At 32.7% G+C, this 60,274-nt stretch overlaps 7 protein-coding genes across 12 annotated transcripts; 2 read left to right on the top strand and 5 right to left on the bottom strand.

The window, feature by feature from the left end:
• Positions 1-4,918: 4,918 nt before the first annotated feature.
• LOC110635096 (uncharacterized) lies at positions 4,919-7,750 on the top strand. Of its 4 annotated transcripts, none has more exons than XM_021784301.2 (4): positions 4,920-5,289; positions 5,478-6,272; positions 6,397-6,495; positions 7,464-7,750. In XM_021784301.2, exons 2-3 carry the CDS (start codon positions 5,535-5,537, stop codon positions 6,487-6,489), a joined length of 831 nt encoding a protein of 276 aa, XP_021639993.2. In that variant the 5' UTR covers positions 4,920-5,289; positions 5,478-5,534; the 3' UTR covers positions 6,490-6,495; positions 7,464-7,750. The 4 variants fall into 4 exon arrangements, with proteins under 4 accessions (XP_021639995.2, XP_021639993.2, XP_021639992.2 ...); XM_021784300.2 differs by having other exon boundaries at positions 5,390-6,272; XM_021784303.2 differs by lacking the exon at positions 7,464-7,750 and adding an exon at positions 6,615-7,324 and having other exon boundaries at positions 4,919-6,272.
• A 3,643-nt stretch (positions 7,751-11,393) lies between these two features.
• Positions 11,394-13,088, bottom strand: LOC110635094 (peroxisomal and mitochondrial division factor 2). Its single transcript, XM_021784299.2, has 2 exons — positions 12,694-13,088; positions 11,394-12,568 (listed from the first exon to the last, which is right to left on the bottom strand). Exon 2 carries the CDS (start codon positions 12,550-12,552, stop codon positions 11,626-11,628), a length of 927 nt encoding a protein of 308 aa, XP_021639991.2. The 5' UTR covers positions 12,553-12,568; positions 12,694-13,088; the 3' UTR covers positions 11,394-11,625.
• An 806-nt stretch (positions 13,089-13,894) lies between these two features.
• Positions 13,895-14,571, bottom strand: LOC110635097 (transcription factor PAR1-like). Its single transcript, XM_021784308.2, has one exon. The coding sequence runs from the start codon at positions 14,445-14,447 to the stop codon at positions 14,028-14,030; it is 420 nt and encodes a 139-aa protein (XP_021640000.2). The 5' UTR covers positions 14,448-14,571; the 3' UTR covers positions 13,895-14,027.
• Positions 14,572-17,034: 2,463 nt separating this feature from the next.
• LOC110635093 (mitogen-activated protein kinase 20) lies at positions 17,035-26,617 on the bottom strand. Of its 2 annotated transcripts, none has more exons than XM_021784297.2 (11): positions 26,201-26,617; positions 26,000-26,084; positions 23,656-24,064; positions 23,148-23,275; positions 22,957-23,016; positions 21,808-21,957; positions 19,970-20,125; positions 19,601-19,812; positions 19,342-19,443; positions 17,806-17,969; positions 17,035-17,719 (listed from the first exon to the last, which is right to left on the bottom strand). In XM_021784297.2, the coding sequence occupies exons 2-11, from the start codon at positions 26,021-26,023 to the stop codon at positions 17,277-17,279; spliced, it is 1,848 nt and encodes a 615-aa protein (XP_021639989.1). In that variant the 5' UTR covers positions 26,024-26,084; positions 26,201-26,617; the 3' UTR covers positions 17,035-17,276. The 2 variants fall into 2 exon arrangements, with proteins under 2 accessions (XP_021639989.1, XP_021639988.1); XM_021784296.2 differs by having other exon boundaries at positions 26,205-26,617.
• Positions 26,618-30,799: 4,182 nt separating this feature from the next.
• LOC110635105 (ribose-phosphate pyrophosphokinase 4) lies at positions 30,800-41,327 on the bottom strand. The gene is made up of 8 exons (XM_021784319.2): positions 41,015-41,327; positions 35,538-35,706; positions 34,035-34,350; positions 33,561-33,656; positions 33,318-33,386; positions 33,093-33,221; positions 31,287-31,386; positions 30,800-31,157 (listed from the first exon to the last, which is right to left on the bottom strand). The coding sequence occupies exons 2-8, from the start codon at positions 35,672-35,674 to the stop codon at positions 31,027-31,029; spliced, it is 978 nt and encodes a 325-aa protein (XP_021640011.2). The 5' UTR covers positions 35,675-35,706; positions 41,015-41,327; the 3' UTR covers positions 30,800-31,026.
• Positions 41,328-43,307: 1,980 nt separating this feature from the next.
• LOC110635107 (glucan endo-1,3-beta-glucosidase 12) lies at positions 43,308-45,317 on the top strand. The gene is made up of 4 exons (XM_058138322.1): positions 43,308-43,837; positions 44,279-44,755; positions 44,828-44,858; positions 44,961-45,317. Exons 1-4 carry the CDS (start codon positions 43,771-43,773, stop codon positions 45,133-45,135), a joined length of 750 nt encoding a protein of 249 aa, XP_057994305.1. The 5' UTR covers positions 43,308-43,770; the 3' UTR covers positions 45,136-45,317.
• Positions 44,618-48,551, bottom strand: LOC110635106 (uncharacterized). 2 transcript variants are annotated; one of them, XM_021784320.2, is made up of 3 exons: positions 47,995-48,551; positions 47,570-47,928; positions 44,618-44,762 (listed from the first exon to the last, which is right to left on the bottom strand). In XM_021784320.2, the coding sequence occupies exons 1-2, from the start codon at positions 48,439-48,441 to the stop codon at positions 47,575-47,577; spliced, it is 801 nt and encodes a 266-aa protein (XP_021640012.2). In that variant the 5' UTR covers positions 48,442-48,551; the 3' UTR covers positions 44,618-44,762; positions 47,570-47,574. The 2 variants fall into 2 exon arrangements, with proteins under 2 accessions (XP_021640012.2, XP_057994304.1); XM_058138321.1 differs by having other exon boundaries at positions 47,570-48,544.
• Positions 48,552-60,274: the final 11,723 nt, after the last annotated feature.

Here is a 60,274-nt window from a genome sequence, read left to right as displayed (position 1 = left end):
TGAAAGTTGGCTTATTTGGTATCTAGTTTCACCCCCCATTGGCCTCATAACAATTGGGTTCACAGTTTGGCACTTATGACCTAATTTAGGTACTGCCAACAACACACAACCTGCACAAGACAATTACACTTCCAATTTGCCATTTCTCCTCCTCCTCATGACTTCATTATTCATTCATAGCACTTCTACAAATACTAAACACAATTCCAGCAAGCATATTGAGCAGAACACGCAAGTGCTCAATGCACACAATTCACCATTAAAGTCTAACATACAATTCCACCGAAATACAACATACCTCAACACTAATTTTTGACATACACATCCATGAAAACTACTCATGTTGCCCACTATTTAAGACCATCACATTTCATCAATAATTCACATAAACTCACATACAATTTCATAGTATTATAGGCTGCCAAACATGACAGTTTACCAAAGTATCAAGACCCATTTTCAAACCCTTCATTCAAGCATTAACATGCACCTACTTGAACATTAACCTACTACAACTTCCATTTAAGTTAATCAACCTTAATTCCCATCCATTTGAGGTAAGAAAAACTCAAACACAATAAACCTTCATGGCTGCCAAAAATGGACAAATTCATATCTCACTATTTTCTTCATTTCTCTTCACCAAAATACTCACCTCAACCTAAACACAAGGTTTACTAAAGCAAGGGAGAGGATTTAGACACTCACCACTTTTGGAGCTTGTTAAACCTTCACCAAATCTCTTCTTTTTTGTTCCCTATAATCTGCCCAAGAGGTGTGGACCAACTTTAGTAAAGGAGCTTGAGAAAACTATGGCTTATTCATGGTGGATATGAAGCTTTTGCTTAGGACGTTAATAGTGGTTTTAGGAGGAAATAGGATTCGGCCAAAGTGAGTCATGAAGAAGAAGAAGATGTTATGGGATTACACATGTCCATTTAGTTGTTTAATTACTCCCTTAGTGGTCCACTAACTTTAATATATTAATATAATTAAACTTTTAATTATCCTAAGTTTACCCCCCATTTCTTTCACTATTCTTATAATGTATCACAATTTAATTTTTCATGACATTTTCTAAGTGCAATATAATTTATTTTTAATGGACATTGAGGTCAAAAGGCAACTCTAGGTGTCAAATGACCAAAATGGCCCACTTCGGATTATATTCCGGATTTTTTGGAAACACCGATTTTTGTCTGTTTCTTGATTTTTCATTTTTCTTTGTACTAATTTATTAATTTTTCTTTGATAATTCTAGTGTCAATTATATTTCAATAAATCTTTACTTACGTCCTGAAATTTAATTCCGAGGGTTTCTCGCGGTCCTGTGATCGGCAACGGCCTTCCTGGTGTGGTCACCTATCGCTGCGGTGCCGGCTCGTTTAACTTAGTTTCGTTTTCTCTCTTTCATTTTTCTTTGATTTTTCTTGTATTTTATTTTTTTATTTATTTCATCATTATATGTCTATTCACTATCACCGAAGTGTAGTTCCAGACATCCTGACTTGTCTGGACTGTTATTTGGCCACTGGAGTAACAGAACGTACATAATTAGTACAGAGAGGATGTTACAATATGATTGGGTCCATTAAAATTAAAATGCAATCAGGTGATAACATGTGGTAAGGGTTTTAAGCGATGACCTAATTATAAAAGGGAAAGAATGAAAAATAAAATATAACATTCTGATTTTTCTCAAAGTGTGCTGCCACCCAAAAGGCTCTCCTCTCATTTTCTTCTTCTCTCATTAATTCAAAGATAATTGCCCATATTCTCTTGAATTAAAATTGCTAGAAATTGTTTCTAGTGTCCTATACATATCTACAACCTCTCTAAAGGCAAATCCCTAATTTCTAATTGGTTGGCAAGGCTTGAAAAGCTAGTTTAGGGCCTACCCATTGGTAATCTTGGTGTGAACAAGCTAGAGGGACAACAATTGGGGTCCTAAGTGCTTCATAAAGGTACTAATCACATCTACAGTGCATCAAAAGGTTAGTGCACATATTCTTGTATCAATTTAGGGTTCTAATGAATTAATTTATTAATTCTAAAATTTTAAATGGCAAATGTAGATCCTAATACATATTAAAAGTGTTTTAATATGCAATTGAACATTGAAATCAATTGGGTACATAATGAATGTTGCATGAGACCCTAGAAGAAAATTTTTAAATTCAATGTTCTAATCTAACAATTTTCATGCTTTCGCTCATTCAATATGATTTTTTTTAATGGAAGATATGATTTTAAAAAAAAAAAATAATTTTATTGTTTTAATTATTTTTTTAAAAAAATTTATTTTAAATTACTATAAAAATATTTTTCACATTTTATGATAAAACAACCATAAAGTTTATTAATTAAGTAAAAATAGCCTTAGAAAAAAAAACATAAAAATAAAATTAAATCACTTTGAGTTTTATTTGGTGTTGATAAATTCTTTTTAAAAGTTAGAAACTCAAGCATGTTTTTTCTGTTAATTCTTTTTTTATATGAAAAACGATAATTTTTTAAAACATGAAAGTTATGATTTTTTTGAAAAAATATTTGTAGATTTCAATAATTTTTTATAAATTTTTATTTTGGAATTATAAAAAATATTTTTTATATATTATAACAAAATAATAACTTTTAATAATTAAATAAAAAAAGACCTTAAAAAAAAGCCATAAAAAAATATTAAAACACTTTAAGTATTAATTCTTAAAAGTTGTGAAATCATTTTTTTAGCTAATTCTTTTAAAGAAAATTGATCATTTTAATTTTTAAAATGTGAAAGTTGCGATTTAAAAAAAATGATTTTAATTAATTCTTTTTTATTATTTTTTTAAAATTATAATAAAAATTAATTAAGTAGAAGTTAAATATAAATATGATAAAAAAAATTTAAATTTTTATAAATTTTAAAATTAGTTTTAATAATAAAAGATGACATACATAATTATAAATAAATAAAAATTAAGAATATTTTTATCCATTCATAAGTTTATCCTTTCATTCATACTTGTAATTAAGAATATTTTTATCCATTCATAAGTTTATCCTTTCATTCATACTTTTACATATACTATAGATTATATATTATTTAAATATTTGAAAAGAATACAAGACTATAAATAAAAAGTTTGGCTAATAATTGAATGGATTTTTATAATTTTTTATTTATATATAAAATTTTATATAATAGAAATTAAAATTTTAAAAATTGAAATATTAATAAATAAAAAAATATATTGTAAATATATTGATGAAAACTTAAATTATATAATTTAAAAATATATTATTATTATTATTATATGTTATATATTAATTATATTTTTTAATATGATTTCAAATATTTATATAATTAAATAATAATATAAAACTTATTTAAATAGATAAAAAAAGGAATTGAATGATTGTTTGAATTTGATATTATGATTTTTATTAAATTTTAATGCAAAATTAAAATTAATTTTTATTTTAAATAATTAATCATTCGAATAAAGTCTAAATAATTTTTATGAAAATATTTTTTAATTTAATAAATTTATAAATTAAAATATTTTATTTACAACAAAAAATTATTTGAAAATAAGCACTTTTTAATTTTATTTAAAATTTTAATTTAAGTAGCTTTATTAAAATTATAAAAGTAGTGTTAGTTCATTCTATTTATCTAAATCGTTAAAATTCAAATTTAATTTTAATAATTTATTAATGTTTTTAATAAAAAAAATTAAATTATTATATCAAAATTTAATTTGAAAATATAAAATATTTTACTTTTATTTTCATGTTTTTATTTATTTAAAAATAAATTGAAGTTTCGCTAAAGCTATATTTTTATCCATAACAATATTTTTCTAGAAAAAAAAGTTATAAGATAATTTTTTTTAAATTATATATATATATATACTTAAATTAAAATACAATTTAATATTATAAATTTATAACTATTTAGAGTAATTAAAAAAATAAATTAGTGTAAAAGGGAACCTGTGTTTAAGATTTTTTTTATTAATTTTATTGTAATAAATTAGATAATTTTTAACAAATTAATAATACTTATGAAAATAAAATTATAAAATTATTATATTAATGATTGTAATATAATTTTCAGTATAATTAAAATTATTATTAAAATAATATTAAAAATTTAATTTATGTTAACTATTTAAATATTAAAAATTGAAATTTTTATAGATTTAATGACTGACATTCTGTCATTAAATATTGTTAGCGATGATTTTGTATGTCATTGTATATAAGAGTATCAGCGACTAACATTATGTCGCTAAAAGACAATTTCGTATGGATAAACCTCATTTATGTATTGGCTATGACATTTGTGTATTGGCGACGAATCATTTCTCTATCACTATAAATATATTTTTAGTATTTTTGTAAATAATAAAAAATAATGAAAGGTATGTTTAAAAATCCCAATGTCCCCTTTCGACTTTTATATATTATATAAATATTTAATTTTATAATTATAGATAAATATTTTGAATTATAAAAGAATTTAATTAAGTAGAATTTAAATATAAATAAGATTAAGAATTTTGAATTTATATAAACTTTAAAATTAATTAAATAATGAAAAAATATTATAGTTGTCAATAATAAAAATAATGAAGAGCATTTTAAGAAATTCCAATATTTCAATCCTTCATACATATTTTTATATATTACAGATGGATATAGATTAAGAAAGTTATGACTAATTATAAAAGGAAAAAGTTATGATTATTATTTTTCATAAAAGAAAAAAAAGTATCATTACTCATTAGATATTAATATATGTTTTATTAAAACACATTTCATTTTTGTAACCATTTTCCTTTGCTTAGTCAGTTCCTTTTCTTCATTCCCTTGTATTCTCCTAGCTTTCTGCTTTTTAGCTTTTCTTGATAAAGTTCTTTTCCTTAAAAAAAAAAAAAAAAGATAATTTTAGAATATGTTCAGAGCAGTGTATATTTATTCATAAAAAATATGAATCTCCTTTAAAACATAAAATAAAATATGAAGATGAATCGTACATAATGAGAGTGAATGTGTACTGGAGATTATCTCCCGCAACTGCCATTCCAAGCTTCTCTTCTGCGTGCTTCAACTCCAAAATCCTCACGGACAACTACCATTCAGCACTCTCTCTCCCTCCAAGTCATGCTTCCACGTCCCAGCACAATATGATATCTGTCCAATGTTTCAAGTACCATAATAATACCTCCCAGTCTTCTCCACCTACCTTTCAACTTCAAGCTTTTTCGATTTGCTTGCCATTTGCCATCCAATTTTTCTGTGAGTTTAGATTATTCTTTCTAGTTTTTCTTTGACGGTTTTTTACTCATTTGTTATGTCTTGACTTGTTTCCATTCCCGTATTTCTTCCTTCTCTTTAGCATACTGGCATAGGAATTCTTGATTCATTTAAATACAAATAGAGCAAGTAATTGTGGTGAAATATCTCATAATTGTTGCGTATTATAGATATTTCTGAGAGAAAATAGAGGGGGAGACTTTTCTTATTGTTCTTCTCAACCGGCAATGGAGGAGTTCTCAAATGGGCAAATTGAGGTGGCCCAGAAAGTGGAAACAGATGAAGAAGACAACAGAGGAGTTGCCAAAGAATTTGAGGAACTGAAACCTGAAGTTGAATCTGTGAGAGAAATTGTTGTTGATAGGAATTCTGAGTCTTTCAAAGAAACTCATGATGTGCTGAGTTCTGATAGCAGCAACGGTCCAGAGGAAGAGGCGGAAGCTAAAGATCAGAGTCTTTCAGCAAAGGATTCAGGGACATTAGAGGAGGAGGTGAAGAAAGATGTTACTGACATCATAATCGAGTCAGCTGAGTCTATTGTGCCTTTGCCACAAGTACTCTCTTCGACTACAGAAACATCAATTGAGAAATCACAGGAGCCTGATGTGACTGAAGTGGAACAAAAAGAAATTGAAGTGAAAATCTTCCCGTCTTCGAATGAGACCAATGAGAAGACAACTCTGGATGAGACTGATGGAGGTGTATCTGAAGTGGTGTCAGATGGATCTAAGGAAACAAGGCTGCCATCTTCTGATGATAAACGTGATTTATCTGCAATTGCAACAGATAGGGTATCAGAAGGAGTTGAGGAAGCAAAAGTGATAGCTTTGGAGGAGAACACTGGGGAGCCCTCTGGCTTTGTTGATAAAGAATCCGAGGAAAATACTGATGATTCACTGAAGCCATCAAACAATGCTACTATTGTTGGCAGTAGTGATGGTTTCCCTGAGAGCAAAGGAAATCCAGTCAGTGTCATTCTCTGATATCCAATGATTGAGATTCATTTACCCTTTCCTTTATTTCACACCACAATTTTAGCCTTAGAATTTTTCATTAATGTTGCTATTCTGTTTTTGAATTCCTTGGCAGCATGTTACATCTCTTAGTCAGCGCACCCTGCAACGTACATCTTGGAGGAGTTGCTGTGGCCTTTTTGAAGTTCTCCGGCGCTCAAATCGATGAATCAAGGTGAGTCAACTACTAATGAATAAATTCGTGTCATTTCTGTTTGGCTTAAGGGAATAATGAACTTGTTTATTCAATTCTTTTTGGTTTAATCTGGGAAGGATTGGATTGATTGTGAATAGGTATATGTTTAACTGGCATAATTATTTCCTGTGCGATGTGTAGAACAATAGCCTGGAACCCTTTTATCTGTACCATGAGTTTTTGTCAAGGGACTAAATTGGTTCGACACTGAAGCATCTTAAGAAAGAAGTTTTTGTGGGGTTGGGGGATTAAAATTGAGCTACGTAAAGGTGCCAATCCAGGATAATCCAATCTAGCTTTTCATAGAATTTTCGTATTTGTCGGGTTTTTATAAGCTTATTAATTGAGACAGACATTTATCATGTGAAAATTCTGTCAAGCGAAAAAGGCCAGGCGGAAACTTTCACTCTTGAACTCTTCCAGCATTGTTTCAATTTTTCAACATTACATAGCATCAAAATGAGCAAAGCTATCTTGCTGTTTCCATCTTTGCTTTCAAGCTACCATCTTTAATGAACTTTTCTAGTCATTAGCACAGCACACGCTGTAGTGTCTGGTAGTTTTACTGTCTACTTGAAAGAAAATTGTTCACCTGGAGTGTACTAAAGAACAGATCAACCTAACACAATATCCAGATCCTCATATAGTTGGGCTTGACATTCGCCATTTTATCACCAGTGGTAAAATTGGAGATGGACATTTATTTGAGTTTTGGTTTTTCAGTTAAAGTGTATGGATCTTCTAGAAATGTATTTTGTACTTTTGGATTCTTCTAAAAGATTTCACGTTTCAGGGCACTTGGTCGAAATTATTGTTTGTTCCTAAAATTTCTGTTTAGTATGGAAGTAAACATGAAAGAAATAATATTGTTTTCTTTTTCAGAGATTCAAAACTTGTGCAAACACAAATGCCTAACTTTTGTTTTCTTTATCTTTACTGTAATGCAGATACTATGCATAATTTCATAAGAAGCTTGCAGATCATAATTTATGGTTTCAAAAATTTTCTGTACAACAGTATTGAAGAAGAAAAAGTGCCATGGTGAATTTTCTCAAGATTAATTGTTTGAAATGAGTGTTAAAACCTGGTAGGCAGCTCAAGTTTGTTATTTGTGTGGTGTGTTTGCTGTGGTTAACAGTTTGGTGGCAGAAACCCACATTTTCGTGTGTATATTTTCACAATGCTATTTATTTAATTGGAAGAAGCAGGGTGTATGAGGATGATTACTTTGTTATCTACTTTGGCTTATCAGATTTCGATCGAATGAACATTCATTCATATGCCATGTTCTTTGATCATATGATCTTTGGCCTCATTCCATCATTGCTGCTGTAAGCTGGTAGCATTCAAACAAAGGCATTTTGTTGTTAATAGAATCCTGGGTTTAATTATCAAGGAGCTTTAGCTCAGTGGTATTGAAGTAAGGTTTCGAGTTCGAACCTAGTCAAAGACCAATCAACTGAAAAAGAAATTTGGTTTAATTCATTAACAAGTGAATTGCCAGCTTGATGATGTAAAACAACATATTTTGCACCACTGCAATAGGGTTTCTGTCATGAAATCATGCTGACATAGATAGATTAGGGTTGCTGATTATGCTGTAGATATAAAAGAGAACAATGAAATCCATTTACTTGCAATGGAAACAGAAAACCAACAAGAAACAAACATTAAAGCAGGATGGCTGCTAATATAATCCGTCTCAATTGCTTCATTCTGTTAATTTGTTTTCTCTCGTACTAACCCTGCCCCTCAGCCTCTGCCGCACCTGGTGAACCTTCACCAGCATTGAGGGAAACCAGGCCATGTTATATAGTTGATTCATAACAATCCCAGTCATTGGGCACTCTAAATTGTTTAACAATCTGTTCTTCAGGATTGTAAAAGACTAGTTCCCTAATCCTTCCATCAAGATTGAGCAAAAAATTGCCATTCTTTGCAACCCATAATACTTCAAGCCAATATTTACATCCAGTCATTGTGTGTTCGTGTGTGCTTATCACTATGCCATTAAAAGAAGATACATGTCACTCCATTTTTTCCCTGTTGCCTGGTTGATCTGTTAGAAACTCAATATTAAGTGCTGATTTCTATGTCACTATGATATCTATGCAAACTATTTTATGATTGGTATTTCAAAATCTCCAAGAGAAATATCTTTGCCAGGCATATTTGGTAGCTAGATGCTGGAAACTGATAGCGTGTAAGGAATAGTAGAACTCTGTTTCTATTGAATGAACATTGATTCATATGCCTTTGTGACGACTCATTGTTTGATCATGACCTTTGAACTCATTCTATTACTGCTGCTGTAAGCCGCTGGTATTCAACAAAGGCATTCTGCGATACTGTCGTATCTAGTGCTAGAAAGTTTCTGAGCTCAAACTCTAATGAGCCTAATCAACTTAAAAATAAAGAAATTCTGTTTAAGTCAATGACAAAAGAATTGCCAGCTTGATAATGTAAAACAAATTGCATTACTGAAGTAAGGATTTCTGCGGTGCAATCGTGCTCAAAATTTTCTTCATTGATAGATTAGGTTTGCAGGTTAAGGCCTTAGAAAGATTATGGTACCATATATATTAATTTTCTTTTGAATAGATTCCTTAATTAAGTTATTCAGTATCAATATTATGAATAGGTGCACATAATTAGCCATAGATGAAAAAAAAAAAAGCAATGAAATTCATTTACTTGCAATGGAAACAGAAAAACTAGCAAGAAACAACAAAAAACAGGGAGGGTATACCTGCAAATGGAGGCTACTAATATGTAATTGTCTCTCAGTTGCTTCTTTCTACTCTTACTTGCCCTGCCCAACAGGCCTTAGCCGCACCTCTTGAACCTTCATCGGTATTTGGGGAAACAAGGCTCTCTATGTATATAATTCGTTCATTGCAATCCCTGTCGTTGGGTAGTCTAAATTGTTCTATATTCGTTATCCAAGCCTCATAATATAGTGCATACGTGCAACCAGGCACACACGGGCAGTCTCCTAGAACATTAAAATCCATGCCCCAGCTTTGAGGAGTATAATCTGGCGCTGTTACCATCTCCAGGAATTTCTCATCTGCCGAATCAAATGAAACTATCACAAACCTTTTGTTTGGATCATTTTCCTTGCTGATTGGAATCAGATTCTCTAGTTTGTGAGAATAAAAAAGAAAATTTTAAATTTTCAATCAACCACAAAGGCGGTTGCATCCATTCGTATCCATTCATTCCCATTCTTGAATTAGTTTTTAACTAACCAAACAGGGTTGGGTCTTATACAAGTAGCTAAGCCTGAGAAGGCGAAGGAGAAATGGAGATGTTCGATGCTTCTCCACTCATTACCTTTCAAGGTGAAGCTCCATTTCAACTTCAGTACTCGAAGCAGAGATGACACCTCTTACTATTTAGTAATCATTAAGGTAAGTGCCATATCCGAATCCGGAAAAGATTGCCAGATCCCAAGACATGATGGAGATCACCTTCGGTAGTCCTCACTGGACAACTGAGCTCTCTGGTTACCATGTTGTCATGCCCATCATAGTAGGCTTGGTGACCTAAGAATTGTAAAAAGGTTCTGAATAAAAAACAACAGCCATTAGAGGATCATGCAAAAGAGTAAGTTCAGCTTCAGCAATCAAAAGCTCAATACCATTTTGCTTATTGCTTGCCCACAGAAAATATTATTTTCTGGTCCACTCTGTGTGCTCATTTTAAAGCTTACTGCGTTTCGATTCCTATAGTTCTCCATTAGTTTCTCTCAAATTTTCCATCTTTACACATCTTATTTTTTATTTTTTAAGTTAAGATCATCAAATTTATTTGAAATGAAGATAGCAATTAACTTACACTTCTACATCCATATTCTCCTAATCCATTCAAGATCCTACTACACTGATTGAGCCACGCTCCATATGTACATTCAGAATCCTAGTTATTTTAATTTTAAATTAATTAATACAAATAATTTTTAAAAATATGAATTTGATATCTTTATTTGATATATTTATGCTTATTATTTAATTTTGTATCTTAGTTTTAATTATATCATTACTATCAATTCATTTCATGAATTTTATAAATTTTTTACGTTACAGATTTGTTTTTGTTACCCATGACCATGACCGCAAATGCAAACGCAGCCATGTCTATGATTTAAATCCATCCATGAAGCCAATAGTATAGCTACGAAGCAAAAAGGCATGCATAAAACTGAAACAATCCAAGTTTATATGCCATCAAACACATATAAAAGGCATCCTATGCAATTGACATGGTTCATGTTCAACAAGCAATCAAGGATCACTACACAAATGAAGTAATAAACCACTCATCTGGAAACAGAGTTTTATCATTCCTTCAATGCTATCAGTTTCGAGCATCTGGCTACCAAATATGTCTGGCAAATATAGTATTCTCTTGGAGAATTTAAAAACCAAGCATAGAATAGACTGGATAAATATCATAATGCCATACAAGTAAGCATTTAATATGACCAGACAAGAAGGAAATAATGGAGTGACATGGTAAAATAATCAAGTCACTGTTTGTAATGGCATAGTGATAAAAGCAGCACTCATGAACACAACACACCCAACACCAAAACAAAAACAAAAACAAAACTGCTGGTATGTGAGGTGAGGTGAGGCTCCTCACACAAATAGAACATTAATCACACAGAACAAAACATCGACTACCCCATTTTTTTCTATCGTCTTGATTACTCAATGGTGCGAAGGGATACTAAAGAACTTGGGAAAAACTATGTCCGCTGTATATCTTAACTAAGTTCATAATACAAAGGGCAAACAAACACATATTGGGGCAGATACACTACTCACTGATAGACAATGCCAGTGGTTGGTACAATAGCTGCACTAAACCCATCTCAAGTAATTCCTCTACAAGTATATTGAATAATTTAGTATTTCCAATAAAACAATTAAGCTAACATTTAAACTTCAAAAACACGCCAGAAATTAGTGAAAACTACGATCCTTAATAAGCTCAAAAACAAGGCCAAGCAAAATGACATCCTACCTAACAAAATTGAAATATATTCTTTTTTTTTTTAATTTTTTTTAAAATAGGGTATCGAACAAACCCTAAACTCTTGAATTACGCCCGCCTAGCATAGCAGACATAAACCACAGCAGCTGCGACAGCTATAGCACCTGTTGATCCCACAGCCAGAACCGGCCATTGCATCTTCAGCCCCTTAGACTCGTTATCTAAGCTATCAACTCGAATGCCATTAATAGCATCTACAGTTCTCTTCTTTAATCCACCAACCACCTTTCGCGCTTCCTCCGCATCCTTCTGTAACTTTGCCATCTTTTCTTCCATGTCTCTCACCTTCTCCTCCGACACCTTCAATTTATCCTCCCATCCCTCCTTCTTTGCCACCTCATTCTCCAGCTCCAGGAATTTATTCTTATACTGAAACGTCTCCTTCTCTTTTTCAGCTAATTTCTCCCTCATCTCCTCCTCAATCCTCACCCTCCTACTCCTTTCCTCGATTTCTTTCACCTCCAAAACCGCAATCTTTCTCTCGAATTCCCTTACTTTCTTTTCTGTCTCCACTTTCTCTTGCTTCAACTCCTCAAGCTTCACTTCCTTTTCTCCCAATATACTCTTCAGCTCAGAAATTGCAGCATTCGCCTCCTCACCTTCGCTCATCGACGTAATCAAGTCATGTTGAAGCCTCGAGACCTCCGTCTCGAGCTGCACAGCTCTGTTAGCAATGGAATCCAACGCTCTCTTGCTCTCATCCGACTGTTCCATCTCTTTACCCACTGCTTCCAGCCTCAGTTTCAGCTCTAACTCTCCGGATCTCAGTGAATCGATCTCCACCGTTAATTGCCTCATCTGATTTTTTATTTTCCCGTTTTCGTTGGCTAGGAGGAACTTCTCCTTCTCCAAGACTTCGATCTTTTGCTTCAGCTTGGCTTCGTTCTCGCGTTCATCAACATCGTAAAAGCTCTCACCCGTCTGATCGTCATTCTCTCCTTCGATGCCGTTAGCGATCGTCTCCTCATCCGCCATGTGTTAAGCCCTAAAACTACAGAGTCCAAATTAAAAGGAGGCGGAAAAAAAAAAAAAAAAAGAAAAGAAGTATTAGTAATGAATCAGATGATAAGAAAATCAAAGTTTCATAGATGACATTTTCTCGGCAACCAAACAAACCTTAAAGACCGTTGTTAAATTTGTAGAAAGAAAGTTTGAGTAGATTTTCCAGGAAGGTGAGAACGGAGAATGTACAAAACAGCGTCCGCCTTTCTTTTAGAAGTGGAAATGACGAATCCGATTCGCTATTTTCTTTTCATTGGAATGGACGGCTGAGAAGCGTCCAAATTCAAGAGTCCGTGACTGTGAGGTGCCCGTGTTTAAAGTGCAGGATCCACCTGCGATTAGCCCATATGCGAAGCACGTGCCTCCTTTCATGGGGAAGTTCTACTTTGGGCTATATGCAATAATAATATATCATTCCACGGCCGGGCCTGGCTGGGTCTGGGCCGACACGGGTTAAATGTTTCTAAGGTGGAGTAGTTAGAATAAAATGAGGCCCGACTCTAAAGCCTGCATGCATATAATTTAAAGCTAAAAATTAGCTGTCGCTGACAAGTGACAATGTCTTTTATTTATTTATACATTATTGGGTTATGAAAGGGACAAAGCTCAAAGTCAAAGACTACACAACGCCGCTAGCCATCATGTTGATCCGAGAAAATACATTCGGAAAAGGTTGAGGTTCAAAGTTTGAGAAGTTAAATGACATGAAGATTGCTTGGCTCATTAATTTTATTTGAGATTAACTCGACTGTAAATTTTATTGGATAAGATTTATCAATTAAATCGACAGTAAATCTATATCCCATGTCAATTGTCAACTCTATAAGCCCTCACAAACTGTCCAAACCTCAGTATACATGTATACATATGACCGAGGGGCTTAATGTGAAAAAAAAATAATAATGGAGGGAACAATTTATATAAAAAGTAATTCTATACAGGCCCAATAATCAAAAACTTTAAAATTTTAGGGGTTAAAATATGGGTTTTGCCTTAAAAAAAATGTAATTGGTGAGTAAAGTGAGAGAGTTGAGAGTATTGAACCTACTAACCCTTTTTGATATGCGACTAATTTCAGGGCTTTTTTTTTATTATTATGATGGGATGATAGCATTTAAGGCAGACCAATAATGGAATTAAATTTTTACCATTCTAACATCCTCTAATCTCTTACAAATGTAGTAACTGAAATTCCTAAACTAAAGCCATATTTCAACATTCTCATAAGTTTCTCACTGCAAGTAAGAATTTGAAAAAGAAATATATCAAAAAAAAAAAGGAAGGAAAAAAAAAAAAGTAAAAAACCCCACAAGAGTTGGAAAAAAAAAAACATAATTTAAAAAGAGAAAAATTAAGGGGAAAAAAACCTCACAATATGATTAAAAATATTTTAAAAAGAAATATGGGGGAATTAATTAAACCCACTAGTGTAGGAAGAACCCTTAATTTTAACCTCCCAACTTGCTCTTCTCCTTCTCCATCCCCTCTAGAAAGCTTGCAAAAACCCTCATGGTTTTGATTTGACACTGCAAAGCCAATATATAACCAGCAGTCTCTTCAAATAACTTGTCAACCTCAAGTGACTCTCCTCCAGGCACTATCCTCTGCAATGCCCAAATCTTTCTCTCCACTTCTTCTTTCTCATCATCATCATCTTGACTGCTTCCACTCATCACCCCATGATCCTTTTCTTGAATCTTCATTTTTCTTCTATTCCTTCTTGTTTTGCGGTGAGTCTCCGGTCTCCTTCCTCGTCGGATACCCACTAAAGATTCATGCACTGCGTTTTCACCCTCAGTTTTTTCGTGGGTTGTCCTTTCCTTTTTGTGAAATGCGGGTATGGCTGCTAGGTTTAAACTATTATCCATGGATGCACAGTAGAAGCCTGAAGAACAAAGAAGAAGTGTTATTGCTAAATGCTAAGAATGAGCTGAGGTTGTTGAATTATTGTTGTGTTTCAGAAATGTCAATGCCAACGAAGCTGAGCCCACCTTTATTCGGCGTCCTTGTTTTGGATTGTAGTGTGGAGGTGAAAGGCACTCGTTTTCTATGCGCGTGGTCGTTTTGAGACATCTAGTGGCGACATGTGCCATGCAGAGGAAGCATATAAACAAGCAAAAGCTTGCGAAGGACCCAGTGAATGGTGCGATGGTGGAATTGTGTGTGGGAGATTAGGTTTCATAGCCCACGCTCCCACAGTGGGCGAGTGCCTTGGATCACCTGTGGCTGTGGCTGTAATATAGGTTGTGACGTGGGTCCACTAAGCAAAGCAAAGAGAAGAGGAAGCACATGTGATCACATGAATTTCTTGAACCCAACACATCCCATGTGCCCGCCTCTCTCTCTCTCTCTCTCTCCTATGATCCATACCACTAGCAATGGCATGGGCGCCACGTGTACCTTTAAGACGGGTCCCACCTTGAGCCCCACAAAGTATTTTTATTTTTAATAGCCATTGAATTTCCGCATCTAATTGTGATAACATCTTGTTTAGGAAAGTCATCACAATTGTTAGAACCTTTATGGGTTTAACGTTAAACTCTAAAAACTCACAAAGTCAAGATTTTAATTTTATATTAATAATCTAATAGTATTATAATATTTTTGTATAAAAAATTTAAAAATAATAGGGAAGAAGGGTAGCGGTAGGCACAGAGAGGAGGGAGTGGTGGTGTTTCCAAGAGGGAAACAAAAGGAGCATAGGTGATGGGGCTAGTGAGGGTGGTGGGCAGATGGGGCTCACTGTGATCAGATTCAGAGCCACCTAATCAGTTGTTTCTTTTACACACAACAGCTACTCCATTTTTCTTCACAGATCTAGTCTCACAATTTTTGTTTTTCTATGTATTACTCCGTACTTTTTTCAAGTACAATATCATTGGTTAATTATCCTCAATCATTCATCTTCTTCATATGAAGAATTTTTTTGTTAATGAATTATTGTGTTCTTGATAGCAAGCATGAGAGAGAGAGAGAGAGAGAGAGCTTGCACGCATATAGGGGATCTCAAGAATCCCTGCAAGGCTCGTTTCACATTCCATGAGAGGGAACTTCACTTGAAGTTTTGAAGAAGTTATGGAAATTAAAAATAAATATGCAAATAACAAAAAGGAAGATGAAAGAGGGCCTAACCAAAATCTAAAATGAATATGTGCAACCACAGGCTTATGATCATCCTTTCACCCTAAAACTAGTTTGCGTTGCTCCTAGTACAGTAGTAATCAACTTTCATGTTTTGTTCGAATTTGCACAGAAAAGAAAATTCTGAGGTAAAAAAAAAAAGTCCAAATCAAGACAAAATGCCATAACAGATTTCTTCAAGTGGGAATTTGATAAAAACGGAGTTGATGCCCAGCATTTCATGTAAGTTCGAGAAAATGTAACAACATGCTTGTAGTTGTGAATAAACAATAACAAGTTCTAGTTGATTGTATTTCTCCTAGTTTTCCATGTCGGACAGAAATGTGTCCGTGTCGGACGGTAACTTTTCGCAGTGGTCTATGAACGATGTCATCCTCGCACAAAACCTAAAACCTCTACCTGACGTTTTTAAACATTAAACCTCGATGTTTCTGAACAACCAATCATTCACTTTTGCCCATCAGGACTCATCCATGGGAATCAAATCCGTCTCCGCCATCCGCCGCAAATGGCAACAGAAGAATTTGTGTTCATGCAGGAAACACGAGGCTTCATATCATGTGGGCCTCTACTTGATATAATAAGCACGCAAATCTAAGACAGAGAAAAGAATAATACCAAAATTCAAAGCCACCAATATAACAATATTGAAGTCATGGAACATCAACTCACACGTTTCTCTACCTCTGATAGAGCTACGAAATTTCACAGAGAGACGAAGAAGAGGCTAAAACTTTGGATAACAATTAAATAGAGCAACGGCAGAGAAGTCCAACTAGCTGGTATGTTCCTTAGTAGATTGGTATTCCCTAATGTTGATGCTATAGCTACATCCACATTTTCTATTAGAAACCAAATAATTCCATCTTATTCGAATATTAAAATTCTACGAATTGCCAAAATGGTTTAAATTGCGTCCAGAAATCTCCAGCTTGAAAGGTAATGAGTGGAGAAGAATTCAACATCTCCAGTGTAGTGTTGCCTTCACGGGTTCAACGGTCAGTGGGAAAATGATCCATCAAGCTCTTACATATGCTCCATATTATGAGGCTTGGATAATGAAGGGATATAGCCCTAGCGGACAAGATTGTCCAATTTCTGCAGTGACCCATTACCTGGACGTAAGTATCATAGGTTGCAAAGAATGGTCATTTTTTGCTCAATGTTGATGGATGGGAACTAGTCTTTTACAATCTATATTTAGTAACACACATCAACACCGATCCATATTTCAGCCGCAAGATGAACTCCAAATTCCCAAATAGTAACTACTAACTAGAAGGATCTGCAATTGAGAACACATTCACACCGCCATGAGGAAAGAGAAGCCATGCTTGCTTTCCTTGTTATTTTCTTTTATAAATGGAGTTCTTATATAGAATTTTATCTAATATACATATCCTTTTGACCACCTACGCCCGATATATAGTCTCTCATGACCAATCCTACTGCCTAACAGAATCAGATACTATGTACCCGAGAAACCATCTCTCTCCTTTGGTTTTTAATTTTCCTGTACATGGATCTGTCCGTTTGGCACAAAGCCTTTCACAGCTTTAGTACATCTTTGTCATACCATATTGAACAGTCCCAACTTTTCTGTGAGAAGCCGCCACAGTTGCAGCAGTGCCGATCGCACTGTACTGAGCCTTGGCATGCAACAAGTTTGTATTGATTGTAATTCGGTCATCAACTTGTTCCACCCTATTCACTCCTGCCCGGGTCAGAAAAAAAGGGTTGGAGTCAATGTTGATAGCTATATCTGGCGCAAATTTTGTTGTTATGCCACGTTGCTGGACTTGCTTTTGTGAAGAACTCAGATTTTCCAAGGCGGATCTCTCTTGCTTCCCTGTGCTAGATTTGCGATAACCATATGCAGAAGGGACACCCTGAGCAGGAAGTAATGAGCCTCTGACAAAAGTTCTTGGGTCATAGGCATCTTTCATGATACTTCCCTTGTCGCATGGAACAACTGACCCCGCAACTTTTCCCGGTTTAGCTGTTCCAGTATATACAATAAACCATTATTTACTTACAAAACAATATTTAACCCCAAAATTAGATGGCAATAAGAACTGACAGTACCTAGTGGAATTCTTTGTGGTGCCTGCAGGGTTGATATATTTACATGAGTTCCATCAGAATATCGGGAAGTTTTGTTGTATGTTTCCTCAGCAGACTGTCGATCTCTTAAGCAAGCAATGGTCTGTTCTCTGGGAGGAATTGTGTTTGAATGTATAATTGTAGACCTGTAAACGGCATAGAAGGAAATTAGTTGGTGATTCAAAGGAAACAAAGGCCAATCACAAAGCACAACCTAGCATTGTAGCTCCAGGTCAGGGTCTATTTATATAGCAACATATTGAAAACCCAAGAAGGCAAGAAAGGTAACAGTTTATACTTCTGTCAAGGAGAAAGGGAAGAGAGAAGAAAAAAAATAATAATAATCAAATGCAAGAAATGGCAAGGAAAAATGTCTGGATTAATCTCTGTCTCTCTCTCCCCCCACCTTTTCCCTCTTTTCTTTTTCTCATTTTTTTTTTCTTTTCTCCCCCATTTTACAATGAGTTAGTACTTGGTAGTCACAGAGGAGGAGGTGCCCTGCTCGAGCACCAATTTTCAGAATTCACTTATCCATCCTTCGGGTGTGCATGTTCCAATCTGGGACATTCATATTAGTTCGGTTTCTTTTAATGGGTTATGTGTACATGAACACCGTTGATCCATCTAGTTTTTTTGCTTTGAATTACTACCTCACTATGAATATAATGCTTTTGCTAACATTATTGCAACTTTTATAATCATTGCATTTGCTTGACACTAACTACCAAGTCCTGCAATGTTCTCATGCGCCCATTCGGAATAATCTTCTACACTTAATCCACACTCGTATGTTCTCAACATTACGTAATTCATCCAACACCACTACATTCTCACCACTGTCCATTTCATCCTACTTAAAATAGGGTTTTAAAGCAGTGCATGTCTCTTCCTGTGCAAAAGTTAAACATAGCAGCCAAAAATACTTCCATCAAGTTCCATATCAAATCAAAATAAATGTAACCAATGTATTGGATCAATGTGGATGATAGAGCTGTGATTCTGTGAATCCAAATTCAATCCCATATATTTTACATGGGATAGCCATTTTTTCGTTGCATCATGGGTCACATGGGATGCAACAACCATTATTTAAAACCCAGGCACAAACAATAAAATTTTCTTCATTTCAAGCATGGCCCATGCTGTTTTTCCATCCGCCAGCTTATGCAGAAATTATAAACTTGGTTTCATCCTTGGCTCTCACCAATTTTTAGAAATTTATGAAGTTTAGATGAAGCCGATGGTATCCGGTTTATCACCGGCAGTCTGCTCAGGGTTCCAAACTCAACAGTGGCAACTAAACATGAGGGTTGTTATATAACATCTGTCTGTAACTATTACAGACACTAGCTGTTGACATCATCAACACCATTGTCTAATATTACTAAACAGCAAGGAACTAGTCAAGCATCATAATTTGTACAAAAGAACTAATAGCAAAGTAATAAGAGCAGGAACAAGAATAGTTTCAAGTAAAGAAATAACATAGCTGCAGGAGAAAATCCCATATATATTTACCTAGGAAGAGATACGTGCTTTCTTTCAAGTGGAATTACTGGCCCACTTTTACCACCATTTTCCTCAAGATGTGCAAACTGCCTTCTAAATTGATCAATGGCACTGTGTACAAAACAACTATAAAATTAGGGTAAAGTGTAAGAAAAGGTATAATTATATTAACTACATCCGTAAGATGAAAAATATTAGAGAAACCAAGAAATTTAGAACCTTGGTTTTCTTATCACCAGAGGTGTAGAGAGAGAGAGTGAAATGGAACCTTGGATAAAGAAAGTTAGTCCTCTCAGTTCCATTTATGTAGTCCTTGAGCAATTGAGGATGGTATTCCAGTATCTCTCGAAAAATTAGCTCTCGCACGTCCTCCTTTGTAACCCTTCGCCTCTCAAACTCAAACTCTATCTTTGTTATTGGTTGACAAGACAGCTCCCTCTCAACTTTTGCCAGCCCCTTGAAGTAAGGATCTGCTAGCGCCTGGTGAAAAGTCAGACACAAAAAAAATTGACTTGTTAACATTCTAAAGCAAAAAATATCCACATGCCACACCCTAAACTGACCAAATTTAGTCATCAGATTTGTGTTAAGGGGAGAAAGAAAAAACAGATAGACAGAGATAGAAGACAAAGCAAACCTCTTCAGCCGTTGGCCGGTCTTTTGGATCAAAAGCAAGTAGCCTTTCCAATAGACGCAACGCCAATGGATCAGTATTTGGAAATTTCTGAGCTAATGGCACGGCCTGCTTTTTCCTCATGGTAGTTAAATATCTCCTTGCCTTATCATTTCGAACCTGGAAAGAATGAAGTTGATAATGGATTAAATTTATGATGCAGGACTTCTTGTTACAGATTATAGGCCTACATATTTAGAAAGAAAATAGTTTATTTAGGTTGTTTCGGTTTTTTAATTATTAGGACATTTTTGGTATTTGGCTTTGTTAAATGGGTTAGGTTATTTTACAGTACCTATATAAGTAATTCTTAGACGCACTTTAGGTACTTAGGTTGTATTAGGATGATTAAAATTGAAATTTAGTGCTTCATGTCTTTTCTCTGCATTTTTTATTTTCTTTTCATGGTTCTACATTAATCCATGTCTGTGTTATGTACAAGAAACTATCTGGATTGGTGTTTGTATCATTGTATGTGCACGTGAGAGTGTAAGCTCATGGTGGTACATGTGGGTGAGGGTATTCACTATTCAGTCCACACGCATGGATGTAAAAGGAGCAATAAGGTCCATTTGTTTCGCCAAGAATAATGTCTGGAAAATATTTCGAGTATTATTTTCTGATTAATTTCCTATTATTTGGTTGCAATAATGGCAATCAGTTAGAAATCATTTTCTAGCAGTTTAGAATAATAGCTAAACCTTAATCCTAAACTAGTTGGGGTCGGCTACACAAATACTTTTTTGTCATTCAGCTCCGTTTAAAGCCAATTCCATATCAGTATCCAAAAATTGTAAATCTTTTTACAACATTTCTCTTCATGTCATTTTAGGTCCCCCATTTCCCTTCTCACTCTTTCTAACACTAACTTATCTATAATTTTCCTAGGTATTCCTTGAGCATAAAAAAATGGTACCAAAGCCAAATCAAGATAAAAGCTACAAGGATTCTTTATATATATATATATATATATATATATATATATATTTATAACCTCTTCAACATTACTCACAAAACAAGTTTCAATGATGCCTAGTGGCACTAGTAATTCCCTCCATTGCCACATCAAAAGATTACTTAAGGATAGTTTTTGCACACAATTAGGTAGATGATCTTGTAATTTTTACATGTTAATGGGACATTGGTTAATGAAGTTCACAAACAATTACATGGTAACACTTCTACAACAATTCAAGTGTATAGCTTTATGATTAATTCCATGCATTACTTCGCCAAATGTTTCCAATAGCACTCCACTTTAACAAACATTATTGAACACATGGTCAAATGTTATTGGCTTAAGAAGCTGACTTCCCAATATATAAAAATTGTCATAGAACTCCTGAATTCTTCAATTCAATTTAATAACCCAATATTATTCAAGAATCCATTATAAAATCATCTCACATTAATTTTTACATCAAAAATGCAAAAGGTGATGTCAGAGTAGAACTCTCAAACAAATAAAATCTGGTGTTCTATCAAAGATGAACAGTAGCTGGTAGACTAGTAAGTATGTCTTCATGTAGTTTCCATATAGGCCTCCCTCTTTTAATAAGTTCTTCAAAGTACAGAAATTGTTCTCTTTTCAGATGGAGGAGTCATTTTCCTTGAACATGGCCTAATTTCTCCTTCACTAAGAAAACATTTTCTATTAACCAATTTTCCTAGGTTCCCTAAACACCAGAAAAAATGCAGAAAATAATTTCCATGAAATAAATGGAGCCTAAGAGTGAAACTAAAACTTGAGCAACATGACCAAATGCTTATACCTGAACTAATAAAAAGATAATTTGACTTACCCGTGATATTGTATCTAATGATGGGGTACCAAGCAGATCTGTCATCAAATCCAGTTGATGAACAACATTTTTGCCAGGAAAAAGTGGTTTCCCTGTTAGTACTTCAGCAAAGATGCAGCCTATACTCCATATATCAATTGCTGGTGTATACTGTATCCAGATGCCATTAAGTTAAAACAACAACAGTAAAAGGAATGCAATGATGGAGAGCAAAAATTGCAAGAGAACCAAAATCATTCTTTTCAATTGTACTGGAAAAAGAATATATACATTTTCATACTTCTCATATATATGATAAGTCCAAAACAGTTGCAGAAAAACCTAAAAACTTGTTTTCCTACCTCGCTATGCTAATTATTTATCTGATTTAGGGTACACAATTACACATGCTATCTCAGGATTATGCACACTGGATAAACTAACATTTTCAAAAGATTATATATATATATATATATATATATATGCTTTTCCATGAAGGGTGTCTTAGATGAGTAGCATGTGGGTTGCAAAATGCCATAAAAGATAGGATTGGATAGGATGTCATATGTTGGACACCATCCCATCTCTGATGCAGCGTGATATTAAAAATTGGACACCATCATAATGGAGAAGCGAAACAAAACAAGATAGAGGAAAAAGAAAAGAATAACATAGAAAAATAAACAATTAATTGAATCACATTCGCAAGAGGCCAGCAGCATTTACAAAAGCAAGCCACAACCCACAACTACATATGACCAATACCATTGGTAGCTGCCATTGACAGATGATGCTTTAGTGAACCAACTGTACTCCTATGTCTATATCACAATAATTTTTAGCTCATAAACAAGTTCATAATTTAACTACTCAGCAATGTTAAAACAATAATTGTCTTTGAATCACCAAACATAATCTCCTCAAATAGGGAATTTAACCACTGGAAAATTATCTGTTAAATATGCTAATACCCACTTCTTTCTTCACCAGAAGTCTCATCTCATAGAAGAGTACGTAAAATAATAGAACCAACCTATAGAACTGCCACTTAAGTTTCATGTCCAGGACCCTAGTCCTAAATAACTACAATTATAGCTATTAGATCTATGAAATCATACTCTAATACTAAATCAATTTCAAACTTGTCAACACATATGTTCAAAGACAAACCTTAGAGAAAAATGATCCACAAAGTTCAGGAGCTCTATACCATCGTGTAGCAACATAGTCCTGTAATAAACCATGAAATTTCAAACCATCAGCCTCTCCATTCCTACATATATAAAGATAAGTATGCACAAATCTGGGTCTACACATGAAGTATAGCAATTATAATAGGTCTAATATGTTAGATAGCATACCGTCCAAAATATTGTTGAGGGGGTATCACTGAAAGCAACTCTTGCTAGCCCAAAATCACAAATTTTAAGTTTACAGTTCGCATTTGCCAATATATTCTTAGGTTTTAAATCTCGATGATAGACATTCGCTGCAGGCAATAAGATAAGGATTAGATATGTGCCACATTGTCAAGACATTCCAATGTTGAATAAAAAAAGAAATAGAGGAACGAGTGAAAAAGACAAATAAAGATAATAACAAATAGCATCCAAAATTCCAGGAACAATACATTTCAACAGACGGAGAAGTTTCAAAAAATATAACAGTACAATTGAAACAGTTGAGTTATGCAGGTAGAGAATTTGTCGCCAATCTAAAAATGGTCAGAACAAGAAAAGGCATGACATCTTCCACATCTATATATGTCATCCATGACAATGGCCTATTGGCAGTAACCCAGTTTTGCTTTTGACAAATATGAAGAAAAATATGTATTGAAGTAGTAAAGTAACAAAAGAACTATAATACCTGTGTGGATATACTTTAATGCACGAAGAAGCTGGTAAAGAAAAAACTGATAGTGCTCTCGTGTCAAGTCATCATTGGCTTTAATGACTTGATGTAGATCTGACTCCATCAGCTCGAAAACAACATATATATCTTTAAAATCCCTTCCTGAAGGTGGAAGCATAATATGTTTAATTTCTACAATATCAGGGTGCCTTAGCAGTCTAAGCAGCTTTATTTCACGAAGAATGCGAGCAGCATCTGAAATGTGTTCAAAAATATCATGTATTTTCTTTATTGCCACTTTTTCACCAGTGTGAGTGTCAATTGCTGAGCAAACAACGCCGTAACTGCCTTTGCCAATAACTTCCTGAATTTTATACCTATTGGCATCACCATATTCAGAGAAAAAGTCCACTTCTGTCGAATTCTGAAGCACAAGATTCCACGTTAGATGAGTTACACATACAGATATGCATGCATTTTATGTTCTAAGTGTGTCTGTATGTATGTATACTTGGGTTTGTACGTATGGAACCTTGTTAACTATTAATTTATGAAACTAAAGTACTAAACACAGAGCAATGGAAATTTTATATTTAGCATAAGATTCACATCACATTTTTTGCCATTATATTCTTTTATTATATCCAACTGAACAGTGTATGTGTTACTAAAGAATGTCAAATCAAGAGTTATTACAGTCATGCCCAATGTTATTTAGCACTTAAAGGACTTGAAGAATGTCTATTTAACAAAGCAATGGTAAACCTTTAGTAGTATCATTTTACTTAATGAAAACTATAATCATGCTATTCGTATTGAAAACTGTACAGACATAAATGTTTCTCAACTTTTAATTTAAAAAGGCCATGGTATGAAATACATGGGAAAAAGAAGAACAAAGGGCATTCTAACAAGAATAATTGAATGGATAATTCCCTTTGTTATTACTAAAAGGTAACCATAAGACCATATCAAGATTGGAAGTTTTCTCTGTTGCAACAAATTTCAATTTATTTTCCGAAGAGGTCGACTCCACATCATCTAAAAGTCCTTGTAGACAATTGCAATAGCAGGAAATAACAATTGGAACTCATAAAAAACACATAAAGCAAATGGCACCGCTTATGAAAAGACCGAAACACACACAAAAATATTTCACATGTACTAAGATAAGGAAATAAAAAATGAATTTAACTAGATAGACTGAGTTCTTAAGAGCTTAAGTATCCTAAACTAAGACCCATCAAATCTAGATACACTGAGTACTCACAAGCTTAAGCATCCTGAACGAAGACCCACCAAATCCCATTATCACATATCACTAATATGGTAGCGGAGAATTACAAATTTTCTAATTTCTCCTCCATATCAGGAAGGATCACTGAAAAGGAAAACTATAATGCAAAGGAACAAGTAGCTACGTCAAACCAAAATGCAATCAAACCTGCAGCCTCAAAATATAGGCAATAAACAAATATTCAGAAACTGGAAAATAGACAAATTCATTTACTCCAAGTTGTAGAAAATAAAAAAGGGATGTGCAAAACAATAAAATCAAGTGTTTTTTTTTTAAAAAAAAAAAAGAAATGGAGGTGAACTGATGCAGGAAACCACAAATATTTAATAGGAAAAACAGTTTTTGATAACTGGTAAGAAAATCCACTCATTAGTCAGAATCTGTTCCACTAGTAGATAAGGAAGGAGAATAAATAGGAAAAAAAAAAAAGGCATCTAATGAAATCAAAGAAAAGAATTTACATTTATGTTAATGGATTGCATTCCAGAAATAAAAATGAAACCCACTTCTCAAGAAGAAATTTAGATTCGATGATGCCATTATCCAGAGTTAGGGGAGGAAAAGAAGAAGAAGATGTCAAAAGCACCCTACAAGTAAAATATATATACAGGATCTCCCGCAAAGAATACCAAAAGGACATATATGTTTGTATCACAATTTTTTCATAACAAAACCTACCAGAAAAAAAAAAAAAAAAAAAAATTCCCACCCACCTACCTAACTACCAAAGATTTTTTTTTTTCTGGCATTAGGATTGAATAGTTGAATGACCTGAGCAACGCAAAACTTTCCCAGTTTATATGATATGGAGATTTAAAAATAATTTTTGTTGAGCAAGTGTTAGCTAATTAACATTCAAGAATAATTATCTCCTCCTCCTCCTCCTCCTTCTCCTCCTCCTTCTTCTTCAATTGTACTAAAAAGTGATAAATTCTCAATAGACACATAAAATTATTCAGAATTTTCTCTTATGTAAAGAAGAAAAGAAAATAAAAAAAATAAAAAAAAGAGGAGGAATAAATAAATCTTAGTAATGAAGTTAACGTAAGAATAATCCATCACCTTCTTCGGGTGATCTTGCTGCATTTTGTTTTCCTTTTCCGTTTAAAAATTTCCAAACTTAACAATCGTTTGTCCTAACGACGATCTGCTTTGGCCAGTTGAGATAAAAACAAACCAGAAAAAGAAAAATAAAAATAAACCTCAACAATAAAATCAACAACAAAAGTAATAAGAAGAAAGGATCAGCCACATTTGCCCCACCTACCCCTGCTCCTTATGAACAGCCCACAAACCCACCCTATTCTCCTCCTAGAATCCTTCACCACCGTACATAAATTCCAAACCACCACCAATTCCCTCATACACTGCTCCACCTCCTCCGCCGCTTCCCATAATCCGACCACAAAAGCTAGCATGAAGCAGCGACCGCCTTTGGACAATCCAGTAACAAGAAGACTAGCAACTCAAGCATTTCCTTAACCTTTCGGCTTTACTTAGTGTGAAGATCCAAATAAATTCAGGAACCCTAGACCAGAGTCGTTATAGCCTTTTTTTTTCAATCTTCAAGGAAGCTGTAACGTGTGGCTTTGAGTGCAGAAGCTGCAAGATCTCAACACCGACAAGTGAGAGAGCCAGCGGCAGGGAGGCGTATCACGTATAGCGTGAATCTAGAGCCATATTAAGAAGCAGGGGTATTTAGCGGACGTATAAATATTCGGATAAGGGTATTTCAATACGGAAGTGGTAGTATTCTGTAATTATACGGAATTTCAAGGGTATAGGTGTTGGGAATTAATCAATTGAGAGAGGAATGAAAGGTCAATTTTACCCTGAATTTTTATTAATACTTAATAAACTCATTGTTAGACCGGGTTAAAAATGAAAATAGCAAGTGGGATTTTGGTTGGTATAATTATTAATATTTTTGAAGGAATTTTAATATTTTTAATATTAAATTTATTAAAAAAAATAATAAAAGTTGAGAGGCTCAATTAAAAATAAATTTGCATGAAAGGCTAATAGCAAAAATGTTCGAGGTTTAAAAAAGGGATTTCTCATAGAAGAAAATAATATGCACAGCTGTTGGTACCGTTTGCCAACGCGTTACGACACGTGGCTAGAATCTGGATGTTACAGTGGGGAAATGTGGGTCCGCGTGTTAGGTACAGGAACGGCATACGTTTGATTGATCGGTGATCCTGGCTTGTGGTGGAGTGGTGGGGCCGCTGATGACGTAGCATGCAATTTCTACATTTCTGCATGGCTTTTTGTCTGTTCGAATATCTTAGATTTTTTAGGTAGAATTACATGTATTATCTAAGTGACATTTGCTCTGCATAAAATAATCTATATATAAAAAATATTTTTTATTAAAATATCTATTCTTATAATATTAAATTAATAATATATATATATATATATATATTTATATTATGCATAGCAAGATCATTAAGATTCAGAAAATTATATTATTTAAAATAAATAAATCTAAAAATAAAGGATATCTTATATTTTATTTTTTAAAAAAATATATTTTTCCTTACTAATATTCAAAATCAGTTTGGAGAGATATGGTAGGAAAAATAAATATAGAAAGCTAAGCAACAGGACAAAACTTTGCTACTATTCTCATTCATTAATTAAAAGAGGAGTAGGCAAACGAAAACCACCATCGTACCAAACACTTCCTCCAATTTGGACGTTTTATCCAACTTCAACTGAATTCTAAGGCTTAAAAATTAGCATTTGAAAATCCATATTGGAGTTTATATAAATTACCTAATAATTTTTTTTAATAAATAAATGTATTTAAAATTTTTTAGATTAAATTTTGATATAATATAATATAATATAATACAATATAATCAATGATATCATATAATTAAAAGTATAATATAATATAATTATTATTATATTTTTATATTTAATTATAAAATAAAAATATAAGTAATATAATATAATGATAATTTTAATTTTAATATTTAATTTATTTATAATATTAATGATAAGTGATAGTTATTCAAGTGATTGGTAATCAAGTAGTAGTAATAGTTAAATAGTAGCAATGATGGCGACAACAGTGATTAGGTGGTGATAGTGACAGCAAAACAAAATTGTAGTGGTAGTAACAAGATGAGGCAGCGGTAAGGACAGTGACTATATAATAGTAGAAATGGCAATGGTTATGTGATGATAGCTATGATCAAGTGGTGGTGGTAGTGGTTGTAATAAGGCGGGATAATGGTAATAGTAGACAAACAATAATAGTAGTAGTGTTGATATAAAAAAAAATTAAAATAAATAATTATAATTGTATTTATTATTTTTATGTATAATAATTATTATGTTACTTTAAATATAATTAATTACATAATATAATTATTCTTTCATTACATTAATTTTTTTTATATTATTAAATAACGTAATTAAATATGTAATATAATCGTGATTACAAATATAATCTTAGCATCTGAAATTATTTATATGTAAAAATTCTAATAAATACTAAAATGAATTCCCCTTTTTAATTCTACATGACAAAACGTGCCTAAACCTTGCACATCAAAAGTAGTCACTATCGTTCAATCATTTTTAGTTCCTTTGTATAAAAAGAGTGAGTAGGTGTAAAGTTAGAAAGAGGTCATCTTTATGTTTTCAAAGAAAAAATTAATAAATTTTAATTTAACATTGTTATAATTATTAATATTAGCATCGATTTTCAAAATTATAATATGAAAAAAATGTATACATCTTGATGGGCTACTTCAATAGATTTCATTTTTAACACGTATATCTAAACATTATCGCATGTGAATCTACATCATGAGATTGAAACTAGAAGGAAAGGTGATTATATTATTTTCTTTATTTCTTTTTTAATGAAGAAAATTTGAAGTTAAGTAAACTTCAATTAAAACTTGAAAATAACTTATAAGAAAAAAAAAACATTTATATATGTATTCGGGTTTAGTTTTCGTTTAATTCGTAAAAAAATAATTTATATATATAAATAATTTTCATTTATTCATTATATTTATATTTTTATAGAGGAATGTATACTAATTATAATTTTAGTTTAATTAGGATCATAGTATTAGAATTATAATTAATATTATAATTAATTGATAACCTCATTTGATATTCAAAATTCAATATTTTATTATGAAAGCAGCTCTAGGAAATGTAGCCTAGAGCTGAAAATTTATAACACATCATTTTGGTTGTTAGATCAGGTTAAAATGGTAAGAACAAAATTTATTTACAAAATTTGACTTCATAATTCCTCATTGATGACTTTAGATAAGCCTTCAGCTTTTTCAAGGATAATATTATCATTAGACACCACCTACACACACAGGACCAGCAAATCCCTTAATCAATAAATTTTTAAATAATATTTAATCCCCTAATGCCAGTGCCATTAATTTCTTAAAAAAAAAAAGGCACATATAGAATCACCGATTTGCCCTTGGTCAACCCCAGTGGTCAGTGCGCACAATACGTATATGAATATGGGTAGAGTTGAGAGTATGATACCATACGTAGCCACTAGGGAAAGTGCAAAAGGCAATGCCAGAGGGTATATCCTCTGTTGTCTCTCTACTCAACCCCCCCTTGCCACGTGATAGTTGCTTTGAGTTTGTGATCGTGGAGCACTGGGTCCCACTCCCACTGCCCTTAGCCATAGGGGCATCATCCACAATCCACACATCCTTAATTTTATTTTCTGAGAAATTATAACATATTATCCATGCGTGAAAAATAATACACTTTATTATTGTAAAATTTTAACTTTTTTTAAAATAAAAATAATAAGTCTATAGATACAAGAAAGAAATAATCTCTAATCTCTGTTCTTTTTCTATGCCTGCTCACCTCCCTATACTTTTTTACCCCTTCCACTTTTTGTTTTATTATTATTATTTATTTCGATTTCAAAGGAAGCAAACCTTAAATGATTATTCAATATTTAATCCAATAAAAATTTAATTCGCTCAGTTCATTTATAAAAAGAATCAAACTCGAATTTAGTAATATTCAGTTGGTTAAAACTCATTGCTCAATTCGTAAAAAAACTTGTTAAATGGATTAATGAATAGGCTAATTTGAAAAAAGTTTATATTAATTATTATATTTTATTATATTATAGATATTTATTATTTTATTTAAAAATATTTTAAAAATAATATATTATTTAAAGTTATGTTATAATCATATTTATTAAATATAATTATTTATAATTTAAATATAATTTTTTATAAAAATTAAATTATTTTTTATATGAAAATTAATCAAAATAATGTAATTTAAATTTTAAAATCGATTATAAATCTAAAATTTACTCTGTAAATGAATCAAGCTATCCAAGATTTAGTTCGATGAAATACTTGATTTTACTCAACTCATTTAGAACTTATATTTTAAAATGAGTCAAGCTTGAACTTATAAATATTTGACTTAAATTCAACACAAATTAAATTCAAATTCAACTCGAATTTGAAAAAGTTTTGATGACCAAAGTTTAAACTCCTGTAAAGCTTTACTCTGCTCAATTCATTTACACCTCAAACTAAAACTACCATATGAAAAATAATAAAATAAATAAACTTTCTTTGAAATTTGAAATATAACATTTTATAAAAATTTAATTCAATTAATTTTTTTTTAGTCAATTTTTCATATTTGAAATGAAAAAATTTAAATTCTCTTAATTTAAACAAAAAATTTATTTTCAAAATAATAATATAATTATATAAAAATTCAATTGAATTATTTTTAAATAAATGATTTATTCCAAACGAATCCTCTAATAAAAGAAGATTACCATGAGTCTCCGTGAAACACCAATGGACAAGAATATCGGGGAAAATACTCCAGATTGATTTTACAGTAATCCATTATAGCATAGATTATCGCTCAATCATTCTTTTGTGCCACAATGACTTCCAATAGCACAGGAAAATGAATTCTCTTTTTCTAGAAAATAACCAAATCATGAAAGTGGTTTTGAAAATAGAATTATCGGCTCATTTATCACAGGTATGCATGAACATCCCACCCTAACAAAACCCTTGTAAGTACCTTGCTCATATTTGCAGAGCATCCGCAATGGATCCAGCAAGACTCAAAACTTCAAATGGAGGTTTATTTGCTATGGCTTTGACAGTAAGGGGGCATGAATCTGTGATCCAAAAGAAGGCAAATGCATTCCCCGAGCCTTTTGAAAATTAAAGCAAATGGAAATATGATCAGATAGTTAAACGTTATGAATGTTACGCAGAATGCATAAGCAAATCAATAAATAAAAATGATATGATGCGCATGAATGACAAAATGCAGGTCTTACCATCACTTTTACGAGTAAATCGCTCCCAAGAGCGCTTAGGAAACACACCATGGGTGACATATGCACTCACTTTCGCCGCACCATGAGCCACTAACACTTTCTGGAAAAACAAAGTTCACAATTAGTAAAAAGAGTCAAAAAGAAATATCAACTGCTAATTTATTGGCCTAATACATGAATGTGCACTTAACATAATTGGAAAAAAAAATACTTTACATTCCCAACCTTAACTTATTGCAAGCCTAAATTTTTATGTTTATAGTAAATATAACACAAGTTGCCCAACTCTTTAATGAATAATGGAATAAATCAAGTTTAATCCATTATATATGTGTGTATGTGTGTGTGTGTGTGTATACGGACACACTAATATATTTGATCTGAAAAATCGTACCTATTAGTTAAAAAAATAAAATAAAATTTGAAATATGTAATAGGCCAAAAACCAAAATAAAAATACAAGGGTGTAATAGGTCAAAATATAATGTTAGGGTGCAAAAGACTTTTCCCAATACGTTTAAGTGCAAATTTGAGTTAGGCCTGATTTGTAGGAGTACACGATATCCATGGCCATGATATTCATCTGAACACAAATTGAAATGAAAGGATAGGATGATTCCCAAACAAATCGCAACATAGACAAATCTTAAACTAATGCCAATTCTTATAACCCTGGCTAATATCCTCTATCCTAATGGCAATTAAGACCCATAAAAGGCTGTCATAGAAGAAAAAACAGGTTCCTTCATATGTCAGGTAGCACAAACTGCATGAACATGTGGGTGCTAGCTAATTTTGTTAAGCCACTTTGTGCTATCCCACTGGACAAGCAACTTGGTTAAGCCACTTGGTGCTATCCTACTAGACAAGCAACTTGGTTTAAGTCACTCAGGAGGACAATTTCCATCATGCAACATGACCATTCAAATACACACAAACGTATATAGAATGCATATACAAATAATATGAGAGAGAAGGAATACATTTTTGTTGGAATAGGTAGTTTATACAAAAAAAGCAGGAGTCAATAACAACCAATTAAGATTGAATTATGTATTGCATTATTAGAAATTCACCAACTTTTCCTTCTCATCCCTTAGAAAACTGCCTTCATTTCATACATGCTATTTGTACAATAGGCTGTACATTTTAATAATCTAAGCTACCTTGAGGACCTGCCCCAAAACATTTTCCAATTCTAGAAATTAGAAAACACAAGACTAGCTCCTGTGTATTTCCTAGACAGTTTGTATTGCTATTAATATCATTATAAACTTATATTATTATTAGTTTTTCAACAAAGTGACTGCCAATGCTCTGTTGAAACTTTCAGGCAGCCAGCTAGAAATAATGAAAGGAACCCAACAATAAACTTCTGGAATATTCATCAGAATGGGTTTTACCCCATTCAGCATTTCCTTGAATGTGTGTCTGATGTTTGTTTCAGAATTTAAACTTGCATTATGAGATAAGTGGCAGATTTGACACCACAAATTGTTAAAGGTAATTCAAAACTACAAGAATCTATCAGTAGAATTCGATCAAGGAAACAGCTTTTGACATGAAAGTTAGGGAAGAAAGAAAGGAATTAATGTAAAAACATTATTTGAAGAGAAAAGAAATATGATATAAGAAGCAAATGCTATCTTCTACAAGTTACAATGGTTACATAAAACAACTAACACAGTAAGGGCAAGACATTGAATAATTTTGACAGAACACGAGTTACAAAATAATTAATATGTTAACAAGTCTTAGAAAAATAAATACTTTGGGATATGATGGGTTTTAACAGATAATGAATACCTGACACTCAATAAGGGTGCCTCCAGATTGCACCAAATCATCAACAATGACTACATGACAACCAGCAGGATTTCCCTCCTTTAGTCGAACTATCCTCTTATCACCTTCACGAACCTTTGTGCACACCACCTACAACTCAACACCATGAGTTAGCAAGACCATGCAACAGTTGCAGATTTGTGGTATGAAATTATTTAGTCCACTTAAGCAAATTTCTAAACCAACCATGGGAAAATGATCCAACAGCTTGTGGAATCGTTTCCAAGCTCCATCATCTGGAAACGCAACAACAATCTGAAAGATAATGGCATAAGGCTATTAAATGAGAAATACATAATTGGCAGCAACTGAGCTATTCCTATTGTGCTAATAAATTCTCAAGGAAGCAGAACAGATATGATCACAACAATGGCAAGAAACCAAACAAAAGCAACTGACAAAAACAAGAAGCATTTTTATGCAACAAACCTTATCAGAGTCAGGAAGCTGGTGAAGACGTTGCTTTAGCAGAGGGATCCCAGTCTCAAACAAAGGCAAAACATGGTCCCCAAAATAAAATCTTTCCTGCATATTTTTAGAAAAAGGGAGGAAATGAATAAAAGAAGAAGAATGACAGAGAGAGAGACTTGTCACTTGATAGAAAATATCAACAGTACCTTCAGCCACTAAGAATATGTTCCAAGGCTTACAAAAGAAGATGACAAGAGAACAATTTAGATATACTCTAAAGCTAAACAACAAAATATGGCCAGAGGTTATATATACGTTGATAGTAAAGAGGAAACCCCATAACATTAAAGGGTAAATTACAAAACCCCAACACTTAGTAAAATTCAGACTTGTATACTAAAATGGGAAAAAATCGAATAATTTCTTCCCTGTTAAATTATAAAATAATAAATAAATAATAGATAAATAGCATAAAAGATAATGGGGAAAAACCTGTAGAGCATGTATGTCATAAATGACTAGACTAGTGGGACCACCCCTTGATATGGGAATGTTTGAAAGTATCCTTGCCATGGTAAATGCAGTTGCAACATCCCCCTCTTCTTCCATTCGCTCAAAGGAGCCAGTTGGAAAGAATGGCAAAACCAAAGTGAACGAGGCAACAAACAGCCGTGGGAGTGCATATATGACAGAAAGTTGTTCAAAGATGACTCCTGGGGAACTGAATGCCGCAAGAAAGGCTACATGTTGACCTCGCATATCTTGTGCATTGTTTATATAAAGGTTTGGAAACCCATCATCAAAATTCCTGAAAAAAGAACAGAAACTCATCAATACTCCGTATCATGTAAACTCATACATCTACAAGCTGAATATCTTTTCTTAACTGAGAAACTCCACCTGTGAACATACATAGCCAGTCTGAACCCAGATAAAAGAGGGTCAAAATGGGTGATATTCAATATTACACTTTGTCATATCTATATGATATATAAGGATTCATATAAGCTACCCCGACTAGACTGGGATTAGAGCATATTTGAGTTGAGTTGCTTTTGATTGAGAATTGTGACACTTTACAAACATTTTATGCACTCATCTCCCTGCAACAAGTATATCATGCTTAGTTCCTCTAACGTTGTTTTCGAGAAGTTTTCTTGAAAATTTAGCTTTTTGCTCTAAATTTTTAAATCCAAACCAAACAATAAATATATGTATACAGTATATTTGATCAGAGGTGGATTGGGAATTAGGCATGCAAGAGTCATTGAGAAACTAATTTTTAGTAATGACAGATTTGTTGATCTTCTGGTAAGTAACACATTCTGACTCTTAAAAAAATTTTACTCCTGCATCTGTTCTCTGCTCTCCTATTCATATGAAAATTTATCTTTTATGGGTTCTTCAGTCCCATACTATATGCATAAATATTTTTAGATAAAATCAGGTTGTGATGTTAGATATTTTATGTCCCCTTTCTCACTCAAAGAAAGGGGATGTGTTTTTATGCAAGATCTTGGAGGAGATACAGCTTAAATTAAAGTAGAAAACCAAAACTCAAATCCAAAAAAATGTTAGTAATCTTTTCTAAAATTTTGCATTCATAGGAAATCTCAAATAATATAGAGGAAAGGAAAGTTCCAAGGAAAACCAATGTAGAAAAAGGTCATACTGCATTCAAAAGGATCCAGGAAGTACTGTTCCTAGCATTCCTATAAAAACTATCACAACCAGAAATGTAGAAGTGTGTAAGCCAAAATGATCATTCAATTTTCCATTGAAAACAGAACTTCTTTATCCTATCAAAAGCCAAGATCAAATATGTAATCCATCCAACTGTATGCTAAGGAGAAATGGGAACAAAGCAGAGTCATTCATTTATTTTCACAGTTTAGGGAAAAAGAGCACAAAAATTACCCACATCATATTCATGGCAGCAAAACAAAATAATAGAACAAAGCACCACAACAATTAACCAAACAAAATTGCACAGACCTCCAGTTGATGGATTGAAGAGTGATGAGATCAGAGTGAGCAGCAACTTTACGGGCAAGGTCTTCACAGTCTGCACAGTAAAAGAGATGCACTTGCTTCTTGTGATGCTGAGTTTGAATGTCTGCCTTCTTTTCCATTTCCTTGTCTCTCTTGCTCGGCCCCAACAATACTACAGATTTCAGCACGTGTTATTCATGCTGGGCTGAACCAGAATTTAGAGCTTTTATGGTTCAATTCCATTTGACAAGCTTTTGTGGAATTCAATTGAATTCCATATTTTGTGTGTTTACTTTGAATCAAAATTAAAATTCAATTCTAGGAGTTCAATTCTATGGAATTGGTCATAACTAAAATAATTCCTATCAAATTTGATGGAATTTGAAATGAATTTCACAAGACTTATATAATAACATTTTTTGAATTAAAATACCCTTAACAAAAAATTTTCACTCAATGATCCATCTTCTTATATTTATTAATTAAAAAACTTACGAAGTACCATTAATTAATTAAAAAATAAATAAAAAGAGAGAAATATTTATTTTAGCTTCTTATATTTATATAACTCCGCCTAAGTAGTTTGCGCTTAGCCGGTCCCAAGCCCGGATAAAGGAGGAGGGTTGCGGTAGGTGACAACCAGCGTAAAAATTTCGTCACACCCTATGATATGGATTCAAATGATATAAACGTTGGGGCGTCCTCTACTAACGACGCGCTACATCGGAGCCCGGGTGTAGTGATAAATATGCAAGGGTGTAGGGCGTTCACCGAAAGCGACGCCATGCCGCGCGCCGGTGTGGTGTTAAGTGAGCAAGGGTTCCCACATCATGGACGGGTGTGGGTAAAGAAGTTAGTCCATAAGACAGATAATAGAACAAATAGTGGAACAGAACACAAGATAGACATAGAAAATAATAGAAGATATCATAGAAGTAGACCAATTAGGAAGGAGCAGGATAGGAGGAGGATCAAGGTTGGTACTTGGAATGTTGGATCACTTACAGGAAAATTAATGGAGCTTGTGGATACCTTGGAAAGGAGAAGGGTGAATATTGCTTGCATTCAGGAGACTAAATGGGTAGGAGAGAAAAGTAAGGAAGTGGGTAATTCAGGGTACAAATTGTGGTTTACCGGAAAGGAGAGAAACAAGAACGGAGTGGGTATAATCATAGACAGGACATTGAAAGACGCAGTAGTAGCTGTGAAAAGAGTAGGAGATAGAATTATACTAGTAAAGCTAGTACTAGACGGAGAAACAATAAATATAGTTAGTGCTTGTGCCCCACAAATAGGACTAGACAGTGAGAGTAAACAAATGTTTTGGGAAGATATGGATGATTTAATGCAAAGCATACCGAATGAAGAGAATGTTTTCATTGGTGGAGATTTGAATGGACATGTAGGAAGTGATAGGCAAGGTTATGAGAATGTGCATGGAGGTTTTGGTTTTGGCAGTCGAAATGAGGAGGGAAAAAGCATCATGGATTTTGCTATGGCATACGACCTAATACTAGCAAATACCTACTTTATAAAAAGAGAGTCACATTTAGTGACTTTCAAAAGTGGGCAACATAGAAGCCAAATCGACTTCCTCTTAACCAGGAAGACAAATAGAGCTCTATGCAAGGATTGCAAGGTCATTCCAGGAGAAGCTTTAACAAGTCAACATAGATTGGTGGTCTTGGATGTCAAGTTTAGGAACAATTCAAGTAAGGTCAGAAGAAATAGTGTAGCTCGAACAAAGTGGTGGGAGTTCAAAGGAGTAAAGCAAGTGAAGTTCAAAAATGAGCTTCTTGAGTCCGAAGTAGGGGTGTGCAGTTTTCGATTTTAACCGAAAAACCGAACCGAACCGATTAATTCGGTTCAATCGGTTCGGTTTTAAAATTTAATCGGTTCGGTTCGGTTCGGTTTATAATTTTGATAATTTCGGTTTAATCGGTTCGGTTCGGTTATTTTCATAAAAAAATCAAAAAAACCGAACCGAACCGAAATTATTAATATATAGGAAATAAAAAAAAATCGAATCAAACCGAATCGAACCGAACCGAAATCAAAGAAAACCGAACCGAATCTAAAGATTTTTGAGTTTTGATTTTCAATTTTTTTTGTTTTTATGTTTTTATTATTTAGATTTAATGTTAAAAATATGAAATTTTATAAATTTCGGTTTGATCGGTTTAAAACCGAACCGAACCGAAATTTATCGATTCGATTCGGTTCGGTTTTCTCTTATCAATCGGTTCGGTTCGGTTTTTAAAATTTTCGATTTTCGATTTTCGGTTTTTTCGGTTCGGTTCGGTTCGGAACCGAACCGACCGTTTGCACACCCCTAGTCCGAAGTATGGAAGCTAGATATGGAGGCCAATGATATGTGGATACAGATGGCATCAAAGATTAGAGAAGTAGCTAGAAAAGTACTTGGGGAGTCTAAAGGACATGGACCACCCTCAAATGAGAGATGGTGGTGGAATGAGGAAGTACAAAAGGCAGTGAAGAGAAAAAGGGAATGGTATAAGAAATTACCTAAATGTGATAATAATGAGGCATATGAACAGTACAAGATAGCAAAGAAAGAAGCAAAAAAGGCAGTTAGCCAAGCAAGAGCACAGGCCTTTGAAAAGTTATATGAGAAACTTGGAACTAAAGAAGGGGAGAAAGATATTTATAGATTAGCAAGGAGTAGAGAAAGGAAATGTCAAGATCTCAATCAAGTTAGGTGCATTAAGGATAAAGAAGGAAAAGTGTTGGTGAAAGATGAGGACATTAAAGAAAGATGGAGAAATTATTTTAATGATCTCTTTAATAATAGTCAAAATGGAAATAGCGTGAATATAGATTATAGAACAATAGAAAAGAATGTAAATTATACTAGAAGGATTAGATCTTTAGAAGTAAAGGAAGCACTTAAGAGAATGAAAGTAGGTAAAGCTGTGGACCCGATGAAATACCAAGAGAACTGTGGAAGTATTTGGGAGATATGGGAGTGGCATCGTTAACTAAATTATTTAATAAGATTCTAAACTCAAAGAAAATCCCAGATCAATGGAGGAAGAGTATTTTAGTACCTATTTTTAAAAATAAGGGAGACATACAGAGTTGCTCAAACTATAGGGGAATTAAACTCATGAGCCATACTATGAAGTTGTGGGAGAGAGTTGTGGAGCATCGACTACGTCATGATACTTCTATCTCTCTCAATCAATTTGGTTTCATGCCTGGTCGTTCAACTATGGAAGCGATCTTTCTCATTAGAAGCTTGATGAAGAAATATAGAGATGGGAAGAAAGATCTACACATGGTTTTTATTGATTTGGAGAAGGCTTATGATAGTGTTCCAAGAGAGGTCTTATGGAATGCGTTAGAACAAAAGAGGGTATCTATTAGGTATATACAAGTATTGAAAGATATGTATGAAGGAGCAACTACTATTGTGCACAAAGGAGGGGACACAAGAGATTTTCCGATCTCAATTGGATTACACCAAGGATCACCATAAGCCCTTACCTTTTACATTAGTTTTAGATGAACTGACGAAACATATACAAGAGAGTATTCCTTGGTGCATGATGTTTGCGGATGATATTGTTCTGATAGATGAGACACGAGAAGGAGTCAATAGGAAGCTAGAACTTTGGAGAAGTACTCTAGAGTCAAAGGGCTTTAAGTTAAATAGAACGAAAACAGAATACATGCATTGCAAGTTCAGTGAAGGCCAAACTGGTGATAGGGAAGGAGTTAGTTTGAATGGAGTGGCACTGTCCCAAAGTAATCACTTTAAATATCTAGGCTCAGCCCTTCAAGTAGATGGGGGATGTGAGGAGGATGTTAGTCATAGGATTAAAGCCGGATGGTTGAAGTGGAGACGTGCCACGGGAGTTTTATGTGATCGTAAGATTCCCAATAAATTAAAAGGAAAATTTTACCGCATACCATACGATGGCTATGCTATATGGTAGTGAGTGTTGGGCACTGAAAGAGTCCTACGCATCTAAGATAAGAGTTGCAGAGATGAGAATGTTAAGGTGGATGAGTGGCCATACTAGACTAGATAAAGTCCGTAATGAAAGTATTAGAGAAAATGTAGGAGTGGTGCCAATTGAAGATAAGTTGAGAGAAAGGAGATTGAGGTGGTTTGGTCATGTGAAGCGTAGACATACGGAGGCTCCAGTTAGACAAGTAGAGCACATTAGGCTAGAGGATAGAAAGAAAAAAAGGGGTAGACCTAAATTGACTTGGAGGAGAGTAGTACAGCATGACTTAGAAGCATTACACATTTCTGAGGATTTAACCCAAAATCGTTCAGAGTGGAAAAAGCGAATCCATATAGCCGACCCCAAATTTTTGGGATAAAGGCTTAGTTGAGTTGAGTTGAGTTGAGCTTCTTATATTTCAGCTGCTTATCAATTTTTTATGCCTATTCACTTTCTACTTTGTAAAAATAAATAAATAAATAAATGCTCACTTAAATAATGTGAAAAGTATTTCACAACAAAAGGAGGAGATGGACATTAACAAAACCATATGTGCTGTCACCTTACAATTCTTCCTTAACAAAAAAAATAAATGCTCACTTAAATTCTTCCTTAAAGCAACCATTTGCTCTATAAACAAAAATAAATGCTCACTTAAATTTTTTCCTCAGCTACCTGTCAACTTTCAATTAATGGCAGCCATTTTCTTTTGTTAAACACAAGTATTATAACCAGAATATAAAATTCACTTCAATTTTACTCTTGAGGGAAATTTAAGAAATAAGCATATGAATTTCAGTTATGAAATTATACCATTGGCTTCATTTGAAATAAATCATTAGCAAGAAAAATAATTCAATTGAATTCTCACATAATGGGTTGATTACTGTTTCTTTTAAAATGATTTTTTTTTAAGTCAAAAAGAATTCTTTCATTTCAAACATAAGAATTGACCAAAAATAAATCAATTAAATTAAAAATTGAATTGAATTCTTGTAAAATTCTAGTTTCCAAACAAGGAAAATATGAATTAAATTCTAGTTGTGTCATGTCAAACAATCAGCGGAATTCATTTCAAATGGATTCTAACTAGAATTCAATTGAAGTCCACAAAATTTTATAGAATGGAATTGAACCAAACACTCTGTTGTTGAGAGAATAACCAAACTGAAATGAACTATACCAACAGAACTAAATTGAACCAAAATATTGCACATAAAAATAGTGCACAATCCTCAACTGCTGCAATATGATCAACCCCAAGAACAAAAGGCAAATTCTTGACAAGTTTAATGCAAGTAACTTAGCAAAAAATTAAAAATAAAAGAAAAAGGAGACGTTTAAAGTATAACATAAATCGTTCTCAAGGCCAGTAGAAAGATGTGACCTAAAAAAATCAATACAGGACAAGTATGCAAATGGCAGCATTTGAGCCCATACACCAACTCTATTTATTTGCCCATAAAACAAAGAAAAATTAATTAAAAATTGGAATTTCACATTTACCTCTCTTCTTAGTGGGAAGAAACCCTAGACTAACAAAATTGTTGAAACAAAAAATAACTTGGCAACTGCCGAGAGCTGGAAAGAGAGTCCCGCAGAGTAAAGGTTAAACCGTCAGAGAGGCGAGACTAAGAGAGGGCAGAGACAAGGCCTCGACAGCTGCAGAGAGGAAGAGACGAAGCTGCGACAGGATGTCGTAGATGCAAGAGATGCTCGAAGGGAGAGGCAAGGCTGCAAGAAGAAGAGGCGAGGCGACTGGGAAAAGAAGCGTAGAGAGTCTCTGTCTGGACCATGAATTGGGTCCTTTTCTTTCTCCTTTTTTTTTTTTCCTTGTTTTTTGTTTTTTTCACTTTTAGGGTTCCTGAATTTTTTGAATTTTTTAGCAAAACGACAGTGGGTTACAGTAAAATTAACTAATGAAATTTTAAATTTTATATCCCTTTACGCATATAAAAAATATTGTCCAAAATTCAAAAATAAATAAAAGTCTTTTAAATTTTGATTAATAGATTTCATATAAATATGAATTCGGAGCATTAAACAATATATATATTAATAATATAATTTTTTAACAATTATAATAATTATCCTTTTAATTAATACGAACACTTTAATACTGTTTAGTAATATTAGTTATTTTAATAATTATTAAATATTAATAATTAATTATTTTTATAATAATTTAATATAAATAATTACTAAATATAAAATAATAATATATTTTATTAACTTTAATTAAAATATTTTTTTAATTTTTAAAAATTAAAAAATAATTTTTAATAAATTAATGTTAGCATAAATAAAAAATAATAATATTTTAATTATAATAAAAATATTAAATAATCCGAAACAGTTTTAATAAAAAAAACATTTTCATATTTTACTAAAAAGATCTCTACCTCTTTGCTTTTTCTTCACTTTATTGTTTTTATTCTGAGCTTGGAAAAATTGTAAAACAAATTCCCTCTTTATTTTTTTAAGTGTATAATTTATAATTTGTATCAACTAAATAAATAATAACTTATTAAACAAGCAGTCATGACAGCCAATTCAAACAGCATTATAAAAATTAATCCAAATACATTAACTGGAAAAATTATAAATATTAAAATACTAAAAATTACAAATTCTAAAATACCAAAGTGTAAAAAATAATATATAATTAAGAAATAAATTCAAAGACCAACTTTAAAAATAAAAAAGTCTATTAATATATTCCATCCATTGGTGTCTAACTGGTCAAAAGTGCTGTTATAGAATATTGAACGGTTCACTTTTTTTTAGACCATTATTTCTCTCCTTTTCTTTAACAGAAACATATATAATTTATTATTTTTAAATTGGTTAAATTTTTAGAAAAAAAAATTATCATATTTGAGTTTCTCATGAATTTTTTTTAATTTTTTTCCATGTTTTCTGAAATCAAACAATAAGAAATTCAGCCATCCATCAACTTTGGATACTTTTTTATGGAGGGTTTTATATAGACTTAATAATTGAGTTTTATGATATTAATAATTAATTATTCTATTCTTTTGACTTTTGCCTTTGTTTGTGAGAGAGTATGAAATCAATGAGGTAATTAAATATTCATTTTTTTTATTAATAAAGAAGTATTAATTAAATCAATCAATTTCATTAATCTAATATATAAATATTAAAAGATTAAATTAATGATTTAAGAAACCCAACTTTATTATTATTAATATTATGAGCTTTTAATTTTAATTTTAATTTATATTTATATTTAAAATTATAAAAAATTATATAATTATGAATTAAGAATTCGCTGAGAATGGCATAGAGGCATAAGCACCACCATTTACAAACAAGAATAATTATCTTATTCCACAAATTATGAGAGAAAAGAATTATTCTATCTAAGAGAATAAAAATAAAAAATAATCTAAAATTAAAAAGAATTATGTGGTTAAAAATATATGGCTGAATTGATAGATTTGTTCTTTAAGAACAGAAAGCTCTGGAACCTCTCGATAGGTCTACCACTTTGGGTGATCAGACCACATCCCACATTGATGATAGCTACAGTGAAGTCCACTCACTAGTGCATTATCTCCTTAAGAATTAATAAGTTAATATAAAATCATAATAGAAAATTGGCAATATTAAACCATCTATATCTAAATTTTTTTCTTGTTTTATTTATGAGCTTCTAATTAAATTATTTTTTTATATATATGTTTTAAATTAATTAAAGAAAAATAAAGGGGCAGAAACATTAATAATAAAAAACAGGAAAAAAAGGGCAAAATGAAAACATCATCATTACAGACACCACTTACCAACCCACACACCAATCCTTAATTCCAAAACAATTCTCTCTTTTACTTCTTTTTCAACCTTCTTCTTACCTTTTCCCTCCTTTTCTCTTCTTCTTTCTCTTGCTTGCCCCCTCCTCCTCTACTCCCCATGTCTCCTTTCTCAAATCTTCCTCAGTACTCTCTCTCTCTCTCTCTCTCTCTCTCTCTCTCACGCTCTTCAGATTGGCCAATTATCCACTTTTATATATATGCACATATATGTATTCTTTATATCCATCCTCAGAACAAGGCAAAGGATTGCAAAATCTATTCCTCCTCCACAATATCATCTATCGATGCTTCTGTAAATTAATTAAGATCCCTCATCCTGTCGATCAAGCAAGATCATTGATATGCTTCTGTAAATGAAGCTTTGTTGGATCGAATAAAGGAAAGAAGGAGGAGGAAAGAAGAAGAAGAGGGTTGGGTTGGCGGCTCATGCATATGGGTGGCAGAGTTATCTGTTATTTAGTATTCTTCCTATTTGATCTCTTTCACTCTTCAGGTAACTTGCACTTCTCTGGTTTTTGATTTGCCTGGCCTTTACGAATTACGATCCATTAATGATAGCTTATTTAGTTACAAGTTTTATATTATCAGTTGTATTTAAGCAAGCAATTTTCTTGTCGTTTTATACTTGTCGTTCTATGTCTAGATCTTTGAATTCAAGCTTTTATTGCTTTACGTAAATGTCGGACATAGAATTTGATTGCTTTTTCCATGTGGGTATGTTTCTCTTTTTCTGAAATGATAGCTGTTTCTTCAAATATGATATTCCTTCTATGTTGATTTTCAAACTTTTAATGGTGCTTCTTTCAAACCCTTTTTCCTTTTTCTTCCCAACAATTATTGCTTGTCTTGGCCTACTCCCTCATTTAGTGATAATCTTGAAAATATTTTAGATATTCTTTTCTGCAATTTTCTAATATTGATTTAAAAAATTCAGGTTCAAGAATTATTGCATTTGGACATTTTAGCAGACTAGATCATGGAACAAAACATCATCTTACTTCTATTTCCAGGAGCCAAAAGGATATTACCACTCCGATAACCACTGTTCCGACGATCATTCCTACCGATCCAACTTCATCGACTCCCATTGTAAACCCGAATTCAGACCCAGATTCTACATCGCCGGCAACCATGACGCCCATGATAACACCAACCACAACATCTTCACCTGGAGCTAGCTGGTGTGTTGCGAGCCCAAGTGCATCACCGACGGCATTACAAGTAGCATTGGACTACGCTTGTGGTTATGGTGGTGCAGATTGTTCGGCGATTCAAGGTGGTGGAAGTTGTTACAATCCCAATAGTCTTCATGATCATGCTTCTTTTGCATTCAATAGCTATTATCAGAAGAATCCGATTCCAAGCAGCTGCAATTTTGGAGGAACTGCGGTTACTACAAGCTCTGATCCAAGTGAGTCCTGCATCATTTTTTATAATTAATTAATTTAAATTTTACTAATCCATTTTCAAAAATATTTTTCAGGCAGTGGGACGTGTCAGTATCCATCGACTAGGTAAAATTAATTACTTTATCTGTATGAAATTATGATCGGTTGATCTACAAATCTCAAAGGATTGTTAATTAATTATTTACGTTTGATGAAATAAAACTACAGCACAAGCTCGTCAGTGTTGAACACCACAAATTCAAACGGGGCAACAGTTTATGGAGCAGTACCTTCAACCCCCACAACGCCAGCCGCTGCTGCCGCTGCACAAATTAATAATCAAATTAACTTCAGGTTAATTACATGTGCCATTATTATTATGGTAGCTGCATCTTTCATCTAATTAATTAAACAGCAATTTGCTTAATTGCTTGCTAGTCTATGTTTTTGAGCAGACTCAGAAGCATATATATATATATATATGGAGAATTTAGCCACAGCTAGGGCTAGATAGGTTTTTGTTAGTGATGCAAGCTAGGGGACATGCAAGCAGAGAAAGTAATGCAGCTTGCTTCTTCTTCTTCCTTTTTTCTTTTTTTTTTTTTTTTCCGGTGGAAACAGTTCAAGGAAGATTACTCATCGTTTTTTTTTTATTGAATTAATTATTTAATGCGGCAAGTTTCCTTCAGATATACAAATAGATTTCTTAATATAGATTAAGCATGTGTTTAAGGTTGGGCCTATAAGGGCTTGCAATCCAATAAACCCACCAATCTGAGCCGGCAAAAACAAATTATTGTTTAAATAATTTAGAACAGTTGGAGTTGATAACGTATGAAATTAAGAACTCAAAATGAGGTTTCAAATTAAATTTTGATACTTTTATTTTATATTGTGTAACTTATTTCATAAAATAAAAAATTCTTCCTCCCTTAGTTAAAAAAAAAAAAAAAATTCTTCCTCCCACTTTCAATGAATATAAATGCAGAAAATTTATTTTTTTTTTGTCATAATTTGCCTTCCATTTGTTTTCCTCATTAATCAAATGATGATGATGTTTTGTTTGATGATTTAGTGTCTCAGTCGAAGTATTTAAGTATTGAAAAGTTCTCCATTCCAATTTATATTTTAAGAAAGTGATATGAATGGATTGACTTAAGGTGAGGAATATCTTAATTTCACTATCAAATCTATCAGATAATTTGATATGTATTCAGTCACTAAATCAAATTAAATTATGTAAATTTATTGATAAGCTAATCAAGTTTAAGATTAAACGTCATTCACACTCTATTTGTTTGCTTTTACTTGTCTTTAAAGTTTTTATATAAAAAAATTAATTAAATTATTTAAATTATAAAAAAATAATATTTAATTTGATTAAATTACTTTCATCTTACTTAATTAATACAATCTCAATAATTCTCTCCCCTTCATTAAATTGTAGAAATAATAGAAATAATTATTGTGACACAGCTGGATAATTAAGTAAGAGAAAGAGGAAAGTAATAAAATGAATTTTAAATAATTAAAAAAATAATTATTTTATTTAGTGAAAATAAAGATAAAGTAAAAAATAATTAATATTATTTAATTTGTTCAAAATAATAAATATTTTTAAATAAAATAATTTATAAAAAATAATAAATAAAAATGAACTAAGAGTTTAACCTTAATTTGATTATATAAAAAATATAAAAAAATTTAATATAATTCAATATAATAGTTAAAGACATATTAATTATTTAGTAAACTCAAATTTAAGTGTTCGTTGATTCATATATTAAAAAAAAATTAATAAAGATGTTTTTTTTATTAAAAATAAAGATATACACACTAAAAAGACATTTTTTAACAAAATCATAACGATTCAGGAAAAGAGTTGCCCGATAATTACAAACATTCATTATAGCATCTCAACTAGCGTTCGATCAGATAATAATAATAATAAGCCAATGAGTCCTTATCCTCTTCTGTTCCACGTGGAGCCAATGTGACATATTTTGTTTTTATAAAATTATAAATTAAAATATGGAATATAATATAATAACATCAATTAATTTGTTGAAAAGGAAACAGCTTCAATACAATGTGGCCACGTCACCTTTTATAATCGTTTTCGTTTGGACACAATTATCGGAGGCGAGGAAATTTCGATTCAAATTAAAAAGTTGAATTGAATTGAATTGAATTGAATTGATTTAATTGAATTAATTTAATTTAAATTTTAATTAATTTAATTTGATTTTATATTATAAAAAATTTAATTATTTTAGTTTAGTTCGATTTAAAAAAAAATCAATTAAATCAAATTAAATCACATAATAATTTTATATATTAAAATTATATTAAATTGATTTATTTTTATGAGAAATTTATGAATTATATTTAATTATATATATAAATTATTTAATTTTATTGATTAATGATTATTAGATTTAAATCAAAGTCAAAATTAGACCAAATAACTTAAAAATTAAGTTTAAATTAAAAAATAAATCAAAAATCAAAACTGATTGATTTAAACCGAATCGAACCGAAATAGAATAATTCAGTTCAATTTGATTTTTCATCAATTTTGATTCGGTTCAATTTTTAAAATATATAATTCAATTTTTATAATTTAATTCAATTTGGTTCAATTCAATTCGGTTCGAACCGAATAATCACCCCTAAAAATTATTCAATATATATATATATATATATAATTGCATAGGGAGAAATTTTATAAATTTAATTTATTTTGATTTAAGATATACATATAAAAAATATATATATTTAATAAATAAATTTCATTATCCATAATAATTTAATTTAAATGAGAAAAATTCTTTCACCAGCCTTACTGTAGTAATTCACCATTTGCTGAGTTGACAAAAGAATGACAAATATTCTGTGCTGATATCCCTAACGCATCCTCTACCGTCCGATCATCCCATCCATCTTTCATAGCTTGATTCAACCGTTGGATGAACCCCTTGCTGTGCCGCTCACAATGGTCAAGAAATTGCGCCACTGCCCAGGGGTCCTTATCCCCCATGCAAAACTGACCAAATTCCGGCAGCTCCGACCCATCAAAATCTCTCATGGGACCATATCCTGCCACCGTCTTTATATATTCCAACAGGCCGTCGATAAGCCAAGGCGGAGCCTTATCCTTACTGTCATCGTCCCATAGCCATACGCGGGACAATCCCTGTAAAACTATCGATTTAAGAGCATAATCAAGGTTTTTGGTATCACCCACTATTGATGGACTTACAGTAATCACAAACTCATGGTTTGTGTTTGTTTCAACCACAAACAAGTTGGTTATGTTGGACCTAGCCAGCCGAAGAGTGACTCGGTTCACTTTCTTCTTGGTGTAGCTGATATTTGGATAAAGAATGTTCTCAACGAAAGAACTAGAGCTTTGGATTAAACGAGTAGCTTTGTCGTTGGACATGTACAAGAGGTTGAAGCGTTTGCCTAGGGGAGAGTCTTTGATATCGTTGATTATTGTGATTCCAAAGCCTTTTGAAGCTTCATATTTTGCCCATAAAGAGATAACTCCAATGGAAATGAGTATGAAAAGCCGGAGAATGATGCTGGAATATGAAGAGAAACTCTTGTTGATATGATAATAATCATGTTCAGCGTTGTGTAGGGTTGGGGTGATGATGGGGGCGGCGGAGGATAGGAGGGGTTGGAAGAGTTGTTGATCTTCCATGAGCGGTGGCGTGGCTAGCTAAACAAGGATTGGAGCCTAAAAGAGGTAAAAAAGGTAGTGGAATGGCCACAGAATAAAGACATAATTAATTATTAGGTAAGAAAATAATTGATTGCAAGTTGCAGCCACCAGGTTTAGAGGGCCTTCCTTGCTGGCCAAAGGATAAAAAAGAGAACATGGCATTGGCAGGCATGTGCTAATCATTTTTTTTAAGGCTTGAGCATTCAATTCAAATCAATTGAATTGAATCGAATTAAATTATGAAAATTGAATTATATATTTTAGAAATTAAATCAAATCAAAATTGATAAAAAATTGAATCGAATCAAACTGCTTTATTTTGATTCGGTTTGATTCAAATTGATTAGTTTTATTTTTTTATTATTTTTTAATTTAGACTTATTTTCAAGTTATTTGATCTTATTTTGATCTTAGTTTGAACCTAATAACGATTTATCAATGAAATTAAATAATTTATATATATAAAATTACGTATAATTTATAAATTCTCCATAAAAATGAATCAATTCAAAAATTAATAAACCTATTCGGTTCGATTTGGTTTAACCAATTTTTTTCTCTTCAAAATCGAACCGAACCGAAATAATCGAAATTTTTATAATATAAAATCGAACCGAAATAATCGAAATTTTTATAATATAAAATCGAACTGAACCGAATTATATTAAAAACCGAACAGAATTACCGATTTAAGGCAGTTTAATTCAATTTATTCGGTTTGAATCAAATAATGCTCACCCCTATTTTTTTTTTTTTTATGGAAAGATAGTTATATATTGCATTTAAAAGGGAGAGCTATTGCAATATATGAGACTTAGGAAAATTTTTATTTAAATTCGATTTATTATGGACCAAAATATAAATATGTGAAATCATATTGTATATTTCATGTTTTGTATTTATGGTAAACTAAATTTAAGTAAAAAAAATTTATGAGAGCTAATACAAATATGGATCTATAGATAAACAAATATAACAATATAAAGCCTAGGAGAAACAAAGCCAAATAAGAAATAGAAGCCAAACATATCCATAACCACCAAAGCCCCTACTGAAACTAAGGCCCAAAACCTAGACAAGAGAACCATAGGACTTGGTGGATTTGACCCGTATAGGCCTAGAAGAAGGAAAAGAAGCAGATGTTCAGTCTCTAGCAATGTTGAAACCCACTACTAATGCATGGGATGAAGTCATCCAAGGAGATCTCATGCAGAGGAAACCTCATGCCACGTTGCCTAAAACAAAACCAACTAGAAAAACCCCAAAGCAGCTAGAGGAGACTTTAACAAAAGCCAACAACACCCATACATCTTTATGTAGACGAAAAACAGGAGGCAGTATCAAAATCTACATTAGGCAAAGCGTGCTTCACACAAGGAAGCTAGCAAATGCGTTGATAATGTCCCAAAAATGCCTAGCTCTTCAAAACCAATGTAGCAAACCCTCTTTCAAGGCACCTATTGACATTGAATGAGTAAGATATCACAACCATTAAATATTAAAGAACATGATCTTCCAGTAGATCAAAGAAGACACAAGAAAATAAAACTTGCAGGTCCCGAAATAACCTTCTCCATTAATACTGGACTTATCAAAACACACTCAAAATACTATTTACGACTCAGTCCTAGAGGCAAAGAGGGAACCGGAGACAAACTATCCGCTATCAAAAGAGGTAAAGGACAATAGTTGTTTCACAAAAAAAGGGCCTAAGTGTCCAAAAAATTAAAAACCAAACACAAAGAAATATCTCCCTCTAAAACTAGAGAGAGAGAGAGAGAGAGAAGGGAGGGGGGGGGGGGACTGCATGTGGTAATCATTGTGTCTTCTCGAACTAATAAAATTATCATACTATTGTGGAATATTATTGTTATAAATAGCTTGTATGTTAGATAATAGAGAAAAAAAAATTCCACATTGTTGAAATACATGAAAAGTAAGAAGTGAAAAAAAATATATATATATATATATATTATTCTGTTATGGCACTTGGCATGTATGTGTGTAAAATAAAATAATTATTTTATTTTAATTCTCGTAATAAATTACGAACAGACGTATTTGTTAATCAGTAGATGTGTAAGAGAGAGAGAAGAAGGGGGGGGGGTGTGGGGGGACTACATGTGCTAATCATCGTGTCTTCTTGAACTAATAAAATTATCATACTATTGTGGAATATTATTGTTATAAATAGTATGTATGTTAGATAATAGAGAAAAAAAAATTCCACATTATTGAAATACATGAAAAGTAAGAAGTGAAAATATATATATATGTTATTCTGTTGTGGCACTTGGCACGTATGTGTATGAAATAAAATAATTATTTTATTTTAATTCTCATAAATAAATTACGAACATATGTGTTTGTTAATTAGTAGACGTGTCTGTTAATAAATAGACATGTCTATTACACACAAACAGTTATAAATGTTATAAAATGTCTCTTTTAATGAACGAATATGATTACATCTGTTAGAAGATATACTAATTTAAATAAACAGTTATGTCTATTGAAAATAAACAGATATATTTATCTAGAATACGTGCCATGACTTTTCATCATCTATAAATATGGATGAGCTTTCAATTCAGATACATATTACTTCTATTTCTTCCTATTCTTCTTCTTCTTCTTCTTCTCTTTTAGTCCTTCTAAATTCGGTTCATATAAAGAGTTCTTAAGGGAAATCTTTAGGAGCCGTTGTTTGTAGATTTCAGGTTTTGTTATATCCTGAAGGTATATTGTCATAACCTTGCAGCAATCTAGTGCGAGCAATTAATACCTTAAAGATAATGATTCATCACGCCTCAAAGTCTATTCTACACCCACTGCCTCAATAATTTTAAGGTATTAATTGCAATGGAATTGAAGGCTATTTCTGTGACAAATTAAGAGTTCGTAAAACTGAATCATTTTAAAGGGACAAATTATATTCGCTGAAAAGATGAAAGCAGATAAAAAAAAAAGTGAAGAAGATGAATTGTTGTTGTAACACCCCTATTTGTATAGCCTGGTATATTTCACTGTTCCGGTGATCGGTGTCGGTTGGGACAATTAAGGGGATTAGAACCACACTTAAGACAACTAGAAAAGCCATAAATACAAATAATTAGTAATTGCCAATTAGTTAAGTATAAATAAGAAAAACAGAACATAGGAAGTTAAACGAGCCGAGAGTCACAGCGATGGATGACCGTATCTGGAACGACTGCGAAGCCATTTTAAACTCAAATTTCGAACTGTAAAATGTGACGCTGCGGTCCTTAGGACCATTACGAACACAATGGAAAAAAGAAAATCACGAAAAAGAACTATTAAGCCAGTCAAATAATTAGGACAGAAAGCCGGAAAAAATATTGAATTATTTGCAAACCGGGATGAACCGACGAGGGGCAGTTTGGTCAATTGACCCCGAAAGCTAACTCCTGACCTAGTTGTCAAATAAAATCAGACAAAGAAAAATTTCGGAGTCGGGAATTAAATTAAAGAACTAATAAAAAAATAAATATAAAAGAAAAAAGAAAATTGAAAAAAGTTTATTAACTCATGCTTACCTCATTGGATGATGTGAAAACCTATATACATTTATTATTTATTATTATTTTATTTTAATTAGCTAACAATAATTTAATATATTTATAAAAAATATATATATTTTATTGGATGGTCTGCTTATTTATTTTTAGATATATATATATTATTTTTGAAATTAAATATATATCTGCAATCTAAACAACCCAGTTCAATAATAACTCTTATCCCATTCTACACCTAATAGAACTCTTGAAATATATATATACCCTAATCATCTCTTCTGCTAAACTTTGCTCTAAAAACCTGTTTGTCACCTCCTTTTTCTATCAAATACTCTCAACAGAGAATCCCTAAATTTTTACTTCTTATTCATCACATTCGATTCTGTTTTCAAAGTAAAAATTCTCATTCTTTATTCAATAATGGGTGAATTTGATTTTATTTTCTTTCATTGATTTGTTACAACTACCCTAGAAATTTATTTCCTTGATCATTAGTATTGAATTGGATTGATCATAATTGCTGTTGGATAATAATTAATTATTACTATTATTATTATTATTACTATTATTATTATTATTATTATTATTATTATTATTATATATATAGCCTCTCGTCCCACGACGTCCCGTTCACCTCGTCCCGTTCACGTTTATATATATATATATAAGTTATTATATTTTATTATTATTTGATATTTTCTTTATATTTTGGGTATGTAGGAGATTCAAATATTCATTCTGTCAGCTGAAATTGTCTCTCTTTTATTGAATGTAGCTATTACTTTGGAGGTTCCAGGTGAGTGGTAATTATAGTACATGGCATCGTTTTAGTCCCTTTTAAAATTTCTTAGCATTAAGTTTGTTATTAAATAAAATTTTAAATCAATATTTTAATAATTATTTTATATATGATTTTCTAGAGTTTTATATTATTATTGAATTTTATTTTGACTTTGATTAAATAATTGATTTTGTCAACTATCTCTGCATTAGACCCATTAGGATTTCGGGAACAGGCCTTTAATGTATTTATATTGATTGATATTTGACTATAAAATTTACTGATGTGTTACTGAATTGATTTGAGATTGATTTGATTTTATTGAATTAATTTGAGATTAATTTGATTTTATTGACTCTCTAAAACTATTGAAATACACTATTGGAATTGCACTATCAGTTATTATTTGCTATCTGAAATTTTTTTTATTGATTTTGATTGATTTGTACAAATTGATTTTCTGTTTTGAATTGGTACCTGTGCCCAGTATCTGTTTTTGTTATCTGGCCTCGCCGTGTGGATTATCACGGTATTAGGTTCCATTGTCGAGTCATGCATCATTGCAATTTATGGTTTGCATTAGTATCATATGCATTGATATCTGTGAAGGAGGAGGAAGGTATCTGATATCTGGTAGCGCGCTTACCATCTGGCCTTTGGTGATGTGGGGTATCATCACCCTGGTGCACTGTACCATAAAATTTTTATTGAATAAATTTATTTTATATATATGTTTTATGAAATTATTTTATTAATGATTTTGACACCATGAGTATGATTTTATTGAATAGAAATTTATTGTGAAATTAATCAAGCGTCTACCTGTTCCTATTCCGTTGTGTGCTATAATTATCATTCACTGAGCATCTAGCTCAAACCACGTTTTCTCTGTCTGTTATCTGTTTCAGATCAGTAGAATTCTGCAGCTGATCCAAATATTCAATCCATTTTCTTGAGAGGGACAATTTTGATTTGTTCTCATGGTATGCCCGAATTCATGTTTTCACGGGCTAATAATTAGTTTGGTTTATTGAAAAGTTTAAGTTTTATTGAAATCTGTAGAGACTCCGCAGTTTACTTATGGGATATTTATGATGTTATTCAGCATTTTGTTTATTTCAAATATTCAGTCCATTTTCTGGAGAGGGATAATTTTGATTTGTTCTCATGGTATGCCCGAATTCATGTTTTCACGGGCTAATAATTAGTTTGGTTTATTGAACAGTTTAAGTTTTATTGAAATCTGTAGAGACTCCGCAGTTTACTTATGGGATATTTATGATGTTATTCAGCATTTTGTTTATTTAGATTTTGTCTATTTTTGGAATTAGTAAGTGACAATATATTCATTCAAGATACTCTGATAAGGCTTGCATGATTTAAGAATACTTAAATTATGCGCCGGTCACGGTTCAGAATTTTGGGTCGTGACAAAGTTGGTATCAGAGCCCGGTTGAGGTCTAGTAAACTTGCGGAGCATAGGATCCTTAACGTCTTTTCAGTTTATCATTGCTTCAGATATCTGCGTCATTAGTACTTTTCACCTGTCTTAATTTGGCTCACATTTTCAAATTTAATGCTTGTTTATTAAAATGAATAGGTGTCTGGTTCTATTAGACGTAAGAGGAGAATTAGGGCCAAGGGTCTTAATGGTGCAAACCTTGATCCAACAAGGGAGGTACCACCTCAAACTATTAATCAGACATCTGAACAAACGCCTATGGCTAAGACTGGGGCACAACCATTCCTTTGTTTCTCCATACTTTTCCACGATATTTAGTACACCACCTACTTTGTTAGAGTGTCCTTTATCTGTATCAACACCTATGGGGGATGCAATAGACACTGATATGGTGTATAGGGGATGTATAGTTTACATTGGAGATAGAGAATTAGCTACAGATCTTGTTTCTTTGGATATGTTTAAGTTTGATGTGATTTTAGGCATGGATTCGTTAGCCACTTATCACGTTTCATTGGATTGTCATAATAAAGTTGTACTCTTTAAAATTCCTGGGGAGGCAGAATTTCAATTTCAGGGAGATCGTAGTATAGCCTGTAGTGATCTTATCTCCGTAGTGAGTGCTAGACGATTATTACGAAAGAGGTGTAAAGGGTATCTAGCTTATGTTAGAGATGTTCAGGTAGAAGGTGCAGGTTTGGAGAATGTTATAGTGGTTAAGGAGTTTCCTGATGTGTTTCTAGAAGATTTATCAGATTTACCCTCGGAGCGAGAGGTAGAGTTTGGTATAGACTTAGTTCCTGGAACTGAGTCCATATATATGCCACCTTCTCGTATGGCACCCGCAGAACTTAAGGAGTTGAAGGAGCAACTACAGGACCTACTAGATAAGGGGTTTATTCACCCTAGTGTTTCTCCATGGGGTGCTCCTGTGTTATTTGTACGGAAGAAGAATGGGTCTTTGAGAATGTGTAATGATTATAGGCAATTGAATAAGGTAACTGTGCGTAATGAGTATCCTCTTCCACGCATAGATGACCTGTTTGACCAACTTCAAGGTGCAAAGTATTTTTTTCAAGATTGATCTTCAATCTGGGTATCATCAATTGAGGGTCAAGAAAGAAGACATATTCAAGACGGCCTTTATGACTAGGTATGGACACTATGAATTTCTTGTAATGTCTTTTGGTCTTACCAATGCTCCGGCCGCTTTTATGGATCTCATGAATAGAGTTTTCAAGCCTTTCTTAGATCAATTTGTTATAGCATTCATTGATGACATTCTAGTGTACTCAAAGAGTAAAGAGGAGCATGAGCAGCATTTGAGAATTGTCCTTCAGACCTTACGAGAACACAAGCTATATGCCAAGTTCTCAAAATGTGAGTTTTGGTTAGATAGTGTGGCTTTCCTAGGCCATACAGTATCGAAGGATGGGGTGTGCATTGATAAGAAGAAAGTTGAGGCAGTGCTTCATTGGCCTAGACCCACAACTGTGTCAGAGATTCGTAGTTTCTTGGGTTTAGTAGGGTATTATAGACGGTTTGTTCAAGACTTCTCTCGTATTGCAGCACCTTTAACTAAGTTGACACAGAAGAATGTGAAATTTCAGTGGTTTAAGGCTTGTGAAAAAAGTTTTCAGGAGCTTAAGACTCGTTTAACTACAGCACCAGTGTTAGCCCTTCCATCTGGATCAGGGGGTTATGTAGTATATTGTGATGCTTCTAGGATTGGTTTAGGATTTTGATGCAGCATGGATGGGTTATTGCATATGCTTCTCGTTAGTTGAAAAGGCACGAGCAGAATTATCCAACTCATGATTTGGAAATGGCTGCAGTAATTTTTGCTTTGAAAATCTGGAGGCACTATCTGTATGGTGAGACTTGTGAAATCTTCACTGACCACAAAAGTCTCAAATACATCTTTGACCAACGCGATCTTAATCCTAGGCAAAGAAGATGGGTAGAATTGCTGAAGGATTATGATTGCACCATACAGTATCACCCTGGAAAAGCTAATGTGGTGGCTGATGCTCTAAGCAGGAAGTCTTCTGGTAGTTTAGCCCATATATCTACCAAAATGAGGCCTTTAATTGGTGAATTACATGAGTTGCTAGATTAGGGAGTAGAGTTTGAAATCATAGCTGGATTACTCTTAGCACATTTTCGAGTTAGGCCTATCTTGATTGATCGAATTAAGGCTGCTCAAAAGAGGGATTCTCAGCTGTGTGAGATTATAGATAATATTCATCAAGGCCAAGCTCAAAGATTCATGTTGAATGATGATGGAGTTCTTCGTTATGGCACTAGACTTTGTGTCCCCAATGTTGATGAGTTGAGAAGAGAAATCATGGAGGAGGCACACCATTCTGCTTACACAAGACACGAGTTCAACTAAGATGTACCGTGATTTAAGGGAGCATTATTGGTGGGGTGGCATGAAGAGGGATGTTGCAGACTTTGTTGCTAAATGTTTGACTTGTCAGCAGGTTAAAGCAGAACATCAGAGACCATCTGGGTTACTTCAGCCATTGCCTATTTCCGAGTGGAAGTGGGAGCATATTGTCATGGACTTTGTTGTGAGTTTACCTAATACACGAGGTGGTTACAATGCAATCTGGGTGATAGTGGACAGATTGACAAAACCTGCTCTTTTCCTTCTTGTGAAGACGACATATGGCTTTGCTAAACTTGCACAGTTGTATATAAACAAGATTGTTAGTCTTCATGGAGTTCCAGTTTCCATTGTCTCTGATCGTGGTACTCAGTTTACTTCTCGATTTTGAAGAAATTCCAAGAAGCTTTAGGAACACGAGTAGACTTTAGTACTACTTTTCACCCTCAGACGGATGGACAGTCAGAAAGGACCATACAGACATTAGAGGACATGCTTCGTGCATGCGTTATGGATTTTGGTGGCTGTTGGGATCATCATTTGCCTTTAGTGGAGTTTGCTTATAATAACAGTTATCAGGCAAATATAGAGATGGCTCCATATGAGGCATTATATGGTCGAAAGTGTAGGTCACCGGTTTGTTGGAATGAAGTTGGAGAGAGAAGGATTACTAGACCAGAGTTGATACAATTAACTTCAGAGAAGGTTCGACTAATTCGTGATCGACTTTTGACTGCTCAAAGTCGATGGAGAAGTTATGCCGACCCTAAGCGTAAAGATGTAGAATTTATGATTGGTGATCATGTATTTCTGAGAGTTTCCCCTATGAAAGGAATCGTGAGGTTTGGGAAGAAAGGGAAGCTTAGCCCTCGTTTTGTTGGTCCATTTGAAATTTTGGAGAGAATTGGAGCAGTTGCTTACCGTTTAGCCCTTCCACCTGTTTTTGCACATGTACATCCAGTTTTCCATATTTCTATGCTTAGGAAGTATGTACTAGATCCATCTCATGTTTTACAACCTCAAACCATGCACTTTAAGGATGATATGTCATATGAGGAGCAACCAGTAAAGATTTTAGATCGACAAATTAGGAAACTCCGGTCTAAGGAAGTGGCTTTGGTCAAAGTCTTGTGGCATAATCACTCAAGTAGTGAGGCCACATGGGAGGCAGAATCTGAAATGCGAGCCAAATATCCTCACTTATTTGATTCTTCAGGTTAGAATTTTGTCTATTCAAATTCGGGGACCGAATTTTTTTTTAAGGGGGGAAGTATGTGAAAACCCATATACATTTATTATTTATTATTATTTTATTTTAATTAGCTAACAATAATTTAATATATTTATAAAAATATATATATATTTTATTGGATGGTCTGCTTATTTATATATATATATATATATATATATATATTATTTTTGAAATTAAATATATATCTGCAATCTAAACAACCCAGTTCAATAATAACTCTTATCCCATTTTACACCTAATAGAATACTTGAAATATATATATACCCTAATCATCTATTCTGCTAAACTTTGCTCTCAAAACTTGTTTGTCACCTCCTTTTTCTATCAAATACTCTCAACAGAGAATCCTTAAATTTTTACTTCTTATTCATCACATTCGATTCTGTTTTCAAGGTAAAAATTCTCATTCTTTATTCAATAATGGGTGAATTTGATTTTATTTTCTTTCATTGATTTGTTACAACTACCCTAGAAATTTATTTCCTTGATCATTAGTATTGAATTGGATTGATCATAATTGCTGTTGGATAATAATTGATTATTATTATTATTATTATTGTTATTATTATTATTATTATTATATATATAGCCTTTCGTCCCACGACGTCCCATTCACCTCGTCCCGTTCACGTTTATATATATATATATATAAGTTATTATATTTTATTATTATTTGATATTTTCTTTATATTTTGGGTATGTAGGAGATTCAAATATTTATTCTGTCAGCTGAAATTGTCTCTCTTTTATTGAATCTAGCTATTATTTTGGAGGTTCCAGGTGAGTGGTAATTATAGTACATGTCATCATTTTAGTCCCTTTTAAAATTTCTTAGCATTAAGTTTGTTATTAAATAAAATTTTAAATCAATATTTTAACAATTATTTTATATATGATTTTCTAGAGTTTTATATTATTATTGAATTTTATTTCGACTTTGATTAAATAATTGATTTTGTCAACTATCTCTGCATTAGACCCATTAGGATTCCGGGAACAGGCCTTTAATGTATTTATATTGATTGATATTTGACTATAAAATTTACTGATGTGTTACTGAATTGATTTGAGATTGATTTGATTTTATTGACTCTCTGAAACTATTGAAATACACTATTGGAATTGCACTATCAGTTATTATTTGCTATCTGAAATTTTTTTTATTGATTTTGATTGATTTGTATAAATTGATTTTCTGTTTTGAATTGGTACCTGTGCCCAGTATCTGTTTCTGTTATCTGGCCCCGCCGTGTGGACTATCACGGTATTAGGTTGCATTGTCGAGTTATGCATCATTGCAGTTTATGGTTTGCATTAGTATCATATGCATTGATATCTGTGAAGGAGGAGGAAGGTATCTGATATCTGGTAGCGCGCTTACCATCTGGCCTTTGGTGAAATGGGGTATCATCACCTTGGTGCACTGTACCATAAAATTTTTATTGAATAAATTTATTTTATATATATGTTTTATGAAATTATTTTATTAATGATTTTGACACCATGAGCATGATTTTATTGAATAGAAATTTATTGTGAAATTAATCAAGCGTTTGCCTATTCCTATTCCGTTGTGTGCTATAATTATCATTCACTGAGCATTTAGCTCAAACCACGTTTTCTCTGTCTGTTATCTATTTCAGATCAGTAGAATTCTACAGCTGATCCAAATATTCAGTCCATTTTCTTGAGAGGGACAATTTTGATTTGTTCTAATGGTATGCCCGAATTCATGTTTTCACGGGCTAATAATTAGTTTGGTTTATTGAACAGTTTAAGTTTTATTGAAATCTGTAGAGACTCCGCAGTTTCCTTATGGGATATTTATGATGTTATTCAGCATTTTATTTATTTCAAATATTCAGTCCATTTTCTGGAGAGGGAAAATTTTGATTTGTTCTCATGGTATACCCGAATTCATATTTTCACGGGCTAATAATTAGTTTGGTTTATTGAACAGTTTAAGTTTTATTGAAATCTGTAGAGACTCCGCAGTTTACTTATGGGATATTTATGATGTTATTCAGCATTTTATTTATTTGGATTTTGTCTATTTTTGGAATTAGTAGGTGACAATATTTTCATTCAAGATACTCTGATAAGGCTTGCATGATTTAAGAATACTTAAATTATGCGCCGGTCACGGTTCAGAATTTTGGGTCGTGACAGATGACATCATCATGATGTCAAAATACAATTTTAATTTGCCTACCCAAATTGACCAAGTCAATTATTGTTAATGAGACATAAAATAACAAAAAAGAAATGAAAAAAATCATTTTTTTGGTCTTTTTCTTCCTAAGTGCCGCCCCAATTTTCTCTCCTCTCTTTCTCATTTTTTCTTCCACCATTTTTAAGGAACAAAAGCTTAAACTCTTTGGTTCCT

Source organism: Hevea brasiliensis, chromosome 16, assembly GCF_030052815.1.
Source record: "Hevea brasiliensis isolate MT/VB/25A 57/8 chromosome 16, ASM3005281v1, whole genome shotgun sequence".
Lineage (NCBI taxonomy): Eukaryota > Viridiplantae > Streptophyta > Magnoliopsida > Malpighiales > Euphorbiaceae > Hevea > Hevea brasiliensis.
Note: the sequence above shows the minus strand (reverse complement) of the source record. Positions and strands in the feature narration are given on the sequence as shown.

Excerpts from the sequence above, each read along its gene's own strand:
- LOC110635096 (XM_021784301.2), top strand. The coding sequence starts at position 5,535 with ATGGAGGAGTTCTCAAATGGGCAAATTGAGGTGGCCCAGAAAGTGGAA. Across the intron at positions 6,273-6,396 it reads CTGAGAGCAAAGGAAATCCA|CATGTTACATCTCTTAGTCA; the intron begins GTCAGTGTCATT and ends ATTCCTTGGCAG.
- LOC110635094 (XM_021784299.2), bottom strand. The coding sequence starts at position 12,552 with ATGGCGGATGAGGAGACGATCGCTAACGGCATCGAAGGAGAGAATGAC.
- LOC110635097 (XM_021784308.2), bottom strand. The coding sequence starts at position 14,447 with ATGGATAATAGTTTAAACCTAGCAGCCATACCCGCATTTCACAAAAAG.
- LOC110635093 (XM_021784297.2), bottom strand. The coding sequence starts at position 26,023 with ATGCAGCAAGATCACCCGAAGAAG. Across the intron at positions 21,958-22,956 it reads GTGGATCATTTTTCTCTAAG|TATACACCAGCAATTGATAT; the intron begins GTTTGTCTTTGA and ends ATCTGGATACAG. Across the intron at positions 19,444-19,600 it reads ACTAACTTTCTTTATCCAAG|TGCCATTGATCAATTTAGAA; the intron begins GTTCCATTTCAC and ends TTTTGTACACAG.
- LOC110635105 (XM_021784319.2), bottom strand. The coding sequence starts at position 35,674 with ATGGAAAAGAAGGCAGACATTCAAACTCAGCATCACAAGAAGCAAGTG. Across the intron at positions 34,351-35,537 it reads CTTCAATCCATCAACTGGAG|GAATTTTGATGATGGGTTTC; the intron begins GTCTGTGCAATT and ends TTCTTTTTTCAG. Across the intron at positions 33,657-34,034 it reads ATGACATACATGCTCTACAG|GAAAGATTTTATTTTGGGGA; the intron begins GTTTTTCCCCAT and ends AAAAATATGCAG.
- LOC110635107 (XM_058138322.1), top strand. The coding sequence starts at position 43,771 with ATGCATATGGGTGGCAGAGTTATCTGTTATTTAGTATTCTTCCTATTT. Across the intron at positions 44,756-44,827 it reads TACTACAAGCTCTGATCCAA|GCAGTGGGACGTGTCAGTAT; the intron begins GTGAGTCCTGCA and ends AATATTTTTCAG. Across the intron at positions 44,859-44,960 it reads TGTCAGTATCCATCGACTAG|CACAAGCTCGTCAGTGTTGA; the intron begins GTAAAATTAATT and ends ATAAAACTACAG.
- LOC110635106 (XM_058138321.1), bottom strand. The coding sequence starts at position 48,441 with ATGGAAGATCAACAACTCTTCCAACCCCTCCTATCCTCCGCCGCCCCC.